The 72,089-nt window shown below is 42.4% G+C and overlaps 1 protein-coding gene across 1 annotated transcript; it reads left to right on the plus strand.

The window, feature by feature from the left end:
- Positions 1 to 20,718: 20,718 nt before the first annotated feature.
- Positions 20,719 to 25,280, plus strand: en1a (engrailed homeobox 1a). The gene is made up of 2 exons (XM_085986555.1): positions 20,719 to 21,551; positions 24,349 to 25,280. Exons 1-2 carry the CDS (start codon positions 21,047 to 21,049, stop codon positions 24,666 to 24,668), a joined length of 825 nt encoding a protein of 274 aa, XP_085842681.1. The 5' UTR covers positions 20,719 to 21,046; the 3' UTR covers positions 24,669 to 25,280.
- The last annotated feature ends 46,809 nt before the right edge of the window (positions 25,281 to 72,089 follow it).

The following is a 72,089-nucleotide window of genomic DNA, read 5'->3' on the forward strand; positions in this document are numbered from 1 at the left end:
GTTGTATTGGTAGAGACCTTTGTGAGTGTTGATCGTGAGGTATTGTTTCGAGGCTTCTTCTACCTCCATTTGCAGGTACGCCTGGGCCAGATCAATCTTAGTGAAGCGTTTTCCTCCAGATGGCGAGGCGAAAATATCTTCAAACCGCGGAAGCGGATATTGTACCGTGTGAAGGACTAGGTTCACTGTCACCTTAAAGTCCACACAGATGCGAACCTTCTTTGGTTCCCCAGGCGTATTACTCAACGACCTCTTCATTACAGGAACGATGGGTGTAACCCACTCGCTCCAGTCCACTTTGGACAGTACTCCTGAACGTTCCAAACCTTCCAGCTCTGCTTCGACGGCTGGGCGGATTGCATAAGGCACCGGTCTGGCCTTAAAAAACTTTGGGCTTGCATTTTCCTCTATTTTGATCGTCGCTGTTATGTCTTTTAGTGTTCCGAGTCCCTCTTGGAACACTTCTTGTGCGTCAGTTAGCATTTTTGACAGTCGTCCAGGTCTGACGTCGTCATCCTTTTTGGCCTCCACCGTCAGTGCCTGTATGGAATGCCAATCTAACTGTACCTCCCGGATCCATTCACGTCCTAGTAGTGGCGGTCCTCCATCTGGCAATACATATAGGTCCATTTTTGGTGTTTCCTTGCCGTTGTATATCACGTTCACCCTTATTTTTCCTTTGGGGTAGCCCTTTTGTCCCGTGTACATCTTCAAGACAATCTCTGTATCTCGCAAGGGTATATGTGAGAATAGCCGCTTGTAGTCCCTTCGGTTTATGACTGTTAGGGCTGATCCTGTGTCCAATTCCATTTTCACTTGGACTCCGTCTATCTTGAGCATGACCCAGATAGTTTGGTGATCCTCCATTTTGATTACATTATGTAGTTTCAGACAACCCAGCTCCTTGCTTCCGGAGTCTGTATCACTTTTCTGTTCATCTGAACTACTCTCCGTCACCTTATGTACCTTTTTGTACTTCTCCTGTGGAGATTTCTTGCTGCTGGTATTCTTCCCCGACCTGCAGACTCTTGCTATGTGTCCTGCTTTTCCACACTGTCTGCACACTTGGTCCTTGAACCAACAATCCTTCTGGTCGTGTGTTGTTCTGCCGCAGCGATAACACTTCACTGCTCCATATGACATTTCATTGGTGCCATATTCTTGCGGTCTCCGTTGTATCTCTGCAGCGCCCCGTGCGGCTGCTTTGTGTGATACTGCCATGCTGAAAGCCTTGTCCAGCGTAAGATCCTTTTCTGATAGAAGCCGTTTCTGGGTTCCTTCACTTTGAAGCCCACACACAAACTTGTCCCTTAACGTATCTGCTAGTCCCATTCCAAACTGGCAGTGTTTCGATAGCTTGCACAGTTCCGTTAAATACTCAGCATTACTTTTGTCTTTATGCTGGTTCCTTTTGTGAAACTTAAATCTTTCTGCTATCAGCAGCGGTGTGGGGTTTAAGTGGTCCTGTAGGATTGCCACTATGCTTTCAAAATCCTTATCCACTGGCTTCTCTGGGGTTACTAGGTTTCGCAGTAAGCCATACATTTTTGCACCCATGGAATTCAACAATACCAGTGTTTTCCTGGCATCTGGCACTTCATTCGCCTTGCAGTACACTTCAATGCGTTCTACATATGTCGCCCAATCTTCGACTTCATTGTCGAACGCTGTGACACTGCCACTCTTCGGCATCCCTGGGTGTGGTTAGACTGGCTAAAATGGCATCTCCCGCGCTCTCCCTTCTTCTCCGCTGGCTCAAAATGGCGTCTTCCACGCTTCCCTTTCTTCCCGCGCTCGCCCTTCTTCTCCGCTGCGGCTTCAAAAATGTCATCTCCCGCGCGCTCCCTTCTTCTCCGCTGCAGCTCAAAGGTGTCTCCCGCACTTCCTTTCTTCCCCCGCGGATGCTGCTCAGCCCTTGAGCACTGGCTGCGCTCTGCGCGTTTTCCTGCGCGCCTCTCTCGTTGCCGCCGCTCGGTCCTGAACCCCGGCTGTGCTTTACCCTCTCTCTCTTTTTGTTTTCCGTCGACGCCACTCGGTCTTCAACCCCCGGCTGTGCCCTGTGCGCTTTACTCTCTCTCTTACCTCGTCGACACTGCTCGGCCTTTTCTGTGCCGTCGGTCGGCTCCAGCCGCCGCTGTCCGGGAAGGGTCTGCGCCGTAACTGTTGCCAGCCTGTTGCGCTGGATCGTCGTGACTGGAGAACAAAGCCCAGCTCTCAACCGCCTCCCCTGCAATGCTCACTCTCTGCTGGATGACTGGGCAGTTGCTCGTGGTCGACGCCCGTGCTTCTGGCCTCGACTTTCTTCCACTGTCCTCCAGGAGCGAATCCCTGGGAGGAAATGCAGAGTTGCAGGTAGGTTCGAATCTGCCTCGTCGCCACTGTTAAATCCATGTATCTTAAGGTATGGTGTTCTTCAATAAATAGACGGAGACTGCAGATGAACAATCAACAGGTGTTTACTGGATGAGGGTATTCTAAAAACTAACAGTACAGATCCCTACTCAGGGTTTATATACAGGTGTGGTCACTGCCGGTACTACAGTATACAGGAGCTGTAAAAGTAGTTCTCCTCTTAAAGGTACATACACTACAGCAACGATGTCAAACATTCATGCAACGTTAATTTATTGCAACTTAAGAAAAGAACAGAAACTTCACAGTTAAATCTATTAGAACACCCAAGTGAGAACCCTTGTGCTTATTTATGTGTCAGCTTTATCTCACACGTGCTTCTACGTTGTGCTCCCCCTGTGGCTTCAGCAAATGTAGAGACAGACTGCTCCCCTCCCTGCTGCACCTGCTTAGACACCTTTGGCAGTCGTCCTCTGGGTTTTGGAGCCTGTGAAGGCCCCACCAAAGTCTGTTCCTCCTGCAACTGCAAAGGGGCAGACTCGGCCATCACTGCTCGGGGAGTCATCTGGGGCTCTGACCAAGGGGTTGGCAAGGGGCTGGAAGTTTGAGTGCTTGGAGAGGAGCTCCCACTTGCATGTCGCCTCCCACCATCATCCCTCTCATGGGCCATCCGCACTTTTCTGCTAGCAAGTAGCTGGAGAGCACATAGCTGCACATCAGTGGGGCCATGAGGATCTGTTTCTGCACTGACAGTCCTCATGAAGGGGACGTCCATGGAGCTCTGGTTCCGCCCATCTATCCTCCATAGCTGACCATCTATCTAGAAGAGTCACCATGTTGGTTTGAATCTGTAATGATCAGTAACCTGTCATTCTGGAATGGTACACTAGATGGTGCTGTAGTTATATAAGAGTGGGCTACCCACGATGCACTAGGCTACCCTCAAGGCAGCAGTCAAGATGGAGGCCTCTACAGATACTGTACCTAGTCCACATGTGCTCAATAAAGTGTCTAGCAAAAGCTAGCTGTTCTTAATAAAAACGATTAGTTATTAATGAACATAACAGAGTCTGGCGATTTATGTCCTCCATAGAGGTTGCCATCCTTTCCATGACGGTACCTACATTCATCATTGCATGCACCATGGCATTACTCATGTTTGAGATGGACTCCTCCATTCTCTGCACACTCGCAGTCATCGTGCTTGCAGTCAGAGCCTCCTGCACTTGTTCCTGAAACTCCAGCACCGCTCTCTTTCTGGATGGCCCCTGAGGCTTAGCGTCTACATGCAGCTGAGCAGAGCGAGGAGCATCCTGCGGCCTCTGATGAGGACTCTCCACTGCTGTCCCTGTCTCCACCATCTGCTCTTGCTCACTCGTGTATTGTGATACACCAAGTGACAACACTACTCTATCTCGCAAACGACCCACCGATGTGTGCGCCTCTGCGCTGGTGCTGGGTGCGCTGATTGCTGCTGACGCTGCTCCTCCTGCTCTTCCTCCTGGTCAGTAGGGAGGGAGGCTCTTGCTGGTCCTGTGGGAGAGTAAAGACATGAGTTAGACATGTGATATGTAGATTGCATACACATCCCATTGTGCACATGATGAGCATTCAATTCCTATTGACATCAGATGCCATATGTGTCACTCATGAAAGCCAAATAAGATGGATGGAGAAGCATTCTGTCACCAGGTTGTTCAACTGAGCCCATCTCTCCATCCCCCACTTCTAGCAGTTCCACCGATCCTACAATTTCGAGAGCCGCCTCCTCAGCGTTGGTCAGCTGCACCACGGATGGTGGTCCTCCTCCTGTTCTCTCCCTATTACTACCTTCCTCACTGTTTACTACACTTCCAAGTTTTGTGTCAGCTTCAAATTTTGAAATTGTGCCCTGTATCCCCAAGTCCAAAAGCAACAGTGGTCCTGGTACTGAAATAAAAGCAGAAAATGCTGGAAATGCTCAGCAGATCAGGCAGCATCTGTGGAGAGAGAAACAGAGTTAGTGGTCACGATTTAGCCGGGTTTGGAGGCGGGTCCGGAGTTAAAATCAAAATAATTGACCATCCCGCCTGCACGCAACTTTACAATGTGTTGGGCCTGCGAGTCCCGATCAGACCTGACACCAAGCAGCGGGAGATTCACTTAAGGCAGTTAACAGCTTGTTAACTGCCTAGATAGTCCTATTTTAAGAGGCTTTTCCCATTTTGTAGCATTTTCAGCATGTTGCACGTCGTGCGACAAACACGACAGCTGCACCTGCAGCATAAAAGTGGACCTGTAACATGAGTTCACGTTCAGATGCCAGAACTTTTATGTTTTGAGGTTTTGGAACACATTTTGCAGGTCTATTGAGCCTGTAAGTGTTTAAGCTGTTATCCATATGCACTGTGACCTCCTTGGAAAACCATCTCCCCACATTGACTGAGCGCTTATAACAGCTCTTCCTCAACTGAGATATATACCAGCAGAATGGGAACCATTTATACTTCCTCATCCTGGTCCTCAGAATCGGAGGAAGAGCAGCCACGGCAGCAGCTGAACCAGGCACAACAGCAGCACCAACAACAGGAGCGCCAACCTTCTCCTCAGCCACCTGATGCTGCACAGGGCAGAGGGCATCAGAGCAGGGCTGCACCGCTCCACAGGAGATACCCCCAACACAGGGTTTACAGGCTGAGGATGAGCTTCCTCAACATGAGTGCGCAGCAGTGCCAAAGGAGGCTGAGACTTTCGCGAGAGGTAGTCGCTGCCATCTGCACAATGCTGCACCAACACCTGGGGCCCAGAGGAGCGGGTGGACACTCCTTACCAGTGGCTGTCAAAGTCACCACTGCACTCAACTTCTTTGGTTCAGGGTCCTTCCAGGGATCAGTCACAGACATAAGCCGCATCTCCCAGTCGGCCGCACAGAGTTGCATCATGCAGGTTACCGGTGTCCTCTTTGCCAAGGCGCACAATTACATCCACTTCTCCACAGATGAAGCAAGTTTTACCATGCGTGCAGTTGGCTTTGCAAATATGGCAGGCTTCCCAAGGGTGCACGGCGTCGTAGACTGCACACATGTGGCCATTAGGGCACCCCATCACAACCCATAATGTCCAGCTGGTGTGTAACCACAGGAAGAACATTATGCATGTGTGCGCGAAGTTCCCTGGCAGTTGCCAGGATTCGTTCATCCTGCGGCATTCCACTGTGCCTCAGCTCATCAATCCGCCAACCCAACTTTCCAGATGGCTACTTGGAGACAAGGGCTATCCCCTGAAGACGTGCCTAATGACCCCAATAAGGAGGCCATCAAACGAAGCTGAGGAGCGCTACAATGAGAGCCATATTTCCACCAGTAGCCTCATGGAGCAAACCATCGGTTTGCTCAAAAATGCGATTCAGATGCCTCGACAGATCTGGTGGAGCCCTACAATATGCATCAGCCAGGGTGTCCAGAATCATCATGGTCTGCTGTGCCCTGCATAACATTGCACAGCAGCGTGGCTTACCACTGCCTGAAGAACAAGTGGCACAGTGCACAGCCTCCTCAGAAGAGGAGGAGGAGGAAGAGGAGGAGGAGAAGGAGGAGGCAGCAGATGAGGATGACCTTGCAGAGGCAGCTGTGCCAGTTCCATCAGCACGCGAGCACGTTGCTGGCTGTAAGGCAAGGGATACACTAATCCATGCCAGATTCACGTAACTTTACATAGCAAACACATGTGGCTGGCACATGGAAATGAGTGCTTGCATGATCTTCTTAACACATCATACAGCATCTGTACAATAAACTGTGGTTTCCTATCACTCTCCCCATCATCACTACAGATGAAAGGCGCCCTAACCCCTCACTGTGCAACTTCCATTTCTGAGCACACATAGGCCAACTCTTTGAATCTTTGACATCGTATTTCTTTAATACAATTGAAATAATGATGAGAAACGTAACTTTGTATTATATCAAAACAACCAATTGACTACCCTTGTTACAATTTGTTTTTACTTTCTCTTACGCTTGCTTCTATGTAGTGCTTCGCCCGTGGCTTCAGCAGATGTAGAGGCAACTTGCTCACTTCTCTACTGCGCCTGCTTAGACGCCTTTGGCGGGTGTCCTCTGGGTTTGGGTGCCTGGGAGGGCTCCGTAACAGTCTGCTGCTCCTGTGGCTGTGCAGGGGCTGAGACGGCCATCTCAGTTAGGTGAGGAATCTAGGGCTCTGACAGAGGGCTCCGCGGTGGCATGGGAGTGTGAGCGCTTGGAGAGGAGCCCACACTTGCTTGTTGTCGACCACCATCATCTCTCTCATGGGTCACCCACACTTCACTGCTAGCAAGTAGCTGGAGAGCACCTTGCTGCACATCAGTGGGGCCATGAGGACCCATTTCTGTGCTGACATTCCTCATAACAAGGACATCCATGTACCTCTGGTTTCTCTCCTCAATAGATGCCCATTTATCTTCTATAGATGACCATCTATTTAGAAGTGTTACCATATTCTGCTGTGTCTGGTGATTTATGTCCTCCATGGAGGTTGCCATCCTTTCCATGGCGGCACCTACATTCACCATTGCGTGCACCATGGCATTGCTCATGTTTGACATGGACGCCTCCATTTTATGCACGCTCACAGTTACTGTGGTTGCAAACGCAGTCAGAGACCCCTGCACTTGTTCCTGAAGCTCCAGCACCGCTCTTTTTCTGGATGGCCTCAGAGACACAGGGCAGGATTTTCATTGAGCCGTGGAGGCGGGATTGGAGGCGTGTGGGGGGTTAAAATCTTGAAATTGGGGGGGGCACGAACCCATCCCGCCCCCAACCTGCCTCCATGCCAGTTTCAAAGGAGGCGGATACCCGACCTGTGCTGGGAGCCGCCTCCCCGAGGCGGGAAGGGGATTAGTGCCAATTAACTGCCTGTTAACAGGTAGTTAACAGGCAGTTTTTAGCCTAATCCCTATTTTTATCCCTGAAGTGTGGGATTCCCAATGGCTCAAAACCACGCCAAGTTAGCGAGGCGGGCCATCGGGATGAAGGGCTTGGAGGGGTTGAGATATCCGGTGTTCAGGTGAGTGATGGGTGCATGAGTGCAGAGGTAAGTGTGTTTGGTGTGTGTAAAGTGTTTAAAGAAGTTTTACTTACATGTACTTACCTTTACAGCCTTCCTTCCTTCAGGTCTCAGGAGCCCCTCATCTCACTGGCACAGAAAGCAGAATGACCGCGAGCTGTCAAAATCTGCAGCATTCAGCTTTCTGTTCCGGAGAGATCTCTAAATCATCCTGAGAGGAAGGAATTAACTTAGAATACAAATTGTCAGTGTTTGACAGCTTCAAACAGCTGTGAAACATTGATATTTCATCTGTCAAAAGCTCTTGACAGATGAAATGTCTGTCTGTGACGTCACCTGTTGCTGGGTGGCCCTTAATTGGCCTGCTGAGCCCGCTGGGCAGGCTCAACAAGGTCAATCAAGTGAAAATTGCCTGGGTTGGCCACAACTCAATGGAGGAGGGACTACAACCCCGAAAGTTGTAGTCCCGCCTCCTACATGCCTCCTCAATGAAAATCCAGCCAACAGTGTCTACATGTAGCTGAGCAGAGCTGGGAGCATCCAGCACCCTCCGACGAGGACTCTGCTCTGCTGTCCCTGTCTCCACCATCTGCTGATGCTCACTTGTGAGCTGTGATACACCAGGTGACAACATTAATCTATCTCACAAACAACCCACCGAGGTGTGCACCTCTGCGCTGGTTCTGGGTGTGCTCATTTCTGCTGAAGCTGCTCCCTCAGAGGCTGCAGCTTCCTCTGAGGAGTTGTCCAGCTCTTCCCCCTGGACAGTGGGGAGGGGGGCTCTCGATGGTCCTGTGGGGGAGTAAAGGCATGAGATAGACATGTGATATTTAGGTAGCAGACACATCCTATTATGCAGATGATCAGAACTCAATCTGTATGAACATCAGATGCCATATCAGTCACTCATGAAATCTAAATGAGGGGGTTGCAAATCTATTCTGTCACCAGCTTGCTCTACTGCACCCATCACTCCGTTCCCCACTTCCAGCTCCTCTGCATCTCCGATGATCTCGATAGCAACCTCCTCAGCGTTGGTTAAATGCGCCATGGAAGGTGGCCCTCCTCCTGTCCTCTCTCTCTCTCTCCCTCTTGTTGCGAGCTCACTTTTCCTGCAATGAAGGACACAAGTGGAGTTAGAGCAAGAATGTTGGAGTGAGTGTAGAGAATCCACAGCATAGATGCTTAGAAGGAGACAAAGATGGAGTGAAGTGTCAATACCGAGGGCCAGCCCTGTGCATTGTTAGTTGTTGTCATTGCATAACAGTGAGAACGAGTGTGAGGGGTGCATAGTAGAATGGTGGTGTGATTCTGTACATAGAGAGAGAGGGATGGTTAAGGGTGCAAGGGATGTAAGGGTAAGTTGGGATGTGGAGGAGTAGGTTGACAATGCAGATTGCTGGTGATGAGAAGAGATGGGGAGCAGATTGAAGGTAAGTGTGATGTTATACTCACTTTTGCTGAGCGTAGCAGATCATTGAACCATTTTTGGCACTGAACCCAGGTGTGTGAACACAAAGACCTGGCGCTAATTTCCTCAGCAATTTGCAGCCAGGCTGCCTTGGTTTGCTGAGGAAGCTTCTTACATCCATTGGAGGGAAACAGAACCTCCTTGTGCCCTCTTACTCCCTCCAGAAGAGCATGGAGGGAGCCATCATCAAAACAGGGAGAAGCCTTGGCTCTTGAAGCAGTCATCTTGCTAACAATACCACTGAGAAGCATCAGAAAGTGAATAAAACCCAAAGGCTGCTTGGACCCCTTAAATGTAGCTGAATCAAAGATATCAGCAGAGGCGAGCAGCAGATCTGAGCCCACTCATGATAAGCCCAGTTAACTCAAAATCCTTATTGCAGTGTGGCTGAATCCGACAGTGGGACCGGAACCTGCCGAGCAGCGAACCCGACGCAAACCTGCCTCCGATGGCAAAATTGCGGCCAACGTTTCAGGACAGTGACCTTTCATCAGAACCATTCTGACGAAGGGTCATCGACCTGAAATGTTAACTCAGTTTCTCTCTCCACAGGTGCTGCCTGACCTGCTGAGTATTTCTAGCATTTTCTGTTTTTATTTCAGATTTCCAGCATCTGTAGTATTTTGCTTTTGTCCTAGTACTGAACCCTGGGAAACACCACTGTATACCTCCCTCCAGTCCAAAAAGCAGTGCTATCAGTGCAGAAATCATTTTTATTAATTGATGGCAACATAATTAATATACTAGTAAGCAAACAAATACAGAAATCAGATGATGACTGACAAATATCTGATAATCTTACAGATTCCTAGGAATCCCTGTAGTCACCTTGGGTTCAGGGACCCCAGCTTGAAAACCTGCGCTTTAAACCTAACAACAGTGGATACAGAGACACGGTCATCTGGACAATGCCATTTCCTTTCTATATTATATTGTCTTTCTCATGATGGCATGTATTATGTAATTTGCATAACCCTCTTATTTTTATGTTTAATATCTTATTTGCTATATCTATGCTATCATTTCTCTGTGTCAATACAGCAGTTTTGTAGACATCTTTAGTTATTTATTCTATTCATGTCCTTATATGTATTTGTATTACTATTGATGCCTTACTTTTGTGCTATTCTTTAATTTAAGCAACTTTTCCTGGACCTCCTGCCAGATCCTCTGAGTGTAGGCAGAATTCATCCTTTCAGAAACATATTGTCCTGCTTGGCACCTCCTATGTATATTTCTGACTTGTCCACCACCCACCTAAAATGTGCTTGTATCAGAAATTGCCAGCACTTGCAAGGCCCTGCCATTAAATTGGGATTTTCTCACCCGTCATTAGGTCATTCGCACAAAACTGGATTAATGAACTTTTCAACATTTCTACAGGCTCATTAGCTTCTTGAGAAGGATTAAAGGATCAATGTTGCAGATATGCACTGATTAGCAGCTAATTTTTCACTGCCACTAGCTAAGAAAGAACTTGTAATTATATATTTGTATTTATATTGGAGGTTGAACTCCAAACCATCAACACCTTCACCGAAGCGTATGAGAACATGGGCCTTACACTAAACATCCGTAAGACAAAGGTCCTCTACCAACCTGCCCCCACCACACAGTACTGCCCCCTGATTATAAAAATCCATGACAAGGCCTTGAACAATGTGGATCACTTTCCATACCTCAGGAGCCTACTGTCAACAAGGGCAGACGTCGACGACGAAGTCCAACACCGCCTTCAGTGTGCCAGTGCAGCCTTCGGTCGCCTGAGGAAGAGAGTGTTTGAAGACCAGGACCTCAAACCTGGCACTAAGCTCATGGTCTACAGAGCAGCAGTGATACCCGCCCTGCTGTATGCCTCAGAGGCATGGACCATGTACAGCAGGCACCTCAAAGCACTGGAGATGTACCACCAACGCTGCCTCCGCAAGATCCTGCAAATCCATTGGCAGGATAGGCGCACCAACGTCAGTGTTCTTGCTCAGGCCAACATCCAGCTCTGATGGATGGGTCACATTGTCCGCATGCCCGATACGAGACTCCCAAAACAAGCGCTCTACTCGGAGCTCCGGCACGGCAAGAGAGCTCCAGGTGGGCAGAGGAAATGCTTCAAGGGCACCCTCAAAACCTCCTTGAAAAAGTGTAACATCCCCACCGACACCTGGGAATCCCTGGCCCAAGACCGCACAAAGTGGAGGAGAAGCATCCGGGAAGGCGCCGAACACCTCAAGTCTCTTTGCTGGGAGCAAGTGGAAGCCAAGCGCAGGCAGCACAAGGAGCGCACGTCAACCCAAGCACCCCACCCACCCGCCCCTTCAACCACCATCTGCCCTACCTGTGACAAAGACTGCCTAAGAAGAGAAGATTTATATAGTACCTTTCCTGACCTCAATGCCTCCCTAAGCACTTTAATGAAGTCAATGAAGTCCTTTGAAGTCTAGTCAGAGAAATGCAGTCGCCAATTTGTGCACAGCCAGATCTCACAAACAGCAATGAGATTGGTTGTTTGACTGATGTTGTTTGAGGAATAAATGTTAGCCAGGGCACCTCCACTGCTTTTCTTCAAATATTTTACATGCACCTGCGAGGGCCGGCAGGGCTTCAGTTTAATCTCTGACAGTGTAGCACTCCTTCGGTATTGCACTGTCTCAAGTTTGTGGAGCACAGCTTGAGCCAGAACCTGCTGACTCAGAGGCAACACTGCTGAGCTAGGGCGGCCACTAATTTGCATTCCCAGAAAGTGCACTTTTTAAAGCTGCACATTCTGCAATTTCTTTAGTGTTCCTTAATTATGCTTTATTCATTATGCATGTGTTACTCCTTTTTTTCCCCAAAAGAGGAATGTCACCCTATAGAGATCAGAGGAGCCATACAAATGTGAAACATATTAAGAAGTGGTTGTTGACGGAAATCATAGAAGGATTGGCGATGAAGCTGAAGACAGAATACAGACACTATTTTCGGGAATGCAAACCCACCTTTATCTTTGAAAAGAGGCTAACAGGAGTACAGACTGACCCTAGAAAAACGTCACTGGTAAGTAGTGTCATTACTTCAAAATGATGCCGTAGTTATTGAATGACTGTCTGTCCAAGGGGGCGCTTGTGGGTTGCATAATTGATTCACATCATTGCATTAATGGAGATCTGATACCCGGCGATTAGTTAGTCGAATTATACTTGTAATAAATCAGAACATTTGCTACACATAATACACTTTCAAACGGAACGATTTAACACACATCCATAAAATGAATCATTAGCAGGAGTGCCGCTTCTTCTGCGTTCCTGGAAGCAACCAATTTACAATTTACAAATAGCCATTGAAACGTTTCCTAAAACCCAGTGATTTCAGTAGCGACTGCTATCCTACTCATCTTGAATATGCTGATACAAGAATATAAAATTGAACAGGAACGTGTTTACATTTTATATCTTGATTGCGGATTCCGCATTCTATAACGGAGTCCATCTGTGTTAACCGAACAGGAGAACGCGACGTTATTTTATTGTCCACCATAAATTTCTCATGAACAGCCAGAGGATGGCAGATTGAATGTATTTAGATATTTACAGTATCCAGGTAAAGACCTGCAGGCAAGATATAATGAAGAATTTTCGCACTTTGACTTAACTGTCACCTTGACCATTGGAAGTATTAGCTGAAATATTAAAAATTGATAATCAAGGCACAGCTCTGCGCTTAAGTGTAGTTGTTGCGCCGAAAGCATCATTATTACTCGACTTCTAGTGATTCACTATACGTTGAGTACCCTAAGTCTGCAAATAGCATTCTGAATCCGATTGCCTTTGGTGAGTGGAAGTGTTTTATTTGATTCTGGCACAGACATCATCTATATTGTGCAGAAATAAAAACTTCAGTCAGTTGCTTCAAGCAATAAGAATAGTAAAATGAAGCGACGATTACGGGGCATGTTATTCCAGGACAAGCTGATCATGGAATTTACAGCCAGAAAAGAATGAACGAATTAATCAGTATCATACGGAGGAAACCCCTTTCAACTCTTCACATTTCCTGCAGTCCTTAGTCTCAGATACTTTGGAATTCAGTCCAGAGATGGATCACTCAATAATCTACACTTTATATGTGTGCATATTTAGTTAAATGATTTCACATCGGAGGACAGCCCTTATTGTGGATTCTAATGATGTAGAAAATAAGCTAATACTATGTTGTTCTGACTTTAAATGAACTTGTAAGACTGCATAAGAAAACCGAGACAAAACAAGCAACACTGGCAAATCCGTGTAATACCTTTCTGTAAACTGTAGAGCTAACACCATGTGGTAATAATAAGCTAACTCTTGGGGGTAAAGTCTGCAGAACCTACAAAAAATTAGATCGAACTGACTTTCAAAGGTCACTCTTCGACAGATCTCGACGTGAGACTCCAGTTTAAATATAATCCTGACCTAAGTGTTTAAATACAGAATCAGTTATTATGTTCTGTTACTTCAAACAATTACTAAGAATAATAACTAGCTTGTAAAAAAAAGCATAAATTAGATTTGTATGCATATAGTTCAGACATTACGAATCGACATTAAAATAATGCAGTCGTGTTGAAATTCGAATACCACTGAATATATTCAAATGATAGCTGAACCCACATATTTGACCCTGCAGAACATTACTTTCCATTCTTGGGAAATAATTGCATTATCAGACTTCTATCTTTGAGAAGAGAATGGGCTCCTGTTCATTCATATGAGTGTAATTCGAACATATTGAAAGTTATTAATGTGAGAAAAGAAAGTTCTCCTGTGAATATTGATTAGTTTGGTCGCCACTGGCAGCTGGGTATCTAATCATGAAGCGCATTGTTCAGAAAGAATGCACGCCCCCTTAGGGTTTACTTCTGGTACTACACAATATCTTGGCCTGGCCAAGATGAATTGCTGATTAATGCATATTATTGAGGATTAAACATGCTCACATCATATCGTTATAGCATGAGGTTTCATTCTGCTCCAAATCGTTATACACATTTTACCCCATAAGAATGAGCTTCAAATATTTGGTTGCAAATTGTTGTTACTACAACTAAAGAAAAGGGAGCTGGTAAACATTCTGCTTTGCTGAGAGATGTGTCATTAATTTAATCCTCAAGTATGTTTTAATGAGCGAAATGTATTCGTTTACTATTATACACACTAGTAACACGAATTAACCACATCACGTAGCTATGAAGGTATTGATAGTGAACAATGCATGTGTTTTATCTTTCGTAAAGGTTAAGTATATAAGCAATTATTTTATTTCTGAAGTTACTTTTTGCACAAAAGAGCGATAAACACTATTTAAAATTAACCGGATACAATTTGATCACGAACTGCATATTAAAAAAAACCATTTGTTTAGCAGCCCCGTTGAACAAATTTCATTGGAGAAAAACCGCCACTGAAAGTGAAAATGCTGCATAATTTTTTTTAACTGTTAATTATTCGCATTAATTTGTTACTACGACCACGTGGGAAAGTTTACAGGGGCTCCAGAACTGTGTACAAAGCTCTCAAAGTGCAACGAGAGCATAGTTACCACAGTGGGATTTGTTCTGTTAAGAGTGGCGGTAATCTTTCACTTCTTTCAGCGGAAACTTTCACTATTCGCATCAACAAGATGAGTCCTTTGCAGAACTTTACCTCAAAGTATCATTTAATTTCACTTTGTTTCTACATTGGCCCAGATAAACAATTGCGAAATATTTAATTATAATTAAATATAATTATATTAAATATATAAAATATAAATAAATATAATTATAAAGAAAGATTTGATTTAATTCGCAATTAAAGCGATATGGCATTTTGCTTTTGACAGAATAATTGAATTGTTCAAGATATTAACTATTAAAATAAGTTCAACCTTAAATATATAGCTAGATTCTGGCCGAACATGTCTGTATTTAAAATGGAAAGCAACCCGAAAGCAAAATTATGACCACAATACTGCAATAATGTCGATTCTACGCACGCACAAATAACCTAACAGTGCAAGCAATGTGAATGGGTCATTACCTCACATTGCTAAAATTGCTGTTACCTATTATATATGTCCTTTATAACTTCTGTCAAATGATCGTATTAAATTATTTGAATGGGTTGGATTAACGCAGACCAGATCAATTGCGCTAGGTGGCGCTTCCGGTCTTCAATCTGCACAAGTAGGTGAGATAAACCGGCTGAACTTGCCTCGTCGAAATCAAAATATACACAATTGTCAGTACCCGTCCTGGAAGACAGTCGAATACGGAACTGTTGTAGAAGATAATGCACCACTTGATAAATGTCACTTTTGTTGTTGTTAATAGACACCAAACTACTAAAACTATATCGTTGACAGGATATTTTACGCCGCATATTTGTCAACTAAAACGAGAGATGAACACGGTCTACATTTAACGAAATCGTACTTTAATATACTTACTATGCAGTCATCGCCATTGTACCTCTGAAGAATTGTAACTACTGCATGCGGAAGTGGCACTGTAATAACTTATGTTTGACTTGCAAATTCAGAAACGATTCGGAGGTTCCTTCGTAAGATTTCTATTGTGTTCAAATAAATCTGCCTTGTCTTTTCCTGAATGAAATGCATTGTCACAAATTGCCTCAGGGTAACATGAAAGATAAGGTGAAGAATGCCATTTTTCTAAGCCTACGGGTGGAATTCCGTGTGCCTCGCTAAATACACAGGAAAGACACGTTTTGATAAAAAGCCCTGTTATTAAGCATCAAAGTTTTAAGCGATTGAAGAAAATACTTTGCGATTGTAAATTATCGTACAGAACAAATTGGATCTGATGCCTTGTCTTTTTTTAATTTCCCTTTACCACCAGATCGGTTATTTCGCTTGATTAGTGCACTTACCTTTGAAGCACAATTCCCTTCCCGTGACTTCCTACACATAGGTCGCGAACGCTCGTGTATTGTTTGTTATATAAAGAGAAAGTGAGAATGTTGGCCTGCAGCTATTTGCGAATTTTTCTTCATGTACCAATAACTGGGATGATTAATTCCCTGAGCTACCGCTGGGCCGCAGCAGAATTACATCATGAAAAGTCTGCTCCGACACAGGCTTTTCCATTGAACACCGGTGGACTTTTTGTTTCTAAGAAGTATATATTTACAAAAGTTTTAAGGTTTGGTGGCAGTTATTGAACGTATGTCTAATAATTTGTACGAAAAATCGTCATTTGTTAAAAAATTATAGCAGTTTAAAATATTATGAGCTGTGAATTATATTCTGCCCTTCTTTATACTCGGTACTAATTTTGGTTAAGCGTTTTAATAGGGAAACTAATCGAAAGCATGCTGAAATGTATGGCGCACGATTGGTGGATAAAATTAGAACTATCAACGCGAAATGAGCATATTTTAGTCATTGTAGAGCGGTTCGACTTAAACTTAATTTTAAGAGTATGTGTTATCATAACAGAACTGTTTCCAAATAATTGATGTATTTATTGATTTGATGTAGGAAGACCAACAAGCACTTGGCATGTGTTTGGTATAATGCAAGATCAGAACGCATCGTCAAAACAAAGCGATTGTTGTAATCGGGACATTTTGATCGACTTACATTCCACAGTTTGATTGCTGGGTTACACAAACACAAGGGTTATTTAGCGATTTTTTTGTGAAATTGTGCATTTGTTTTGTATAGTTCACTGCATGTTTATTTTCCATGCACGTTTATGCATATTAACACCACGAAGGGGCGGATATCTGAACTTGAAATAGACATGCGAGATCACCATCTACTACAAAAAACGACAATATTGCTTAATAACCTTTGAAATGTTCCGTCTTAAACGTTGCATCTTTCTATTTCCTTGTCTTCAAGTGTATTATTCTTTGAAAATGCGGTGCGTGTAGTGAGCTTATATTTGAATACTCAAAGTAATGGTTTCCCGGGGTTTGAGGTTCGTCTGCTTTGTGCCTAGAGATGCAGTTAAGCGTTAAATGATTCGTTAGCTGCAGATTTTATTCAGATGTGGAGCCAGAGTCCACAGCCAACACATTCACAACCCGTGGCACGTGACACTTGTATGTCCAGAGCGGTGTGAGTGGACTTTCCGGCCTCGGTTTAGAGCAGAGCTTCAAAACACAATTAGTTACACGGAGGTTGTTTCCAGTCGTAATAAAGGCTTTGCCGCTTTCTGTGGCTTGAAATGTATAGTGATAGGAATCAATCGGTCGCCATAATTATTTTAAATATTACCGAACTTTAAAAAAAATATTATTTAAATACTGCAAAGATTTTTCTGTGCAGGCTCGAAAGTAAAAATGGCGACTTGATTGCTGGGATCCTAATATATTTAAAATGTGCAAATTTAGTGTCACATCTTGAGTAAGTAATGGTGATATGACAATAATCTGCTGGCGTTAACAAACATTTGTAGGTTCTGTAAAACAATGTTGCTACTTTAATAAACCGTACAGTCCACAGTGACATTTAAAGATACCAAGATTATTTAGAAAATGTATTTCTATTTTCTCGAATGTGCTTTGTAATTAGATTGCATGAACGCGATATTATACTTTCTTAAACTAATGGGGTCTCTAAGGTTCCTTTACAAATTGGTACTAAATCATTTGATCAGAGCTGAATTAGTACAATGAAAGGATCGGCAGGTAATGACTTGCTGCCCCACACATTTCCGATGTCTAGCGTTAGGGACATAGAATGTGTACAGCTTGACCTTACAGCTCCTAATTAGAATGGTGCATTTGTGGAAGAAATCTATTCGCATTCAATTCAAACAAAACCCCTGGTCACCGATTCGCTGTAGGAGCGATGAAATCCATTGTATGGGAACAACTCATTTACGTCCTTCAAGGAGTAGCCGAAAGTGATTTGATCACGACCTTTAGATATGTTGGGCATAGAAGTTGTATATTTCAGTGTCATAACAGACTGTTTAATAAGAAGACAACACTGGTGAGAAATCAAATTAGAAAAATGATAAAAATGTTTGCACTATTTTAGGATTACTGGTTTTAACGGTGATTTACTTTACGTGTCTTGCATAATCTATAGTTTTTATTACAATGTATGTTCTACTTTATCATGCAGACAGACGAACACACTCACATGGAACCTATAATTTACATTTTGTGTTTTTCGTATTTAAGAGTAAATCACCTGACACATCTCTGAGGCTTTATGTTATGATACAAAACTCGAGGTTTTCCTTCTTAGGCGCCACTGTGTATAATTTTCCTCAGCTCGTTTTGTTTCTTCCTTAGCTCGAGTGTGTATATACAGGATCTGCAATGGGTGTGTGTATTATATTCAATAATAAAAGCTATACGCCACCAGTGCATTTATCATCCCATTACTGTAACAAATCAAAGCTCCAATACATGAAAGGTAAAATGAATTACCGACGTTAAGCCGTCAATAAAGTCATTTCTGTAAATGGTGTCTCAAAAGGCTGGAGCATTATTCAACCAGCTTTATCAGCAGCTTCTAAATTACGTTTAGGATCTCTCAGCGTGTAATATCGCCCTGCTTACTTTGATTAAGCGTCTTGCCAGGGAATACTGACAGTGCTTTTGACCAGATTTTATTCACTCACATGTGATGAACGCCAAGCTGATCAGGCGGAATGAAGAGTAATTAAAACCTATAAATTATCTTTTGCAGCGCTTCTCAAGGCGTCTCTTGCAGTCGAGATAAGCCACCGATACTCCATTTACTGCATGAAAAGGACTGAATCCAACAATGGCTACGTGGCTAAATGGGATATTGATAGTGTCGTAATTAGAATTTAATTAAGTACCCAGGCTCGCTTTTGGGATAAAGATTTCAATTTTGCTAACTTAAATATAAATAAGCCTTTGGTACCAACGGAAGCTTGGCTTTTTGTTAAAACAGCACCATATTTAATTGCTGTTTACTGTTCGCCTTCTGCGAAACAACAGTTTCGTTATTTCCTACTTCTGAAAGAATGGTGCTCGATTTCAGCGGTTATTTTGTACTTTAACTTTTTTTGAAAAGAAACTTTCAAACAGCAGAAATGAATATTTTGCCGGTTCGCGTTTTTCAAATAGTTCTTTTTGATTAGAGTGCCGGGCTTTCTGGAATATTTCTTAAAACTTCATGGGTTTTGTAAGTAACACACATACGAAAGAATACTTGCAGTATGATACGCTTTATTTATCATTGTTTCACTGTTCTTTGGTTTCAATGTACAAACGATATAGTCTACATTTTTGTAAAAAAAGGGGAAAACTGCAATGTGTCACCACATTTTTTTATTTAATAAAAATATAACTTACATCAATGAATATATTTGCAGTTCGCACTTTCATTGGTAACTGGTGTTTATTAGAATTGGGTCCACAGGATATTATTTGCAGACTGTTATCGGTCTTCATTTCATAAAACGTGCGCAACGTTAATCGCAGATAATTGCTTTTATGTTCAATGACAAAAACCGTAAATGTTTTCATTTGCATCATTCTTTCCACACTTATTTATATACATTTTAAAATACTTGACATTATTCTGTCGCTGAGATTACACGCCTTGTTGTAATCACACTGGCGACAACTATTGGATCATTGTTTAGGTACAGGTACTTCCTCGATCCAAAACAAGCACGTTAATGTATTTATTCTTTGTGAAGGATCGTTGTTTTATTGAAGAGTTTTACTTACTTTTGAAAAATCAAAAATAAGACCAATACCGGTTTAAATGAATCTAAACCTCTACGTAAAGACAATGTAAAATATATACTTTTATTAGAAAAAATGCATAAAATACCCAGTAACAATATTTATATTCTTGTGTGAAAATCTGCAGAACTTTACCATATAATTAACTGCAACTTTGGAAATATTAACTCATTGTATAATTCTCCCACAGCCACCATAAAATGGTAAGACTTTTTGTAGATAAGGTCTACCTCGTCTTATATCATATCTGTCTTGTGTGAGTTTATTAATTTCGTCTCGATATCTATAAAAGAGACATTATACATGTTGCAACTAAGTGAAACACACATTGTCTTAAATGTATTATTTCTCATGATTCCCTGACACTCTTTCGAAGGGGTACACCACATTTTGGATTCATAGCTCATCTTCATCCAAAACTTAACGGAACCTTATTAGTCTGCAGCTACTAATGCAGCAGTGCGCATTAATAATCCATTAGAAGATGTTACTTTCACCAATAAGAGGAATGGGAAGAGAGAGGCGAATATATGAAGAAAAGGTGCAAAGTTTCAGCATCTATAAAAGCAAAATGCAACTATTTGTGCTTTGAGCGGCGCAATTGTATACATAGAAATATATACATACATAGTATAGTTGCAAAATACAACTGTCACTACATCACACATCTTATTAACTATGAATTCATGTAACACAACGGGCAGTACTTTCGCAATGAAGCTCACAGCAATTTTGTACTCACTTTTTTTATAATAAAGAATGCTGCTTCTGTTGTGTAACACAAGTTAATGTATTAACTATATTCCAGTTATTGAAACCTACGAAGTCATCTAGTTTGTTTTTAGTTTCACAATTAACATTGTTTTAAAATGCAATAAACAATCATTGGGACTTTCTCAAAAGTTTGGCTTTCGCTAATGTAAATCTGGGTGTTAATTTTCGTGGTCTTTTTCACGTTTGCTTATTGAAAAGACACTGGGAAGTGGATCTGCAGACGCAGCGGTGAATCCCTCATTACGTTTGAGCTGGGTTTTATTTATTTGGGAAAGCTGCGACTGCGATTGGCCAGCGTCAGCACCGTCACTAGGAGGCCACCCCGGGGGCCTGACGCCGCGCCCGCTGATTGGTGGAACGCACGTGCCTGCCATTCACGTGCTTCCGGTCGCTGAAAAAGTGCCTGAGAGACGCTGCGATTTAGGAGTTTGCAAAGCTCGCACTGTCAGAGAATCGCCACGGACTCCAAACAAAGATCAGTGCAGTGCCAGCTTTGCATGGCACAGTAAGTATGAAAAGTGGAGGTGAAACCACCGAAACACCCACCATGCCAAGTACCTAGAGCAACTGTCGTTGAAAAGTGAGATAGAAACCCCCTGTCAAAAGTGATCCAATAAGGTGTTGGGCTCCCCTGGCTTTTGGATACGTCGCCGATCAAGTGGGGAAAAGACCAAGTCGGCGAAACTGACAGTTCCCTCGAAATATGGAAGAGCAAAAGGAGCAAAGCAATCGCGTGGAGAGTCGAGAATCGAGCGAGGCGGAAAGCGTTTCTCTCTCTCCACCTTTTCAATCTCCCCAAATACAGCCCCATCCAGCGGCACAGCAGCCGCACAGAAACACTAACTTTTTTATTGATAATATCTTGAGGCCGGACTTTGGGTGCAAGAAGGATAGAGATCGGGCACAGACGTCCGGGAGAGAAAACGTGAATCCGCTGACCAGGCCGTCGAACGCATCGAGTCTAAGTGCGGATTCAGACTGCAGTGACAGCTCTTCGCAGTCGTCCAAGCAGTCGCAACCAAAGCAGAACGAAGGCAATGGAACTAATTCGGCAAAGTATGCAGAAAACACTGGCTCGGCGCTTATGCTTGTGGGTGCCAATGCAGAACCTATAGCTAACAGTGATGGAATCAAAACAGCAACAGCAGCGGGTCTAATGTGGCCGGCTTGGGTTTATTGCACTAGATATTCAGACAGACCCTCTTCTGGTAAGAAATTATAGTTCTTATAACACGAGCAAGAAAATAGTACACTTGAACAACACAAATCCAACTAATTGCCTCCTTTTTTGTTCGAAACTGTAACATTGTAAATCTATAAAAGACGAATGGCTGCTTTGATTTTTTTTTAATCCATAGAAACTGAAGGCAAAATGCGTATAGCTGTTTTCAAATCGTCAACTGCTTATGTTAGATATATCTGTACCGCTTTTTGGTTTATTTTTCTATCTGAAATGTGGCATCGAAAAGGCACGGCTAGTCCCGGCCATAACATGACTAGAGAAGATTGTGTCAAAAATTAAACTTTTAGATGTTTCAGATCAATAGTAATGAAGTTATACGGTTTAAACAGTTGGCAAACACAACGGTGAAACAGCGACACGAAGCAAGACTTGAAGTTTTGGGCCTTGATGTTGATCAAAGCATTGCAGGCCTCGCGGCCAGGGATTGAAGGTATACAAGACTGTGCGCTCAGCTACAGTTTAAGTGCGTTCTTAATTATGAAACTAAAGGGTCGAGATCTAGAAAATTGTGATCATTTTTACAAACCACAAGACTCTTATTACTCGAGACTTCGAGTGTCTAAACCTCCGAGCAGGTAGTTTGGTAATACGGATAGAATTAATTCCGTTCAGTATCTTGATAGTGTCCGATCAAAAAATACATTCTAATTTAATAGACATGAAATAATAGTCCTGACTATATTCAATAATCCAGTCTAGAAATATTTTTACCTCTGTGTTTCTGGCGTATATTGTTAGTGAAAATCGCGAATGCTTGTTTTGATGGCGTTCTGACCCATCCAGTTTCAGTAAAGACAAGTCCAACATGTAATTCGTCTTTGCCTCTTGTAATGATTTTAAATAATTGTTTGAGTTCATTAATTCTTATTCATTAACATATGCCCAATATTGGTCTACTCGGGTTTCTTGCAACGCCAAAAAAAAACACCCGATTTTTACTTGAAAGTAACAGACTGGCCAATTTCATATAGTCGGTGTAATACTAAAACCAGCAAGGAATCACTTCCGGATATAAATAGCACAACGGGGCATAAATAACATTCCTGTGAGGCACAAGAATGGGAAAGCATCGATTAAGGAAGTATTTGGTGTCTGCTTTCGTGTAGAAGTTTACTAAAGATCTGACCGGATGGTGTGTGCACTGGTTTCTGCGTGCCGCGGCCTGGCCGGGTTGGTTACACTCGTGTTTTGCCGAGGACGAATGAAAGCGATCCTGTAAACTTCTCCGTCCAAGCCGTGTAGTTGGAGCTATTCATGGCACCGAGCTCTTCAAACTAAGAAAAGCCAGCTTGATTGACTAGTTGATTGATTGATTGAGCTGTCAGCCTAAACATTTAGCAAAACGTCACTTTTTAGCTTTTCAATCAAGTAGTAAAATGATTTTATTAACATTTCCAAGCACTGTTTACACGCATTTTTCAATAGATGCGGATTTTTTTTTGGTTCTTCAAAGTTTATTTCACAGTAGTATTAAATAACGACGAGGAGTAGTTTGACTACCAGTTATCGCATTAAATCTAATCACAACATTCAGGGCAGTGTTAGATTGTTGCTGTTTTTGATAGTGCGCTTATATATGTCTGGCTTGTTGCTTTCTGCCCCCTCTGTTTTACTCACACGTCGCTGATTTGTCTAATTTTACACTGATAAGGATACGTAATACAGAAGTTGTTGTGATAGGGATTATGTAAGATAAATTTGCTGTAAATCAGCGGTGTAAATGAAATCTGGGTTTTATCTGGAGCTTGAAGGAAACAATCACACACGAAACAACATATTTCCCTATTTATATGCGCACGGTGCTATTTTCTGTCAAATTAATGCAAAGTAAGATTTTTTGCTGCATGTTGCTTTAGGGTTTTATATTCTTTGCTGAGTTTAAGGCACTGTCTGAAGGCACTGGCCTACATTTACATGATTACTTTATCATCAGCTTTTGCTACAATATTAAGCCGAAGCCAGCACTCCGAATAGACATTCAAAACATTTAGTGGACATTGCAACACTATCAGCCTAGAAGTTGTTGTGGCTCACGCTCTAAGCCAGGCCTATTGTAATTCACAAATTGTATTTTGTTGCTTTTAAAAATGCGGTACATTTTACCCTTCTGGGTGTGGGGACATTAACACACACTGTTGTCCATTGGTAGAGTCCATAACTCCACGAGTGTTTGAAAGCAGAAAAAAATCATATTTAATTTCTACTCAAGGATAGTAAGGTATGCAGGGGGGGGGATTCCGACCTTGTGATTATTGGACCTTTCCATTTTTACCTTTGAGAAGTAATACTTTGCATGCGGGTCTTTTCGCTTTCCTTCTTTAGAAAAGATGCAGTATTATCGTCTTATTTGCATTCAGCTTTACAGCAAGTAATAACTGACCAGCTAATCAGACAGAAATGTGCAAACCTTTATAATGTTAATGAACTTTTATATACTGAAAGACCTTACGAAATAATAATGTACCATACAATTCCGGCATGGTAAAGTAGCAAACGCTGCAATATGGGATTACGTACAGGATTAAACATAAAATAGAATGCTCCTTCCTTGTGCAGTATTGTTCTGTTGTGGGAAATGTACTTTGCGCCATTTTGTTAATTTTAATACTATAAATATGGCCGCCTATTTAAAGGGCGACTGTGCATTTTGTTATGTATATTTAACTTTATGAACCTCTGAAGGGTTTGTACGCTTTTAGTTTAAGGGAGGACTATGAAAGCATGACTATTTGTTTTGTTTTTCTCTGTTGCGGTTTCCACAGGTCCCCGCACTAGGAAACTGAAGAAGAAGAAGAGTGAGAAGGAAGACAAGCGGCCGCGGACAGCGTTCACAGCCGAGCAGCTGCAGAGACTCAAAGCCGAGTTCCAGACCAATCGTTACATCACCGAGCAGCGGCGGCAAACTTTAGCACAAGAACTCAATCTGAACGAGTCCCAGATCAAAATCTGGTTCCAGAACAAGAGGGCCAAGATCAAGAAAGCCAGTGGCCTGAAGAACGGCTTGGCTCTCCATCTAATGGCCCAGGGACTTTACAATCATTCCACCACAACAATTCAAGACGACAAGGAGGACAGTGACTGAAGTTGTTCCGTTTTATTCTATTGAAATAAAGGACTGTGACAGGTGCTATTTAAATTCGATCTGCGTGTATCTATATGGACTGAATTATAATACAAGCATTTTAAAATTATATATAACCAAACACATTATGACGTTGTATATATTTAATTTCAGGTAAGGAGATGTCTAGCGATCCCTACTTGACCGAGATTTTATCATTTTCGTTTTCAATGTTGTCGCTAATTGTTTTAGTCGATGTCAGGTCTAGAGATTTTATGTGAACCCAGTCTTTTCTGAAGACAAACTACGTAATGAATCGCCGCTACATGCCAAAGATTTTACTATGTTCAGAGATGATGTAGCTTCAAATAAAGTGTAGACTGTGCTCGGTGCACATTCTGACTAATAGTTTGGTATCGTACTTTTTCTTTTCCTTCTGAAGTCTATTTTTGATTTAAGGGACCCACACAAGATAGCGTCAAGAAGTGTAAGATGGGAATAATAATTACATCAGCCAGAGCTCTTGGCTCTGTTAATGTCGCCAGTACAACCATGCCCGTTTTTTAACAGGAGCGAAAGCTACTTTGTAAAATGTACCACAATTGGCGTTTTAAATAAAGCAATCCTCGACAGAGTTATTAAACGAGGGAGGGAGGCTTATAAATTAAAATCTGTAAGCACAATGCAGCACTTTTATCTGAAAAATGTTATATCACTCCCCTAAAATAGCCTTGGGATTCACCGTGAAGCGCCTTTAGACACTATTGCAAAAAATTATCAAAATAACATTGCAACCGCTTTCAACCGACTTTTGACTGCTCGACTTAGCATTGGTTTCACATTTTTAATATCCTGCTTTTGGAGGCGCTGTTCCCATTTGTTTTTCTAGATTCTCAGTAAACGCATGCATTAAGAATCACTTCTAAAGCTGAATATATATATATTTAAAAAGCTACATAAAGGTGCAAAATTATTCCACTTTTATGTATTTTAGACGCAAATTTTTCATGAATTACATTTAAACCCTGAAACAAAATGGTGAACAATTAAGGGCAGACTTTTGTTTCTCTATCCCACTTTATTTTTGTTTACATTTGCTTTACAAAAGAGGCCCATAGATTTATTTTTTGAAATACCCCACGATTATTGGAAATGTATTTCAAACAGAAAATGACAAACTTTTCAAACTTTTGGTAAGGCTCCTGTTAAGTTGGTCTAACCAGTACTATTATTCCCCATATCTGGAGCCAAATGGTTGTCCTTGCAGGGCCTACAATTAATGCATTCTGTATGTTTGTAAATAACGCTTTTGAGATAAATGAAGATTGTTCTTTCAATCTTTGAGAGCTGCGCCTCTGTATTAAGAAAAAGCGAGAAACATTTAGTAGAAACTTTTCGACTATCCTTGCCAGAAAAGTCTCTTGTCGGCGATTTGTTCTTTGAACTATCGTCTGATACCTGTTCCTTTCCGCATAATCTTGTGATTCCCAAATCACGAGTCACTAGATTACCGACATGTGGAAGTTGTTTCCTCCCGGTCGTGACGTGTTAGAACACTGTAAATATAGAGGAAGATTCCCTATGTTAATTATTTATTGTCAAGTTCTAAAAGCAAAATGGACTTAACATTTCGCTAAAAAAAACGATCAGAGGAAATATTGCAGCTACTTCAATCACTGACAGGAAATAGAGGAAATCTTCGCTACAATTGTCTTATCCTGACTTTTCTAAAGTAAAAACAAAAGCAATGGTCTTGTCAGTTCGCGACTGAAGAGTAATGGAAGACTCCTTTAGGCAGAAAGAGGGGGAAACATACTGTACAGAGGTTCGAAAGGCTACTTGCCAAGATCATTGTCAAATTACACTTAAATGTTGAAAATGCTATTTAGTAATCTCTGATAAATGGCACTGGCTTTATACATGTTGAAACTATTCATTGCCCAAGGGGATGCCTAAACGGTGAGATGCAACCTAATAGTTCTCATAGTATTTCATTAGTGTCAGAAACATGATTTTATGAGACAACAAAACCTAGAATAAAAATGCAAGAAGAAGGAATACATAAATTACATTTTCTAATACGCATCTACAATCATCGTTAGTTGTAAGTAAGTACAGAACCGCTGCTAAAAGATGCGTTATATTTTAAGGCTCAAGACAGTTTCTGTTAAAGTTGGGTAAGGATAAGTCGTTGCTTTTTATTTTCTTCATCCGACCATCTTAAAAGTTGGTACAAATAGTAAAACTTTATTATCAGTTTAAAATACAATTCAGTTAACCAGAAGGAAGTTTGCACGATCGTATATTTTTAAACATAAATTTCTAAGATGACTACCTACAGTTGTAGAATTTCTCCCATACACGGAACAGAAGGATTGGGTTTTCCTTAATATGAAGTAAGAAAAACAACTGCAAGTGTTTGGCCTAAGTATATTTTGAAAATATCCCGTTATGTTTTATTTATGTTGGTGGAAGGTGAACGCCTAACTGCTACCAAAAGTCAAAATCTTTCCAGAACATAAATATGTACATCAGGGTGTGTGCGTGGATTTACAATGTACTTGTGACAAAGCAGCACCATATTCTACAGACTAGTAAGATAAAAAAAACCCCGAAGAGATTGTATTAAGCAGTCAGGTATAGCCCGACACCTGTGGAGTAGAGGTGGACTGTCTCGGAATAGCATTTTGTTGTCTGGTTGAGAAGAGTACCTGCGACCAACAGTGAAAAGTAACAGCGGCAAATCAATTTTTGAAGCCTTTTTTTCTCTCTCGGCGTTTTTATAATAACAACAAAGCATTTCTATTTTTGGCTGGACCCTGAGTCTATTTCCTGGAGGGTAATTCAATAAAGCCTTTCGTAATATTCCGTGCATCTAGTCAGATTTGCAGCATTGCCCCTTTGAAGCACTTCCAAAGGGCCTGCGACGCATTTATAACTGTGAAATCTGTACCCTTTAAAAATGTTGTGAGGAATTGCCAAACTGTAGCTAATAAGCAGTTTAGTTCTAATTTAGAACGAGGTAGATTACCTGAGCCTCTTAACTCACATGCTGTGTGAATACTGGTCTAAAGATGAGGGATCTTTTGCAGGAATTCAAATGTTGAGATACACACGAGATCATTCAAATCAGCGCCCTCTAGCTTTGGTTCAGATCAAATTCCGTGTAAGGGGGGAACGGGTCTCGTTCTCCCATCCCTACTTAATTATATACACCATCTGAACGTTGTTAATTTGTTGAAAAGAAAACGAAAATATTCCGTTGGTCGACAAATTAATGCAAAGTTTAAAATACGCTTAAAATATGTTGCGGATTATCCTGTTTTCGCGAAGTTTGTTTTCTCTCTGTTACGCATTGTTAAGTTTATTCATCAGTGGAACTTTCTTTGCAAATTAAAATTTGAATTGCACATTGTAAATATTTTCTAAAGCTATCTTCAGTTTTTTTTTGCGGGGGGGAGGGATTTTAGCCTGTTTTTCCTGGGTTCTGACTAGAACAGCTGATAATATCCAAGGAAAGAATGTGTTTTAATTACATGCGTGTCTTTTGGCAAGACCTTCGCCTAAATAATGCTCAATATTGCATTAAACGCAATAAATTAAAATAGAAATGTATGTATTTGTATACACATCATGCTAATAGAAATGTTAATTCGTGGACTATAAGTTTTACTGTTCAGCCAACGTAGAACACAAATATTTGGAGCAAAATAAGATTCTACTAGGGATGTCCGGATCAGAGAATCTGGCAAAGAAGCTCGCGTGAGTCATGCCGACCAACATTTATGTACCACGTTTAAACATGACGCAATTAGTCCAATTCTATGTATGTGCCATAAGCCGATACTTAATATTTAATATGTAACATCATATTTTACACAGTTATCTTAAAGTATTCGTGAAAATGGAAACTATGTATAAAATAAACTTTCCAAACTTTCCAGTTCAAAAGCGCCAGATTTCTTGTTATATAACGGATTGTTAAAAATAATTTCTAATTATTTTTTAACTCAAATCAAATATACTAAAATACAAAGTGGATCCTAGACGTTTGCTGGTTAAATAATACTGTTTTGTAGAAAGTAAAATAAGTCCGGCCAATGTGTTATAACGCAGACAGTGATTGTTTAACTTGGGTTGTTAATGAGGTAAAATCTGCATATTTACGTGCAAAATTTTAAAATAAAATGTTTAGAGTAGATGACATGAAATGTAATTAAAATGTTATTTTAGCACAAATATTCATCATCAATTTGAAAGGAATAACTATTGGCCAAATGCTAGTAGCCACGTCACCCGGTGAATTGCACTGTAAACTTTTATTGCAAAGCGTAGAGAAAGTGAAAGTATCCTGTTGGGTGAGGCGTTTTATTCTGGATCCTCGTTGTGGTATTAAAAAGAAACGTGATATCGCTGAAAGAAACGTGATATCGCTGATGTTATATGATGTTATATTGAGTGAAACTCATCTTTCAACTGTAAGCATGCTTTGCATAACGTAAATTGCGTGCCACTTATATGGCATCGGCATCCATTGAGGAGGTCACGGGAAACATAAAGTTACGTGGGCTATGAAGTGTTTCTGCAGCATTCACAGTCATAATAGTTGTAACATTTTAATAAGACACATGTGCGCGATTTGATCTTAATAATGACTTGGATTGTAAGAATATTAATGTGCATTCAGAATACACAGATATGCGCCACTCATTTAAAAATTGGAGTTATGGATGTGAAAATGCATTCATGTATGAAGGCCTATGCCTGTATCTGGGCACACTTTATACACATCTGAAGCACATATGTAGATTCATAGACTGATATAAAAAAACTTCATATTACTGTATCGGGTTAGCACACTCCAACATATTCCACTTAAATACTTTGTCAAGATGATGCTCATTATTTATTATACTGCCATCATGTCCTACTAAATTATATTTAAACGTCTTCTTGCATAATGGTTTGAATGAACACACCACACTGCACAGATTGAATATAAATCAGACAGTGTGAGTATTTATTTTCCGCCGATTGGCATGTATCTGTTGGTAGATACGCCAGTTCCACTCTTATAAGCCGCCCTGGAGGGTCCCATCTTCTGTCTTCTGTCAGTCACCTTGTTTGTGCCCCTGTTCCGGAATAACATCAGACGCGAGGAGGAGGCGGGAGAGGCGACTTGCCCTTTGGGGTCAAAGAGCAGATTCTGGACAGCCAGGATGCATTAAAAGAACATACGATATCTGATTTTATTAGACTAATAAATAAAATATATATTTGGACCGATGGTGCTTTTATTAAAAAAATGAGTTAAAATAATCAGTGGAAAGAGGAACACTTTGGTAATTATTGTCTTGCATGTTTTATTTCTGTATTCACAGGAGGAATGATAAACGTTTTGCATAGATCTTGAGAATAGTGTGTAAAACTATATACAAATGTTAGCGTGAATAGCAACTGTATTTATTTGATTCGTATATTAATAATTGTTCTTTAATGGCCGTACTGAAATGATTGAATAGAAGTCGCCTATCTCTACAATTCGAGTATTTGATTCCAATATAGGTCGAGAACAAAACCGAAGTATTCGTAGTTTCATTGCGCTTTATTGCACAAGGCAAGATTTGCGGTTGAATTTCGAGCTATGGGAAAGGTTCAGTACAGGTGAAAGATACCAATGCGATAATTGTTGTGTTCTGGCAATGGAACCTATGTAATCACAACCTCGCGGTTTTGTCCAGGGCAAACCAACAAATTAGCTGTTGCAGTTAGAAGGGAAGAGCCCCACCCTAAATTGAATGAACTACTTCATGTTATGGATTCTATGCGTTGCATAATTGTTACCCAATAGGCAAAGTGAACAAACACGCTGTTACGTGTTTATTTGGAATCACAATATACAGAAATGCTGCGCAGTAAACTGCATTATTAATAGAAGTTACCCTGCTCCGATCGTCTCGTTCAATATTGTATCATTTCTCCGAAAATCATAATATTATTGTATTCTGGAGCTGTAGAAAAACAGTGCAGAACCTTGACTGATAGGTCTCGTCCTTGTATCTAAACACATTTAAATCGTGCTTGTTATTTTCCGAGTTTTCCCAGAAGCCTACTTCCTGTACTCCCGGTATATGATCATCACAATCACGGCTGCACCGAACTGTATATAGATGGTATCGATTTATTTTGTCAAGTTACCATTCCGAGTACAGCGCCAGGGACACTAATAATTACTTCTGCTCTTCAGATGAACAGTTCGTCATATAAATCAAGTTTCCTTCAATTCTTGTAGTCCTTCTGGTGCAGTATTACATATTTTTTAGTATTGTTATGACACCCATATGTTCATAAAATGTAGTATGTTGCCAAGGATCAAGGGTCTAGCCCTCGTTTAGCTTCATCTAATATCTCGGTCTTACGTATTTAACCAATTTTGTTTCCTGGTGAATGATTGACGTGATAGTAGCAAGAAAGCAACATTGCAGGCATCTTTGAACTTTTTCCAAAGTAGATTTAAATAATAGCATAGCAAAGTAGCTATTCGGTGTCTCGACATTGTCCTCAAATACAGTAGCTGAATAAAAGAACTCTATATTTACACATTTCTGAGCGAAGTCTTGGGGCGGAGCTATAGCCTAAAAGCCATAAGTGAGCACAAACTCATCCTGCTACAGCTTCTAAACGCCTGTCTTTAAAGTTCAGCTGTTTGCAGATCATTTTTAGGGAAGTTTCATTGACAACATTTCCAATGATACAAGAAGTTAGCCAGGTTTGTTGCTGGAACTAAAGGTATCGGCAGTTGATTGAAACACAGTCGTTTGTTGTCGGTTCCGTTCATATTTGCTCCTTTTGCCCAGTGAACCAGACTAAAGGCCATTCTGCTCGGAATCATGCTCCAACAAGTTTCCACAGGCTCGGCAGCAGCCGAAGAGCCGAGCTCAAGTTTATCTGATATCTTCAGCTTTTAAAATCACAAAATAATGGTTCACATTACTTAGAATTCCCAAGTCGTCATAAATTAGCAAAACAAAATGGAACAGATGTAAATGATCACTTCAAACTATAGACGTTTTACGTTCACTAAAGTATTTCTAAAATCATAATTCATCTTAAAGATTGCATGGGCCGATTACAGAAGCAGGTATTTAGTCGTCATTTAATAGCGTCACAATCGTTTAAGTATATTATTATTTGATGGTATTTTTGTAATTCGGAGAAATAAAATATGCAGAATGTACTGTATTTGTTTTTCCACTTTTTCAACAAATCGTTATTATTCAAATGCAGTATCTATGTGTAAAATATAGAGAGGGATTTCAAATCAAAAACAAGATTTGTGTGTTTTAATTTACAGCTATATAAAAAAAAAATATTTAAGTGAATGTCACCAATTGAATAATTTGCTGTTACATGAATCCTCGAACCTGACAACCAACTGATAAACAACTCTTTTATCTGCTTATAATATGAGTTAAAGAATTCCATGCCACTTAGACATTGTATTAAACGTTTCCTTTGACATTCGGTTAGTCGCTCTTTCAGTTTAAAAACGCGTTGTGAAATTTTCCAAGTTTACATCAAATCCTGATTATTTTAACATTAAGCCACTTACCTAATATTAAATAAGTCATGCATGCCTTCCAAAACCTGGGATTACCTCGTTAGTGAAAGGGGAACTGTAAACAGATACTGAAGCTTTGTTTCAGAAAGACTTAACACGATAAATATTTTACCTTGCACTGGCAGCAATTTCCTCATTATTGTTAAACAATGTAGTTCTCAACGACAAATGAAAGAAATATACGGTCTTGGTAAGTATTACTCGGAGATATAATATTAATCAATAGTTTCTACTGCGCGTGTAGGCAGTTACACAATCCAGCAGCTAACCCAATAAAACTTTACTATTACCAGTGGGGTTATCAATTGTATATATAGGATTTTATAAGTTTAAAGAAAAATATTAAGACAAAAAGCCCGAAGTTACAATCCGACAACAAATCGTGAACGTTCAAAACTTAAAAAAAAATACCAACTGCAAAATTAAGACGAAAAACTTTTCCGTAGCAAAAGTAAATTGGAACAGGTCATAGATCACTATTCCATCGGAACATGTTCGGCCAAGCAAGCGCAGAAACGAGGGGACATCGCTGAAATCCATCTCACCAATGCAGTCTGGAGAAGAGTAATTACTGGCCACCACAAAGTGGCCCATGAATATACATGCGATTCTGCACAAAGGGAGAAAAAGTATTACTAATAATTTTCCACGACAGTTGTATATGTTGACATGCCCTGAGGTGACCCTTTGCTTGCCACGTGAATTTTGCTACACAAATTAAGAACATTTAAAAGTCAGATTTCAGAAACAAATACTTCAATACATGTCATTATTATGATACAGAATGCACTCTTATGCAATCTATTGCAAGGATCATAATAAATACGGGAAGTAAGGGTACCAAGAGAAATTAAATAATGCACAATTTGAAATCTAAGTCGGAAGGTCTGGGAGAAAAGAAAATCTGCAGAACAAACATCCTCCGCATTTCTGTCAGTATTATGCTTTCCTTCAAAGAGAATATGTGGGAAAGTTGATCTTAACGAAAAACAGTTTCATTCCAATCTTTTACAAAGTGCAATTTAGTCACTTTTTTAACGCGAGCTGCATTTCAAACTTTTCAAAATTCTATATTTGGGAGGAGGCTCAGATCAGCACATTTGTTTTTGAATACGATAGCTTTAACTTTGTGGCTGACTTATTGGGTTCAAGTTATGCAAAAGAATCGATACAATTTCTCGTAAACATTCTCATAGGTTACATTGATTAAGCTGTAAACAACTAACAAAATTGCCTTTTATTTGTTTAAACACAAAACCCGCGTAGGTTATAGAATAAGTGCGAGAAGGTTTTGCTCATTTTGTGACTTTGTTTGGCCCAATGTATGTACTTAGTGTTCGCAGACTAGATGAAAAGTGTACATAATTGTTTGGTCATCAATTGACTTTCTAAACACACTGTCCAGAACGCTGCAATTGACACGGTTGAATGCTATATTAATATTAGTCTTTGTAATGAGAAACAGACGGAGTAGGTATGAATAAGTCCCTTACCTGATAAACAAATCCTTTAGTATTAAAAACGTTTATTGCCTTTCTAAAATATTTAATATCATAATATCATAAATACGGGTTCAACTTTATTGTTCTACAAATAGAACATCAAGTCGGATCATGCTCGCTCCGGAAATAAATGCAATAAAAAGTTTATTTCACGTAACAAATTAAAACCATTTGGTGTTAAAGATTCACTTATATTGAAACTACAACACATTCAAATCAAAATACATCTTTCCACCAGTTATAATTATGTGAATTCTTCTTAATCTCTAACCACTTATTACAATATAATCTCATCGCCCAATAACTTTTTGTAAAATATGAGACTTTAAACAAATTTACACGTATCTTATCAATATAGGTTTAGTGCATGTTTTGAGTATCAGGGAATATTGTTCTTGAAATTAAAACTCGTTATTTATTTTAATTATGAGCTCAGCAATATGTGGGACTAAACATTTCCGAAACTTAGAAGAGACAGGATTATACAGAAAAATCCTCAAATAACTTGACAGGATAAAGCAGACACAATATTAAACACTAACACAACAATTATTGAATTCAACTGACCCTTCAAGCATTTCATTACGGACTAGGCAATTCTAAATGAATCAAGTTGCCAACGTACTTTTTGTGGTTAGATATGGATTAAGTGTTTAAGCTGGCGCTGCTTTTTCCAGGTCTTTTTATGAACTGGTTGATAAGTTTGATCATTGCTAGCAGGTTACTGTAGTGAGTTACGCACATAAGAGTACACGTGTATATGGATACTGTACAGCAATCTATGTACAATCTGTGTAAAGAGGCAGCTTTGGAAAACAAATTATTAATTTTACTTATCTTGACACTAGTATTTGTGCTATATTTGATTTAAATGGCCCGCAAAGTATCAAAAAACTTGCAAACTCTTTTTATTCTTGCATGCTTTTTTCAAATTATTCTTTATAATGTGTAATTGTATTGCTTGCCATTTGCTAAATCAACTGCAAACATAACAATTATCTTTCACTTATAAAGAGTATATTGAGATAAACAACACATTCACTAAGTCTTACATTCTGTTTCTGTCTGCTCAAGTGTTCACCGGCTCCCAGCAAGGTACCTGAAATTGTCCAGAGTAAACAATTGAATCCGGTGGATGTATGCAGATCCCCATTCATTTATTGGGACCAATGAAGAGATTGAACTTTAGGCTCCCAGGGAAATGTAGTGGGATTCTCGGGATGGTTTGTCAGCTTTCAGGTCATAACCAGCGCTTCGCCAGTAACCTCATGTCTTCGTGTTAATTTTATTTGGTCTTTTGAGGTAAAAGAAAACGGCAAAGGAAAGAATTACATATTATTTTCTCTTTTGAAATTTCAGGGTTTAAGCAGAATTTTATCTAAAGTTTTTTTGACTTTTATTGTTGTCATAATCAATTTCAGTCTTGTTATTTCATCAACGATAATTCTATTAAGTGAGGCCCCGTGGACTATCTTTGTGTGTAACAGCCAAGTTAAAAACAAAACTATATACAGGGACGAATTTTAGAAAATATTCAGATGAAGTTAGGTTGATTGGCTATGATAAATTGACTCTTAGTGTTAGGGGGATTAAATACGTGGGGTTACGGGGATAGGGTCGGATATGTGTTGGTGTAGGGGTTACGGGGATCGGGTGGGATATGTGTAGGTGCAGGCTCGATGGGCCGAAATGGCCTCTATCTGCACTGTGGGGTTTCTGTGATTCTGTGAATCCAATACAGAACTCACTGAATAATGATCAGAGGTAGATTCAGACTAACAATGATAGGTGTGTAAGGAAGGTTTAATCAGGATGAGGATCTCCTTCAGCATCTCATCTAACTGGCTTGTTGGACATTTTTGTTGCTGTCGGAGCAGCTCAGCCTGTTTCTAGCAGCAATGCATCTTTTGGATGTCAACATGTTCATATACTTCTGATGTGATTCCAATTCTCAGTCTGCCCCCAGACATTTGTTTATTAGATGCAAGGAAGTAGACACAATACATGGCTCAAACAATTATAAAACTTATGCTCACCAATAACAGTGAAAAATAAATCCTCCCAATTCAATCCCTTGTCATTAATCACTAATATTTAAAAACAATATAAAAATTCCAGAGATCATAAAATGTTACAGCACATTAAAATCATTCCTCCATCACATCTTCCTAACTATCAAAATGCTCACAACAACATGGTTTACAATCAGATTGAGGGGAAGGAAGTCAAACTTCCTACACTGTTTAAAATATTGTGCAAACATAATTCACAATAAAACATTTTAAATCAAATTGACCAAGTTGGTCTCAATGGCACAGCACATTGCTATATTAATGGGTTGCTGGTTTGCCTGATTTCCCACACAGTGGCTGCAGGAACATCTGGGGAGACACCAAGTGGAGATCAAACACTTCTCTTTACAATGGAAGGGAACAAGAAAGCAAGTCAATCCAGGCCAATTCTCTCGCCCATTTTATGGGCTAATTGTAAGAGTTGCAATGGCACATGACTTGGGGTGCAGACTGGTTTGTCTTCTTAGACCAGGAATGGCACCTAACTTGGGTGAAGCTGAAGAAAGTGGGTACAAAAAAGTACCATGAATAGGAAAGAGAATAAGATATTTTTAAGAAATATGTCATTGACTGTGTCTTTGAAAATTGTTTCTGTTTTAAGCTTTAAAAGAAACATGTCAAACAATTGTTTTTTTATGACCTTTACTTCCCATTACCTTCTCTTCTAATTATTTGAATACCCAACCTTTAACCCAATCAAAAGTACAGGAGGGAACTCTTTGATTCCACAGTCTTCTCTGTGGTGCAACAGCAGCATTGATTGGGAGACATTTGCCTTCTGAATATCAATAGTTCTGAAAGTAGCTAGCTGTGTTTTTCCATCATAATGTTGAATCCACAGATGTCACTGAGATGATGAAGCATATTTTTCATGGCGTAGCCAGATGGGAGAATCAGATTCATAGACAAAATGCTGCAATGGCTACCAGCCTTGGAAAAAGCAACAAGAAGACACATGTCACCTCTATACTCCCCACAACATCTACTAAGTAGGTTGTACGTGGACAAAGGGAATAGTAAATATACTTCAACTCTGACTACATTGTGCTGACTATTCAAATCTAAAAAAAAAATCACACATGCTTGACAATAGATGATGAGCCTAGTAATAGACATGGAGTCATATTTCTGAATGGCTGTAACTTGTAACTAGGGATTATGGTTAATATATTATTTTATGCAGTTTATGTAAAATGCAACTTACCACATGTAAATTTATTCATATCACTGTTTAACAAGTGAGTATGCAAGAAGCTGCTGTGTAGTGAGGTAGGCAAAGATGAATGGGCCATTTGCTGCTTTATATCCAAACTGCGATGCTTTAGTGGCATCAGATATCTATTACTCCTTTCTCCATCAATTCTGCAAATTCTCTGATCATTCCATTTTTCACGATTTTGCTGCACTTTTCCATAACATTGCACTTTCTGTAGTTAAGTTCTACATTTATCCCGTTTCCCCTTTAAATTTCTGTTGGGACGCTTTCTTGATGTTCCATGGCCTTTCTTCACTTTCTGAACAATATAGTAATGAATCGTCGTTGGTCTCTGTACTATGGTACCTGGAAGAAATGTGTTTCTTTGCACTTCTTTGTCTCTTTGTTTGTACTTTGGTTTCTCCGCCACTCATATTTTTGTAACTTTTACCTGTGGCCCTCAAATGAACAGAAACTAAAAAAAAAATTGGAAAAATAATAGAATGAAGAGAACCAAGGATAATATATATATATAATAAAGAATAAGCAGGGAACAATTAAAGAAACATAAAATAGCCAAATAGATAAAGAGGTAGAACAGAAGGAAGAAAGTGTTAAAAACTGCATTGAATAGAATAGAATAGTGAAAGATAAAGAAAAATATAAGAATTGAAGTGCACAACGTGTTGACAGAGAAGGGCCACAAATCTCCTAGTGGCTGAATATAAACTGACATTGGTAGATGTTGGGAGCAGATGACCTTTCAGCCACGGAATGGTATAGTGCACACTGTGGTGGATCCAAGATAGAGGAGTGAAATTGAACTTTTACAGAATGTAAAAAGAAGAAATGAAAAAAGAAGAAAACAAGCAAAAGAAAAAAAAAATGAAGGAACAGGAAAGAAGCATGAACAAAGGAAAATAAAAAATAGATAGAAAGGCAAAAATACAGAATCATGAGATGTGAAGATGAAAAAAGAAAAAAGACAACAAATAAACAGTCACTCTCAAGCTATCTCTGTAATATTCTGACTTTGGCCCTTTGCAACTTGAAGTGATTTGCTGTATTTGATTTTATTCTTTTTAGCTCTGACATTAATTCTACAATACAGGCATTCATATTACAGGGACAGCCCAAAATAATATACTTTAATTTGCATGTTCAGGGATAAAGAAATCCATAGAAGATAGCAGACACATCCTGGTGAGATACCACATTTAAGCAATGAAGTGATTGCTGTGTTTGGTCTAAATGTTGTTTAAATGTGGTTCCACACTGGCATATGATGGTCTATTTATACAATGTAATTTTATCAATTTTGCTTTTTTATAGTTTTTATAGTTTTCTCTGCTCCTCTCTTAAAGGTGCAGACTTTTACTTAGGTATGGCTTCGGTATTTCATCCAAGTGGCAATTTTTCATGTGCGAGCTAAATAGTGAGTGTCAGCAGGCTATTCAATTGTGGCAGTTAGTGCAGCTGAGCTCATGCCTGCTTCACCCGGCATCCACACATGCACACTTTCCAGCAGGAAATCACTGGATGGTGATCAGGAGTGGGGATCCTGGCAGATTTTGTCCCCTCTTTCAGCTGCGCCTCTGAAACCAAATGTAGCTCACCAAATACTGTCGATATGTGATCAACTAATTCAGATCGTGAATCAATTTCAGACTTCTTAAATGTTTTTTTAAAACATTTGTTTGAAGAAAGAAGAACAAAAGTAGATAACTTAGGAAAGATTGGGGCACATCATTGGAGAAGGAATACAGCTTGTGATGATTATGCAGTTTATGGTAATTTCTTGCATTCGAGCTTGAATGCATCTAGTGAAGTGATCCTTTTCAATTCACTTTGCTCATTTTTGAGGGTTCTTACAAAGGTTTTCATATGTTTAAGTTTACTCAAGCATTTAATTGCTAGTATTCTTGTATTTCTTTTTACATTTTTTTAAGAATGACAGCAGTAATATGATACCTGGTCACTTGCTATACTTTATGATGGTTAAAATATTCCCATGGCTTAGTACATTGTCTTTCTACCTTTGGGCCATGGATTTGATTGCAGACGGGCTGAAAATCTCCTCTCAATGCTGGCTATGAGGTTCATATATAAAATGAATTCCCATCGACTATGAATCCACAGCACAAACCTACCCAACAATTTTTCACAAATTAACAATCTCACAGGAATGACAAGATTACTACAGGAAATGAAAAAAAAACACTAGTGGGGGGGATGGGGTGGTCTTCTAAGATGGGGGGTAAGACAGATTATTGTAGCAGAGGAGAGGAAGCTTTATTCTATAGTAATATATGTTTTGTCTGATGTGGGAGCTTTGAATGCTGACACTGTGTACTAAAAATGGAAAGAGTTCAATTTGTAGCACTGAATTAGCACCTTAATTAGCCCAACATTCAGACATTCAGCACCCCCCCCCCACCTCACCCCACCCACAAAGTTCCTCTGTTTAGCAATAATTAAGTTACTGTGCCATACTGCTATGGATGGGAAGTGAAAATTTTTTTTTTTTTACAGTGGCACACAGGTATTATTAAGGTGATACAATAGTAGCAATGCACCACCATTCGGAGAAACTTAAGAAACAAAATATACAACATTGATTCCAGGTGCGGAAGGAATTTTAAATGACCTATGTGTCAATTTCGGCTTTTAATTTTGATTTTTGGGACTCCAAAACATACAGTCCCACTGAAAATCATTCCTTCTCAGCACTTCAGTACAATATTGGGGATGTTCCAAACACATGAAAATATTCAAATTAGAATTTAGATATTGACTTAATAGCACTAAAATCAACTTTGCATACATACAAATAAAATAATAGTTTAATGCCATGGCATTCAAAACACAAGGGAACTGAGCTCAGGCTGCCAAATTATGAAAATAAAATCTATCTATTACTATACCTTGCTTTAGAATAACTTTTGTCATTCTATTACTTTTGATACAATTTCCTGCTCCATATAATTAATTATCTCTCATTATGTACAGCTAATATTATACTCTTATTAGGGGATTTGTATATTTCATTTTATATTTGATATATTTTATTATTATCTGGACTTTTTCTAAGTAGACACAATTGTATTATGCTAATAACAATACGCTAACTAGTTCTTTCCACTATTTTAATAAGTGCATTAACCCATTTATTTAAAATAGGGTAACATCTATATTAAAGTAGCAGACACAGGAATGTCATATGATTGTTAGCACTTTTGTTATTGATATCACACAGCAACATTTCAATGCAAATCTTTTGATCGACTATTTGACTTTCTACATTTAAAGATAATGTTGCATATAGCTACAATCACTCCAGTGTACCTCAACCTGCATACATTTGAAATAGAATTGCATACAATTTTAATGAGTTCTGCAAAATAATTTTCTGATCATATAAAGTGATTGATGTTTGTTGTGTTACCTTCTTTGACTGAGATTTTTAAATGTATAAAACTGTGCCATATGTGCAAAACAAGGAAATTTCTCCTTCTAATACAAGTAGACAAGAAGATTGTACCTTTAACTGAGAAAACCAGAGCTTTTGTCTATTCTCAGAATATGTCAATAATGAATAATGCTCAACACATTTAAATATATGTCGAGCAACAATTGTAGCACAGATATAGTAATTTTAATATGATTTGCAACTGCTGTTATTGGAAGGGCTTTATTGTTTATCCAATTGAATGATAAACCTATAAAATGAATTATTTAATTTTAATATGGCAGAAGTATTTCAATACCTTGCATGACATGAAGTATAATCTTTCTGTTGGAAAACACCAATGAATATTGCAATGTTAAACATTGCTCTGAATTTATTTATATTTATCAATTTAATTTGAATGAACAAAAAGTAAAAGGATACTCTCAAATGTAATATTTCTATCCAAATAAATTATATAATAATACACAATAATGGAGAACTGCACGTGGGGGGTGACATTCCTTTGTGCGTTATTTTTGAAATAAACTGGATAACAGCTTTGTTAAAATAATATAAACCTGACGTTGATACAAATGCACTAACCAGTGGCACTAAAATTAACATGCAGAGAAATTTCAGCTCCCCAGTCCAACACTAGCTAGTCCAAATAATTTAGGATTTGGAATTCCTCGTTAACAAAGCAAAACAACAGCCTGGTTTCCTCTGTAATTAATGATCTGAATAAGAAATTTCTGGATTATGTGGCATTAAAGTGTGTGATTTCTGAGAGTTAGATGTTATTAGCAAATTGTTAATTATGGTGAAAGCAGGATTTTTTTTAGTTAAGAGATAGGTTTCATGAGTTTAGAGAGTATAGAAGAGTAAGGAAATAGCTTTTAACTTAAATGGTCCAAAGAGGCTGGCAATAATATAAAATATTCAAAATAAGAATTTTTAAATTATGATTGTAAAAAAGACCATAGAAAATTTAATATTTGACCTAATTGAAGTTTGTTTGTACATTCCAACAACATATTTCCATAATCGTGTAATTATGTTGTAAAATTTTCCTTGTTTCATAAGAAAATGGTCAGGTGCAATTATGCATTTTATCCATATTTAATTTCTTTTATTCAATCTCTTTAAAAATGGATAAATACAATACTACATGGAGTTAGCTAGCTTAAGGATACTTTTCTATGCTATCACTTGGGAATTGAATTGTAAGTTATTAACCATCTCAAAAACTATCTATAAACCAATGGCTAACAATATATAATCATAATTATTTAACTATTGATGTAATGCAAGCTTTATTTTTCAAATAGCACTTAGTAAATTCTTGAAATTATATGATTTATGATAACAATAATTTAATAACCTGTACTAGATCAATTGAACTTTAAACTTCAGTCAAATTCAATATGTAAAGATGTTACACATATTCATCTTGTGTTAGCTCTAAGCAGTTGGACTAAAATCAAGGTAACATGTCAACTAAACAGTAACTAGGTTCTTAAACTATACCGTCTTAATGATTTGCAAAGTTTAAAAAGAAGTTCCATAATATAGATGCATATATACATCTGAGTAAATATTATGTATGGTTTCCTCAGTAGGTGTAAATGGAAAATAATTGAACACTGCTGTATTTTTAGCTATTCATGAAATGCATGCATAAAAATAAAATGTCATGTTATTTTCCGGCTAACAGTGGCAACATGTTTTAAAATAAGGATATTAAAAGGATAGTTGGAAAACAAACAAGCAATTAAATCAGTACAAATTAACTCTGGTTTCTCCACCCTGCCATTTAACTGCTGCATGTTGAAGTAAAACAAAGAAATCTGGTATAGTCAATGTTTTTGTGCACAACTGCCTTGAAGCAACAATGCTAGTTTAATTTATATGCAAATTAATACATAAATGGGAGAATAAGCTCTAGAAATAGCATGACAAGATGATAAAAAAAATTAAATACATTTCAAAATTCCCTTTCTTAAAATAAGTACTGCCTGACTGGCAACTGGCCATTTTCTGTTGAGATCAGAAGTTACTTTCATAGAACGTGATGTGGAATGTAATGGTGTCCTCTGGAAGTGGATGAAAGCTCCAACAAACATTTCTTGTGAGATCCAACATCAGGATAATTTCACAGTCTCACTTCTGACTGCTTCGTCCTGAGTTGACCAGCACCATGCAAGGCTGATCAAAGGCTATCGGAAACATCAAGTAAGAGTGAATGGGGTTAAAGTATGCTAATACAGGAGCTAAATTTACTTTAATCCTGTTATAATACAAGTTAATGCAGAGGTGGTGGAGGGGCTTTTTGCCTTTCCCCACTGATTCAGAAGGACCCCTGCAAATCATGAATAGAACCAGCTTCCTATTCTTTCTGCTGTTGGGCTTATGCTTTTGCAGATGCACACACAAGTCCCTCCTTCTCCGTTTACTAAGTGTCAACAGTCGGGTGAGCAAGACTTCACAGTTCCTTAGATCAGTACTCTGTGACCTTCCACATTTAAGTACAGGACATTAGACTAAGCTTTCCAGCTGTTGCTTGAATTCTGATTGTTTTTGGGGGAGGGTGATTCCAGATTGAAAAAAAACTTACCAACAGTTTTGTAATACACATGACCATTTCGCATTTAATTCTTGTTAGCTGCCTTTGTACAAATGTTTGCTATTTTCTTCATTTTTGCTTAATATAAGACTGTTCTAATACTTTCCTACAGAATTGTATTTGTAGTTTTCATCTCAAATTTATGTAGATTACATTTACAATATTTTCAGGATAAACAGGGGCAGAAATTGTACCCCATTTTACCTGATTTTCAGGAGTAAAATGAGGCAAAAATGACTACTTTTGGGAGCTATGTCCTACATCATAATGGTGCCTGAAATATGTTCAACGCCATATTGGCTCGGGCAATATTCAAGCATTCCTCGTGACTACCTTAAACAGACGATAAGAGCTTTGCATATGCTAATGAGGGCCTAGCATTTGTTTAAGGATACCTCTCTGTAATTGGTCAAAAACTAGCCAGCGCTTACATTGCGCAAGCTCCAACTAGTTTTTAAGGCTCTACAGCATCCTAACCAGCGGTCCTTAAGCGAACCGCCGGAGGCCACCGAAGACAAGGTAAGTAAACTTTTTTTTCACTTACCTTAATTTGGAGTCAGGAGGAGCAGAAGTGTGCCACAGCAGTACTGCAGGCCGCTGCTGGCCCACCTTCGCCCCACCCAGAACCTACCTGAGGGTCACTGTTGGCATCTGAGCTGACCGATCTTGCACAGAGCTTACTCGGTGAGCTACATCAGGATGATTTAATGGCGTCTGCAGCTTCCCGGTTTTATGGTAATGAAGCCCGATGACCAATTTTGGGCGATCCTTGGGTCGATCTCTCTGGGTGTGCATTGCAGTAATCGGGCGCTAACCAATATCTCGCCCACAGTATTTTAACATAATTTCAGTTGTATTTACATTGATACAATCAAATTACAACACAGAAAGTTTAGTTTTATCCATGCCTTTATGAATATTGTGGTTTAAAAATAGAAAGAATTAGTTAAAATAAAGACCTGTCAATGTGTCTGAAGTTGTTGTAACTACAATTTAATGATATATTTGCAATCCTATTATAATGATATTAACATAAACATGCAAATATTCTGAGCTGTTGCTTTGTATAAAGAAAGACAGATAATAGCTTCAAGTCATTCCACGGTACCTCTGCATTGTGTTGAAAAAGAGGTATCTAAAACTACAAACCACAGAGCCCTTTAGAGAACTTCATACATTTTATAAGGTTCCTAACCTAGGTATAAATGAGAAATTAGTAGTGAAAATACTTGTCATTACAAGGAGATAATTTTTTTTAAATACTTGATTATTCTTACAACGTTTATAGCCTGATGTACATTGTACCATATAGTTTAAAATTGGAGTCATATGACATCACAGTAATCTGCTTAAAATGTATTTTATATGTAATAAACACTTGTTTCCATGTGACTCTTTCATTGGATATACTTCAATGTATTCATAGAATAGCAACTACTTCAATTATATATTTAGGCAAAAACTTGCATCATTGTGACAAAAATATACAAGAGCGAACGTAGTATTTCACGGAGTTTTTTTTAACAAATTTTGTTACGAAAAGCTTGCCAGTTAGTGGCCCATATTTATATCTTCCATTATAATTCTGAATTATTAATACATTTCAAGGAAAAAGATCTGTCATATTTTGGACTATGGATTGAGCTTTTCACAAAGATATTTAAATAAAATCTACAATTAGCAGTTTGTTATGCCATTTGCATTCTAATTTTCAACAAGTATTTTACTTCTGTTTTTGGACTGTACTTGAGTTTTGACAATACCAGAAGGTGCCATTAACTAAGATTTTTACATACCTGTTTTCAATGGTATAGTAGCTTTCTAAGAAAACCTGTACAATTATGGTTCCACAAAAAAGTGTCTCAGATCTTATCAAGCAGAAAATGTGAAACATGCTGCATCTTACAACAGCACTGAGAGCTGAAACAGTCTTCTGTTGCTAATACATGGGTGTGCCTCAATTACATTATTGATGACCTTCTTATTGATGACCCTGAAGACCTTCTACACCGTCTTCAATGCTACTTCTGCCCAACAATTTAACAAAATATACAGATTGGATATTATTGATCAAACTTGATGAGGTTTTTAATTAGGAGCAATTGGATCCATGCTTTGGAGTTTCACACACAGGAGTTTGTTGAGATTCAATTTAAAAGACATTTTATATTACCATTTTTTTAAACTCAAAATTTAATTCTACTATTAAATACAGCACAGTAGTTAGAGTCCTATTATAACTTACTGAAATAACAACAAATTAAATAATTTTCATGTATAACCTCAATTAAATTGCATTAAACAAAGAGAAATAGTTTTTGATAAATTATTATTTTTGATTTCAATATAAGGACTAAATAAGAACATGGTTAGAATAACATGTCAGGATTGATTATTTATATGACTTATTTATTTCAAATGGGCAGTTTCAGTTATGAAGTCATAAGTGGAATCTGATACATAATGCAGCATATTTATAGTTCTAGTATATTATCAGTTAATTTAAATCAATTAAATTTCACACATAATAACTTAGATGTATACAGAACAACAGCTGGGTTGGAGTATGTTGAGTTCCGATGATGTCACAAACCCTAACATTGCATTCCAGCAATTGACTCACAGCAGCCTGTTATTTATTGAAATATACATGGGATGTATGACTTGTTAACTTATAAATGACTCTTGAGATTGTGGGCCATGTCTAACAACAGGAAGCAATGGCCTAATACTGTTTAAAGCACAAATCTTCAGCTGTATGATAATTGTGTAATAGGAAGAAAGGGAAAACAGTTTCATTGTTTGTCCATTCCGTATACTAGCAATATTTCACTATCTATTTCATATTCAAATAGTCATTCAGATCGTGAAACATAACATCATTGTAAATAATGAACATTGAAGTAAAATAATGGAAAATTAAGAACTATGTAAATTGTGCTTATTAAACACCAACCGCCTCACTATTGCTGCTCAGATATTTTTTCATACTTTTGGTGTTTATCAAGATGAAGAGTCTTATCTTTTACAAATGGCACCTCCTGTTGGCATCAAGTAATCTTAAATTACATACAACACAGGCACACGCAGAATACAGGTCTCTCAATTCTAAAAATAATAAATAAATAGTAATTGACTTATATCATGCCTTACTACATTGAAACACCGCAAAGCTGTTCATATAATGAATTACGGCCAATAATTCATCCCATTAATGAGTCTTAACACCAACTTCAGAAGTGCACCCCTGCTGTACCAGTGTGAATTTTTCCATTTCCTGCATTAGCCATTCTAATGATTTTGTATGTTCGTGCCAATTTAATGCCAATTTATGTCTATGCTCACAAGAAACTGGATTAAGAATGCCCAAATGCATTTCATGTAGAACCCATACTGCTAGCAAGGAAAAAAGAGATTTTTCATCCCATCTGTCTGAGCTGGATTCGAATTGAGGTCCCAGATGTAAAAGGTCAGTGTGCTAACCCAATGTGCCATACACTGCCCCTTTATTACTCAGTTTTAACAGTTCCAGCAGTTTGATAAGTTGGAGCTTGTACTGTCTATTAATCCTAGTTGTTCAGCAATTCTATATTTAATGAACACTGCTCCAGGCTGCCACATTTTAACAGTTAAAAAGTGTAATGCTTATCAGATACATAGATGCTGATAAATGGAATATGTAGGATTTATCTAAAAGTTGAAAGGTGACAAGAAATATTACACAAAGAGCCTATAATCTTTTGGTGCACAGGTGTTATATTATAATTTAGCCAATGGCATTACAGGAAGTGGAAAGGCTAGAGTCTGTAATTAACAAATGCTAATATGGAGTAGCTCCCATGGTACATGATGCTGGAGCACAAACCCAAATTCCACAAAAGACACACATCTGTAAAGCAGAGTGGAACATAAGGTCATTATCCTAGGTCAGATGGTGAAATGCATTCGCAATTGTTCTTTGGTTGCAAATCACAGCATTTATTTTCATTTACAGTAGGTGTACTGTGGACTTAATTGAACAGCCATTTTTATAAGTATGTTTTTATTTTACATGTCTGTAATAGTATCAAAATCTTTTATAAATAATTGGTTAGTTTATTGATAATAAAGACCATGAAGTTCTTAAGAATGAACTGACCATTTTTGTATAAATATACTTTAGAACATAGTAGCCGAAAAATTGTGATAAACCTTTGGGATTAATTGCATTATTATGATAAATTCCAAGTCACATATCTAGAATCTCATCTCTATTAGTAATTGTAACTACCATAGTTTTTTAATTAATTTATTTAAAAGCAAAAAAATCACAAAGACATCATGTAAAATGTGACACTTGTTCATGTTAAGGCTTAAATGTTAGCAAGTGCCTACTGATTGTAGGGTTTACCTAACATTAGTAGTGTTCTTCCACCCAGAACTTGATTGGTGTTATTGTCCAGAGCCCAGGCCATAACTTTCTTGGTGCAGGATTGAAGGTTTTAGAATTTTTTTTGGTAATGTTTAGGAAACTTTGTAATGAGTCAAGTTTAAATGTTGATATGAATGAGGGCAGAAGAGAAAATGGCAAGGACACAGGAATATTGAAAGAGTAACTTATCAGGAAAGGCTGAACAGGCTGGGGGACTTTTCTCTCGATAGCGAAGGCTGAAGTGTGACCCAATAGAGGTCTTTAAGATTATGAAAGTGTTTGATAGGGTAGACATAGAGAAAATGTTTCCACATGTCAGGGGAGCCCAAAACTAGAGGTCATCAATATGAGATAGTCACTAATAAATCCAAGTGGGATTTCAGGAGAACTTCCTTACCCAAAGAATGGTAATGATGTGGAACATGCTACCACAAGGAGTAGTTGACACGAATAGCATCGATGCATTTAAAGGGAAGCTAGATAAGCACATGAAGGAGAAAGGAATAGAACGATATGCTGATAAGGTCAGATGAAGAGGGGTGGGAGGAGGCTCGTGTGGAGCATAGAGGAGTTGGGCCGAATGGCCTGTTTCTGTGCTGTAGACTCTATGGTCAGAATTGTCCAAGTCCCCAGCATGCGGGTTTGGGGGCGGGTCAGCAGTAAAGATTGCGGAAATTGCCAGTGCATTGGGAATCCCGCCGTCATCTCGCCGACTTCCGCATTTAACTCGGGTGCATTTCCCAGCGCGCCACGGACCCGCTCGGAAGAGGCGGGCGACCTCATTGAAGTACTTAAATGCTTATTGACAGACCTTTAAGAGGCTTTTTAACAGCAGGTTTTGGCTTTAACTTCTTGAGCACGGGATTCATGCACCTCAATAACCTTGCCTGTGAAGGGGAGGTGGAAGCTCAGTGGCCATTGTGCAAGTCCATTAATTGAGAGCTGGGAAAAACACATAACTGCTCCCACATTACACCTGATTCCTTTGCTAATGGAAAGGCTCATGCTGATTCCATTTTGTGCAGAGATTTAGCTGTCAGGAGTTTGCAGGTCATTTCAGAAACCTCGGAAGTCACTCTCACCACATTGCTAGTCGCTATCAGAACATTGAGGGATTGGCCCTCTGATCTCCACTTTATCTGCCATCTATTACATCAGCATGGGTGCCGGTTATGCTGTCTCACCTTGGACATCAGAATTGGACGAAGATGAGCCCCAGCACCAGCCACACCAGCAGCAGCAGCAGCAACACCAGTAACCACACCAGCAGCCTTCTCCTCAACTGCCTGATGCTCCACAGGAGAGAGGGTTCAGCACAGAGCTGCACCGTGCTGGAGGCAATACCCCCAACACAGGGTTTACAAGCAGAGGATGAGCTTCCTGGACATGACTGAGCAGCAGTGCTGCAGGAGGCTCAGGCTATCGTGCCAGGTCATCGCAGAGATTTGTAGCTAGCTAGAACAGAGGACCTGGTGGATATGCCTTATCAGTGGCTGTCAAAGCCACCACTGCCCTCAACGTCTTTGCCTCAGACTCATTCCAAGGAGCTGCAGCAGACATTTGTGGGATCTCGCCGCCCACATATGCATCACCCAGGTGACCGATGCCACGTTTGACAAGTCAGCTAATTATGTAAACTTTGCCACTGATGAAGCCAGTGTTACTGAATGGGCGGTCGGCTTTGTGGCTCTGGCTGGCTTCCCACAGTGCAGGACATCATCGACTGCACACTTGTGGCCATCACGTCACCCCATCATCACCCAGGAGTGTTTGTGAACAACTAGGGCTTCCACTCCCTCACTGTGCAGCTCGCCTGCAACCATAAAAAGATCATCATGCATGTGTGTGCCAGATTCCCTGGCAGCTGTCATGACTTTTTTGTACTGCGCCAGTCCACCAACCCTTAGTTCTTCGCACCTCCAAACAGACTTATCGGCTGGCTAATGGAGACAAGGGCTATCCACTGAAGACATGGCTAATGACACCCTTAAGGAGGCCAAGTACTGAGACCGAGGAGCGTTATAATGACAGCCACATGTCCACCAGATGTGTCATAGAGCAAGCAATAGGCATGCTTCAGATGCCTTGACAGATCTGGAGGAGCCCTTCAGTACGCAACAGGCAGGGTCTCCAGAATCATCGTCATTTGCTGCGCACTGCACAACATAGCTCTCTTTTAACCGGTACCTAAAATAACCAGAAATCTCTGTTAACCGGCAAAATTCAGGAGTAGGTTCAGGTAAGTTTTACTTCATATTAGTGGCAGTTCCTGGATCTGTGGCTGTGTAACTGGGGTTCGTGCACTTGTTGCTAAGCAACAGGGATGCTTGGTCTGGGGCCGGAGTTCCTGCACATGTTGCTAAGCAACAGGGAAGCCTGGATTTGTTGCTGTGTACGGAGCTCACAGGAGGAACAAGGCGTACAGCACACAGCCTCTTCAGAGGAGGAGGAGCAGGTGGAAGACGAGGAGGAGGAGGAGGAGGAGGAATCTGATGTGGAGATGGCACCAGCAGTGGTGCACATTGCTGCCTGGGAGGCCCGGGATGGCCTTATAATGGCCAGATTTACTTAACTTGCTCCAGTGCACCCATATGGCTGCCACATGCTGTACTAAGATCCCCCTGCCCAACAACATCACAAAGCAGACCTACAATGACCAAGCCATTCCTCTCACCCAAACCCCCATCGCTCCAGGTTAACTAATGCCTCACCATTCACTTCAAGTGACAAAGCCACTTCCCAGCTAGCAGGCAAAAATGGACAAGACCGGAAAGTGGTGCAAATAAATAAATTTATGCGTGTCTTAAATATAACTGAAACTTATCACAAACATTTTTTCATACACTCATGTGCATACCCTTGTGCATCTAGGATTGTGTCTTTTTTATTTTCTGCATGCTTCTATGAGGTGCAACCACTGTGGCTTCAACAGAGGTAGAGGCAGGCTGCTCACTTCCCTGCTGCGACTGCTTTGACAATTTTGACGCCTCCATTTTCTGTACATTTTGAACACGCCATGGCTGCAAAAACTGCCAGAGCCTCCTGCAATTGTTGCTGCCCCTCCAAGATCACCCACTTTCTCAATGGCCCCCGAGGTTAAGCATGTGCATGCAGCTCAGCAGAGCTTAGGGTGTCCTGCGCCCTCCGGCGAGGAGTCTCCAATGTTATCCCTGTCAACACTATCTGCTCTTGCTCACTTGTGATGTGAGAGACACCAGGTGACAACACTACTCTATCTCGCACAGGACCCATCGAGATGTGCGTATCTGCACTGGTGCTGGCTGCGTATGGGTCTGCTGACTTTGCACCCTCAGAGAATGGAGCTTCCTCTGAGGAGTCATCTTCCTTCTGTGGCTGGACAGTGCAGGGGGGCACTTGATGGACCTGTGGGAGAGTAAAGAGATAAATTAGAAGTGTTATAATAAGAATGGGTAATGTTACCATTATGCACATGATGACATTTCACTGGATGCTGACAGCAGTCACCATATGAGTGACTGCTGTATGCCATGTGGCTGTATGAGAGTTAGTTCTCTCACCAGGTTGTTGGGAGGTCCCCCTCTCTCTGTCTCCCACTGCCAGGAGCTCTGCAACTCCAGAGATCTCTAGGGCCTCCTCCTCTGCTGGAGTCAAATGACTGAAGACTGGAGGGCCACCTCCAGTCTCTGCCTCTCCCTATTGTTGTGGGCTCTCTTCTCCTGCAAGGAGGGAAAGAAGAGAATTTTGAGTGAGCTTGATGGAATGAGTGTAAGGAATGGATGTGCTACATCTGTAGAGGGTGACTATGAGGGAGTGGTGTGACATTGCCAAATGGCATCTTTTTGTGGTGTGACTTCCTATGGTTACATTAGGATGAAGGTGAGTGTCAGTGGTGGTTAGTCAGATGGGGATGCTTCATCAATGACTTTCCCTCCAATATAAGGTCAGAAATGGGGATGTTCGCTGATGACTGCACAGTGTTCAGCGCCATTCACAACTCCTCAGATAATGAAGCAGTCCATGCCTGCATGCAACAAGACCTGGACGACGTTCAGGCTTGGGCTGATAAGTGGCAGGTAACATTCGCGCCACAGAAGTGCCAGGCAATGACTATCTTCAACAAGCGAGAGTCTAACCACCACCCCTTGACATTCAATGGCATTACCATCACCAAATCCCCCACCATTGAGCAGAAACTTAACTGGACCAGCCACATAAATACTGTGGCAACAAGAGCAGGTCAGAGGCTAGGTATTCTGCGCCGAGTGTCTCACCTCCTGACTCCCCAAAGCCTTTCCACCATCTACAAGGCACAAGTAAGGAGTGTGATGGAATACTCTCCACTTGCCAGGATGAGTGCAGCTCCAACAACACTCAAGAAGCTCGACACAATCCAGGACAAAGCAGCCCACTTGATTGGTAGCCCCTCTACCACCTTAAACATCCATTCCCTCCACCACCGGTGTACCGTGGTTGCAGTGCATACCATCTACAAGATGCACTGCAGAAACTTGTCAAGGCTTCTTCGGCAGCACCTCCCAAATCCGCGACCTCTTCCACCTAAAAGGACAAGGGCAGCAGACACATGGGAACACCACCACCTCCAAGTTCCCCTCTAAGCCACACATAATCCTGACTTAGAAGTATATCGCCGATCCTTCATCGTTGCTGAGTCAAAATCCCAGAACTCCCTACCTAACAGCACTGTGGGAGTACCTTCACCACACGGACTGCAGTGGTTCAAGAAGGCGGCACACCACCACCTTCTCAAGGGCAATTAGAGATGGGGAATAAATGCTGACCTTGCCAGCGACGTCCACATCCCATAAAAATGAATAAAAAAAAGCGAGGGATGGGTGGATCTGCAACGTAGGTTGGTGTGAGGAATGATGTGCAGGAGTAGGCTTGGGAAGGCAGAGTGATGAGGCTGGGGTGACAGACACATCAGGATGTAGGTGAGTGTGGGATTGCACTCACCTTTCCTGACCTCATGAGATCATTGAATCTTTTCCGGCACTGGAGCCATGTCCTCCCCACGACATCCCTGCTACTGACATACTCTGTGATCTCCAGCCATGTCCTTTTAGTGTCTTTGGGTGGTCATTTTCTTAGATCACCAGGGAAGTGGACCTCCCTGCGTGCTCTTACTGCCAGCACCAGAACCTTTAGGGAAGCATTGGTGAATCTTGGTACTGCCCTCTGTCTTGACTTCATGTCAATTTTATTGCGTTATTGAGATCTCTGGAAGCCACCTTCTGCACTCCTACATCAACCTTCAAATGAGATGTGTGCAAGGCTGCTTTAAATATCCATGCGTAAAGCGAGTCATCGGTGATGTCATCAGACCCGCTCCATTTAATTGGGCCGGGTAACAAGCATGACTGTTTTAATTGGGGCCTTTGAGTTAAACACGCAGAAGGCGCTGCTTAAATCTTCAGGGTCCCGACCCGCTACACGGCCCACACGCACACAACTGACTCCAAGGAAAAGATTCCGGCCCATGTAACTCTATGTAACCTTTTTACTGAGTTTAGGTTATTTTGCATTTGGTGGGCCTGCCTGAATTAAAATTGCACTGAACTCAGTTACTAATCCCAATCAGATCACTTATCCCTATTTAATATACTACTTCCTATTTCGCAAAGCATAGAACTGAAATTGGTAAAAATGCTTAAAAATTAATTTTATTATAATAAAACAAATATTGAATGCAGTTTTAGCTATAATTGGTTGCATGGCTGACTATAGCCTTCATTTGCAGTCAATATTTGAGTATTGGTCCCACTACTCATTTTGTTTACTACAACCTCAGTGAATCTCTCTGGGACAATGGCTGCAATCAATTAAAACCTAGCCACAACAGGTTGGGGCAAAATAATTAGTGTGATACCTTTTATTAAATCAATGCAAGCCTTCAAGATTGTATAGATAAGAAATGGCGTGTTAATTAGTTTAAATATTTATCAGTTAAATACCTTCAAGCAAATTACAATCAAAATGTTGAGGGGAACGGTAGCATAGTGGTTATGTTACTGGACTAATAATCCAGAGGTCTGGACTAATGATCCAGAAACATGAGTTCAAATTCTGCACGGCTCCTCAAGAAGGATGTCCAGTGGAAGTGGATAAAAGCGCAACAGGAAGCTTATGACACTTGTAAGAGAAGTGTCTCTAATGATGCTCCACTTGTGCACTACAACACAGAGCGTGAGCTCAAGTTAGCATGTGATGCTTCCAGTTATGGTGTGGGAGCTGTCATAAGCCATGTAATGGGTGGCGGCCAAAAGAAACCAATCGCAAGAAACTAGTGTTTGGAATCAAGAAATTCCAACAGTTCCTGATCGGAAGAAAGTTTACCCTGATAACCGATCACAAACCGCTCCTAGCAATATTGGGGCCCAAATCTGCCATCCCTGCAAAGGCCACGTCAAAAATGCAATGTTGGGCAGTGTTGTTGTCACAATATGACTACACGATTGAATATCGCACTTCAAAGCAAAACACAATCGCTGATGCCTTGTCCAGGTTGCCATGTGAGGACTCGTTGGGAGTGATTGTCAACTGCACCCCTAGTGTGAAAATTGTACTAAGACTTTCCCGTGAATGCAACTGAGATTGCAGATGAGACTCAAAAGGACTCAGTACTGAAAAGAGTGTATGAAAACACCTTGAATGACTAGACTGATCAGTGCATGGACACAGAGGTGAAACCATTCCATAACCGTCGTACTGAATTGTCTTGTGAGCAAGGTTGTATCAAGTGGGGAAACAGAGTGGTGGTACCTATTTCTTTGAGAGATAGAATTCTGGCCGAACTTCATACTGAACATCCAGGGATCGTCAGTATGAAATCAATTGCAAGAAGCTTTGTTTACTGGCCTGGATTGGACAGTGATCTTGAATCACTTGTCAGCAAATGCAGCGTTTGCCAAAATTGCAGAAACAAACCACCCAAAACTCCACTACAACCCTGGCCATGGCCAAGTAGACCTTTTCAGAGAGTACATGTAGACTTCTGTGAGAAAGCAAATGATTATTTCCTGGTACAGGAAACTGGTTTATCCGGAGGTTATATGTCCGGAATACTCGATCTAACGGCAAAAATCAGGAGCCGTTTTCTATATGTTTTTTTAGTTCTCGTTGCTTTTTTTTCCCCAGTCAAGCACTGCAAGGTCTGTAGCTATAGCAACAGCTTCAGCTACAGACGCTTGCAGCTGCAGCCGACTGTTTTGAAGCTGTTGCTAAGCAACAGGGTTTGTTGATTCACACGGAGCTTCTCAGTTCCGTATGTTTAAACATTAACTCTGGTATGTCCGGCACTTTTGATGTTACGGCACCAGCTCGGTCCCGTCAGTGCCGGATATCAGAAAGTTTCCTGTACTTGTAGATAGTCACTCAAAGTGGATTGAAGTGAAACACATGGGTTCCAATACTACAACTGAACGCACCATAGATGAGTTGCAGTCTATCTTTGCATGTCATGGCTTACCTGAAGAACTTGTTTCTGACAATGGCCCTCAGTTCTGTTCTGCTCTATTCCAAGAATTCATGAAACAGGATGGTATCAAACACATTCTCATTCCACCATATCATCCAGCTTCAAATGGAGCAGCCAAAAGGTCAGTCAGAATAGTGAAAGAAGCTCTCAAAAAGCAAGTGTTGCAAGGTTGTTCGGGACTCAGCATGAAGCAACATTTGGCAAATTTCTTGCTAAAGTACAGAACTACTCCGCACACTACAACTGGACATAACCCCAGCAGAACTCTTGATGAAGAGGAGATTGAGAACATGATTGAGCCTTGTTGAACCAAATTTGGCCTCAACAGTTGAACAGAAACAGTTGAGTCAGAAACATTATTATGACACCTATCAGAAAGAATGCAGTTTCAGACAAAACAAGTGTGTTCCTCTTCTCAGTCCCCCTGGCAAGTCGAGTTCACACAAGTGAGATGTAGGAACCATAGTAGAGGTTGGTGGAACCAAGAGATATTTGGTTGAAATTGGTGACAAAATCCAATGGCCGTGATTTTCTTCCCGGAGGCAGGTTTTCATTGGAAACGGTAGTGGGTGGGTTCAGGTCCCGTTGCTGGCTCATGCCGGCCTGCTGACACAATTTTTTGTTAATTGGGCTAGTTAAGCCCGCCATGTGGGTTACCCGCCCTGATCACAAGGTGTGGGTCTGTTCAGCTGATATGCTGACGTGTTTGCAGCTGGTGTATTTAAGGGGGCCATTTCACAATTAGGTCTCAGGTCGTTTCTGGTGCTTCTGACTGCTGCTTCTCACCACGATGTCTGCAGAGAAACAAAAGGCAGCTCCCCACTTCAACAAAGACTCCCTCTGTGTTCTTGTGGAGGGAGTCAGAGGACATTGGAAGTTCCTATACCCAGGTGATGGAAGAAGGAAATCTCCTCAGCAGATAAAGGCAGCCTGGCTGCGAATAGCTGAGGAGGTCAGTGCCATGTCTGTACAGACACACCTGGGTCCAATGCAGGAAAAGGTTCAATGATCTCCTGCGTTCTGGAAAAGTGAGTATAAAAGCACACTTACCTTAATTCTGCTATGCCTGTCATCACATCCCCATCACTCTGCATTGCTAACCCTAGTCCTGCACATCCTGACTCAATCAAACATCCCTTGCACCATCCCCCATCCCTCTCCCCCTATACACAGAATCACTTGCCTATCTTACTATGCACTCCTCACACCCACCCTCAAGGTTATCCACTGACAACAACTAACAACTCAAAAGGAGGGAACTTGGTAATGGGAACCCACTCCTTCACAGTCTCCCTCTAAACATCTACCCTATCCATTCTTTACACTCATTCCACCACTCTCACTGAAACTCCACTTCTCTCCCTCATTGCAGGAAAAGAAAGGCCACAAAAGAGGGAGCGGGAGAGAACAGGAGGAGGACAACCATCCTTATCACAGCTGACCAAGGCTGAGGAGGCCGCTCTGGAAATTATGGGATTGGTGGAACAGCTCGAAGTGGGGGACGGAAAGACGGGCTCAGTTGAACAACCTGGTGACAAAATGCTTCTCCATCCATCTTATTTGGCTTTCATGAGTGACACATATGGCATCTGATGTCAATAGAAATTGAATGCTCATCATGTGCACAATGGGATGTGTCTGTAACCTACATATCACATGTCTAACTCATGTCTTTACTCTCCCACAGGACCATCGAGAGGCCCCCTCCCTACTGTCCAGTAGGAAGAGCAGGAGGACTCCTCAGAGGATGCTGCATCCTCTGAGGGAGCAGCATCAGCAGAAATAATCGCAGCCTGCACCAGCACAGAGATGCACACCATGGTGGGTCCTTCATGAGATAGAGTAGTGTTGTCACCTGGTGTATCAAAATCGGGGCCTTTGTATCTGTCTTCACGGTAGAAGACACAAAAAACATTCCGGAAATAATGGGGAACTAAGGGTCTAGAGAGAATGAGGAACTTAAAGAAATCAGTATGAGTAAAGACATAGTTCTGGAGAAATTAATGGGACTAAGTGGCGACAAATCCCCTGGGCCTGATGACCTGCATGGTGGAGACATGGACAGCAGTGGAGAGTCCTCGTTGGAGGCCGCAGGATGCTCCTAGCTCTGCTCAGCTGCATGTAGACGCTGAGCCTCGGGGGCCATCCAGAAGTTTCAGGGCCAAGTGCAGGAGGCGCTGACTGGGTTTGCAACCACATTGACTGCAAGTGTGCAGAGAATGGAGGAGTCCATCTCAAACATGAGCAATGCCGTGGTGCACGCAATGGCGAATGTAGGTCCCACTATGGAAAGGATTGCAACCTTCATGGAGGACATAAATCACCAGACTCAAATGAACATGGTGACTCTTCCAAATAGATGGTCAGCTATGGAGGATAGATGGGCATCTGTGGTGGAGAGCAACCAGGCGTACATGGACGTCCCCGTTATGAGGACTGTCAATACAGAGATGGGTCCTTATGGCCCCCTGATGTGCAGCAAGGTGCTCTCCAGCTACTTGCTAGCAGAGAAGTGCGGGTGGCCCATGAGAAGAATGATAGTGGGAGACAACATAGAAACATAGAAATATAGAAGATAGGAGCAGGAATAGGCCATTCGGCCCTTCGAGCCTGCTCCGCCATTCAATGAGATCATGGCTGATCATTCAAATTCAGTACCCTGTCCCTGCCTTCTCCCCATATCCCTTGATCCCTTTAGCCTTAAGAAATATATCCAACTCCTTCTTGAATATATTTAATGAACTGGCCTCCACCACCCTCCGTGGCAGAGAATTCCACAGGTTCACCACTCTCTGGGTGAAGAAATTCCTCCTCATTTCAGTCCTAAATGGGTTACCCCTTATCCTTAGACTATGACCCCTGGTTCTGGACTCCCCGACCATCAGAAACATCCTTCCTGCATCTAGTCTGTCCAGGCCTGACAGAATTTTATAGGTTTCGATGAGATCCCCTCTCAATCTTCTAAACTCCAGTAAGTATAAGCCCAATCGACACAATCTCTCCTCATACGTCATTCCTGCCATCCCAGGTATCAGCCTGGTGAATCTTCGCTGCACTCCTTCCATGGCAAGAACGTCCTTCCTCAGATAAGGCGACCAAACTGCACACAATACTCAAGGTGCGGTCTCACCAAAGCCCTGTACAACTGCAGCAAGACATCCTTGTTCCTGTACTCGAACCCTCTTGCTACGAAGGCCAACATACCATTTGCCTTCTTAACCGCCTGCTGCACCTGCATGCTTACCTTCAGCGACTGGTGCACAAGAACACCCAGGTCTCTTTGCACTTCCCCTTCTCCCAATCTATTGCCATTCAAATAATAATCTGCCTTCCTGTTTTTGCCACCAGAGTGGATAACCTCACATTTATCCACATTATCGTGCATTTGCCATGTTTCTGCCCAATCACCCAACCTGTCCAAATCGTACTGGAGTTTCACGACATCCTCCTCACAGCATACCCTCCCACCCAGCTTTGTGTCATCTGCAAATTTGGAGATATTACATCCAATTCTCTTGTCCAGATCATTAATATATATTGTGAATAACTGGGGTCCTAGGACCGATCCTTGCGGTACCCCACTAGTCACTGCCTGCCACTCGGAAAATTACCCGTTTATTCCAACTCTTTGCTTTCTGTCCGCCAACCAGTTATCTATCCAAGTCAATACCTTGCCCCCAATCCCATGTGCCTTAATTTTGCATGCTAATCTCTTATGCGGTACCTTATCGAAAGACTTCTGAAAGTCCAAATACACCACATCCACTGGTTCTCCCTTATCTATTTTACCAGTTACATCCTCAAAAAATTCCAGTAGATTAGTCAAGCATGATTTACCTTTTGTAAATCCGTGTTGACTTTGTCCGATCCTGTCACTGCTTTCCAAGTGCTCTGCTATTACATCTTTTATAATGGACTCTAGCATTTTCCCCACTACCGATGTCAGGCTTACCGGTCTATGATTCCCCGCTTTTTCTCTACCACCTTTTTTGAATAGTGGGGTAACATTAGCTACCCTCCAATCCATGGGTACTGTTCCAGAGTCTATCGAGTTCTGGAAGATGACCAGCAATGCATCTACTATTTCTAGGGCCACTTCCTTAAGTACCCTAGGATGTAGATTATCAGGCCCTGGGAATTTATCGGCCTTCAGTCCCATCAATTTTCCTAACACCATTTCTCTACAAATACTGATTTCTTTCAGTTCCACCCTTTCATCAGACCCTATGTTCCCCGGCATCTCTGGGAGGTTATTTGTGTCCTCCTTTGTGAAGACAGAACCAAAATATGTATTTAGTTGGTCAGCCATTTCTTTGTTCCCCATTATAAATTCCCCTGATTCTGACTGCAAGGGACCTACGCTTGACTTCACCAATCTTTTTCTCTTCACATATCTATAAAAGCTTTTACAGTCAGTTTTTATGTTCCCTGAAAGCTTACTCTCATATTCTATTTTCCCTTTCTTAATTAATCCCTTTGTCCTCCTTTGTTGAATCCTAAACTGCTCCCAATCCTCAGGATTATTGCTTTTTCTGGCCAATTTATATGTCCTTTCCTTGGATCTTATGCTATCCCTAATTTCCCTTGTTAGCCACGGTTGAGTCACCTTTTTTGTTTTATTTTTATGCCAAACTGGGATGAACAAATTCTGTAGTTCATCCATTCGGTCTTTGAATGTTTGCCACTGCCTATCCACCGTCAACCCTTTGAGTGACATTCCCCAATCAATCCTACCCAACTCGCCCCTCAGACCAAATTCCTTTATTTGAATTGAGGACCCTAGTCATGCAAATGGGGGCTCCTCTCCAAATGCTCCAACTTCCAGCCCCTTGCCAACCCCTTGGTCAGAGCCCCAGTTGCCTCCTCGAACGATGATGGCTGAGTCTGCCCCTGTGCAGTTGCAGGAGAAGCAGACTTTGGTGGGGCCTTCACAGGCTCCCAATCCCAGAGGTCGACCACCAAAGGTGTCTAAGCAGGCGCAGCAGGGAAGTGAGCAGGCTGATTCTACATCCGCTGAAGCCACAGGGGTAGCACAACGTAGAAGCATGCGTAAGAAAAAGCTGACACATAAATAATCACAAGGGTACTCACTTGGGTGTTCTGATAGAATTCAATGTTAAGTTTTGTTTCTTTTATTATGTTGGAATAAAATAACGTATGAATGTTTGACATCATTACCATTTGTGTGCTCACAATTTGAGGTGGCACAGTGAAGGGGTGAGGGCACATTTTATATCCAGCAATGCAGGTTACAGTGGATATAGAGTTAACACCAGACACTTAGGGCTCGATTTTGTCAAGCACGAGGAGGCGGGTTTGGAGCCGTGCGAGGTGGTAAAATTGCAAATAAAGGCAGGCGGGCCCGATCCCACCTCCATCCCGCCTCTGAACAATTTTCCTAAATGCGTGTTTTGTGACCCCCTTTCCATCCAGCCTCCAAGAAGTGGGATAGGCCCTTAACAACCACTTAAATGCCTCTATTATCACATTTTGAGAGGCCTTTCTGATTTTTAGACATGTCCCCCATCCTACACGCCTCAACTGGAACACGCCAGGTAATCCTGGTGGCCTCACAATTGGATTGCTTACTAACAGCTGCAGCTCCACCATTACAAGGAGTTTTCACCGATGATCATTTGCAGGTGGCAGAACTTTGTTGTCTCAGGTCTGGGCGAACCTTTAGCAAGCCTACTCATTGTTCTGGAAGTTTGGAGCCTGACATCCATCTCCAGTGTGACCTCCTGGGAAACCCCTCTCCACACCTTGACTGAGCGCTTCCTCAACTGAGGTATATACCAGAAACATGGCGACCATTTAATTCCTTTACTCCTGGACGTCACATTCGGATGAAACATCGAAACATAGAAGATAGGAGCAGGAGTAGACCATTTGGCCCCTCGAGCCTGCTCCGCCATTTAATGAGATCATGGCTGATCATCCAAATTCAGTACTCTGTCCCTGCTTTCTCTCCATATCCCTTGATCCATTTAGCCTCAAGAAATATATCCAACTCCTTCTTGAATATATTTAATGAATTGACCTCAACTGCCCTGTGTGGCAGAGAATTCCACAGGTTCACCACTCTCTGGGTGAAGAAATTCCTCCTCATCTCAGTCCTAAATGGCTTACCCCTTATCCTTAGACTGTGACCCCTGGTTCTGGACTCCCCTGCCATCGGGAACATCCTTCCTGCATCTAGTCTGTCTAGTCCTGTTAGAATTTTATAAGTTTCAATGAAATCCCCTCTCATTCTTCTAAACTCTAGCAAATATAAGCCTAATCGACCCAATCTCTCCTCATACGTCATTCCTGCCATCCCAGGTATCAGTCTGGTGAATCTTCACTGCACTCCTTCCATGGCAAGAACGTCCTTCCTCAGATAAGGCAACCAAAACTGCACACAATACTCAAGGTGCGGTCTCACCAAGGCCCTGTACGACTGCAGCAAGGCACCCTTGTTCCTGTACTCGAACCCTCTTGCTACGAAGGCCAACATACCATTTGCCTTCTTAACCGCCTGCTGCACCTGCATGCTTACCTTCAGCGACTGGTGCACAAGAACACCCAGGTCTCTTTGCACTTCCCCTTCTCCCCATCTATTGCCATTCAAATAATAATCTGCCTTCCTGTTTTTGCCACCAAAGTGGATAACTTCACATTTATCCATATTATACTGCATTTGCCCAATCACCCATCCTGTCCAAATCGTACTGGAGTTTCTCTGCATCCTCCTCACAGCACACACGCCCACCCAGCTATGTGTCATCTGCAAACTTGGAGATATTACATCTAGTCCCCTTGTCTAGATCATTTATATATACTGTGAATAACTGGGGTCCTAGGACCGATCCCTGCGGTCCCCCACTAGTCATTGCCTGCCACTCGGAAAAAGACCCGTTTATTCCAACTCTTTGCTTCCTGCCTGCCAACCAGTTCTCTATCCAAGACAGGACCTTACCCCCAATCCCATGTGCTTTAACTTTACACGCTAATCTCTTATGTGGGACCTTATTGAAAGACTTCTGAAAGTCCAAATACACCACATCCACTGGTTCTCCCTTATCTATTCTACCAGTTACATACTCAAAACATTCCAGTAGATTATTCAAGCATGATTTACCTTTTGTAAATCCATGTTGACTTTGTCTGATCCTGTCTCTGTTTTCCAAGTGCTCTGCTATTACATCTTTTATAATGGACTCTAGCATTTTCCTCACTACTGATGTCAGACTTACCGGTCTATAATTCCCATTTTTTCTCTACCACCCTTTTTAAATAGTGGGGTTACATTAGCTATCCTCCAATCCATGGGTGCTGTTCCAGAGTCTATAGAATTTTGGAAGATGACCAGCAATGCATCTACTATTTCTAGGGCCACTTCCTTAAGTACCCTAGGATGTAGATTATCAGGCCCTGGGGATTTATCGGCCTTCAATCCCATCAATTTCCCTAACACCATTTCCCTACAAATACAGGTAGACTATCCTTTATCCAAAAACCTCGGGACCAGCCGTGTTTCGGTTTTCGGAAAATTTTGGATTTCGGAAGGTGGGTTGGCGGGGGTCCGCGGGGGGGTCGGCGGGGGTCCACGGAGGCCGGCGGGGGGCCGCGGGGGGGTCGGCAGGGGTCGGGGTCGGCGGGGGTCCGCGGGGGCGTCGGCAGGGGGTCGGGGTCGGCGGGGGTCCGCGGGGGGGTCGGCGGGGGTCGGGGTCGGGTCGGCGTCGGCGGGGGTCCGCGGGGGGCGTCCGCAGTCGTGGCTTGTCCGTCGCTGCTAGCCTGGAATGCAATGAAGTTCCGCATTTCCACCAACAGGTCGTTGTGCTCGGTCGGAACAGGGGCCGGCACCGTCGCGGGCTCAGAGCTCTCGTTGCTTTCGAGCCTTTGGAAGAGAGTCAGGTGGTTCCGTGGGGGGGTCGGTGGGGGGGCGTGCGCACGACTTACGCTGACCCTCTGCTCAGCGTAAGTCGTGCGCCACTCTGGTCATGTCGTGCGCACGACTTATGCTGACCGAAAAAACCTTCGGTTTTTAGAGGGTTTCGGTTTTCGGAAGTTCGGATAAAGGGTAGTCTACCTGTACTGATTTCATTCAATTCATCTCTCTCATTAGACCCTATGTTCCCCGACATCTCTGGGAGGTTATTTGTGTCCTCCTTTGTGAAGACAGAACCAAAGTATGTATTTAATTGGTCTGCCATTTCTTTGTTCTCCATTATAAATTCCTCTGATTCTGACTGCAAGGGACCTATGCTTGACTTCACCAATCATTTTCTCTTCACATATGCATAGAAGCTTTTACAGTCAGTTTTTATGTTCCCTGAAAGCTTACTCTCATAATCTGTTTTCCCCCTTTTAATTAATCCCTTTGTCCTCCTTTGCTGAATCCTAAACTGCTCCCAATCCTCAGGTTTGCTGCTTTTTCTGGCCAAATTATATGTCCTCTCCTTGGATCTTATGCTATCCCTAATTCCCCTTGTTAGCCACGGTTGAGTCACCTTTTTTGTTTTATTTTTATGCCAAACAGGGATGATCAATTCTGTAGTTCATCCATGCGATTTTTAAATGTTTGCCATTACCTATCCACCGTCAACCCTTTAAGTAACGTTTCCCAATCCATCCTAGCCAACTCGTGCCTGATGCGCCATCAATTACTCAAAAGACTGAGGTTGAGCGAGTAACAATCAGGCTTTTATTAACTAAAGAATGAAGGTCTTGTCTCGAGTGGTCGACCCGTCCAGAATACTAAGGGACTGGGAGGTAGTCACTTATATACCTGGAATAGTGGGAGGAGTCAGCCGAGGCATGTCCAGACCTGTACCTAGTGGAATACACATACAGACACAGACAGGTATAACAGTGGTTTACCACAGTGCCTCATATCTTCGTAGTTTCCTTTATTTAAATTCAGGACCCTAGTCTCTGAATCAACGACTTCACTCTCCATTTTAATGAAGAATTGTATCATATTATGATCGCTCCTCCCAAGGGGCCTCGCACAACAAGATTGCTAATTAATCCTTTCTCATTACATAATACCCAGTCTAAGATGGCCTGATCTCTAGTTGGTTCCTCGACATATTGGTATCCCGTATACACTCTAGGAATTCCTCCTCCACAGTATTGTTACTAATTTGGTTAGCCCAATCTATATGTAGATTAAAGTCACCCATGATAACTGCTGTGCCCTTATTGCACGCGTCTCTAATTTCCCATTTAATTCCATCCCCAACCTCAGCATTACTGTTTGGGGGCCTGTATACATCTCCCACTAACGCTTTCTGCCCCTTGGTATTTCTCAGCTCTGCCCATACAGAATCCACATCATCAGAGCTATATCCTTCCTTACTATTGTGTTAATCCCCTCTTTAACCAGCAATGCTACCTCACCTTCTTTTCCTTTTTTCCTGTCCTTCCTGAATATTGAATACCCCTGGATGTTAAATTCCTAGTCTTGGTCACCCTGGAGCCATGTCTGCTTAATCCCAATTATATCATATCCGTTTACATCTATTTGCACAGCTAATTCATCCACCTTATTACGAATGTTCCTCGCATTAAGACAGAAAGCTTTCAGGCTTGATTTTTTTAACACTTAGTCCTTTTAGAATTCTTATTTACTGTGGCCCTGTTTGATTTACACCCTTGATTTCTCTGCCTTCCACTTTTGTTTTTCTCCTTCCTGTCTTTTGTTTCTATCCTTGCTTCCCTTTCCTCTGTCTCCTTGCACAGGTTCCCAACCCCCTGCCATTTTAATTTAAACCCTCCCCAACAGCACTAGCAAACTCTCCCCCTAGGCCATCGGTTCCGGTCCTGCCCAGGTGCAAACCGTCCAGTTTGTACTGGTCCCACCTCCCCCAAAACCGGTTCCAATGTCCCAGGAATTTGAATCCCTCCCCCTTGCACCATTCCTCTAGCCACGTATTCATCTGAAATATCCTTCTATTTCTACTCTGACAAGCATGTGGCACTGGTAGCAATCCTGAGATTACTACCTTTGAGGTCCTATTTTTTAAATTTAGCTCCTAACTCCCTATTTTCAGTTTTTAGGACCTCATCCCATTTTTTACCTATATCGTTGGTACCTATATGCACCATGACAACTGGCTGTTCACCCTCCCCCTCCAGAATGCCCTGCAGCCGCCCCGAGACATCCTTGACTCATGCACCAGGGAGGCAACCTACCATCCTGGAGTCTCATTTGCGGCCACAGAAATGCCTATCTGTTCTCCTTACAATAGAATCCCCTATCACTACAGCTCTCCCGCTCTTTTTCCTCCCATCCTGTGCAGCAGGATCACCCATGGTGCCAGGAAGTTGGCTGCTGCTGCCTTCCCCTGATAAGCCATCTCCCTCAACAATATCCAAAGTGGTATATCTGTTTGAAAGGGGGATGGCCACAGGGGACCCCTGCACTACCTGCCTGCGCCTACTACTCTGCCTGGTGGTCACCCATTCCCTTCCTGCCTTTGCAGCCTTTACCTGCGGTGTGACCAACTCCCTAAATGTGCTTTCCATGATGTCCTCAGCATCGGTAATGCTCCAGTATGTATCTGTCCGCAGCTCCAGCGCCGCAATGCGGTCTGTCAGTAGCTGCAGCTGGATACACTTCCAGCACACATTATCGTCAGGGACACAGGAAGTGTCCCTGATTTCCCACATAGTGCAGGAAGTGCATGCCACGGGGCCGAGTTGTCCTGCCATGAATTACCCTTTAATTAATTCAAATTAAATTAAATCAAATCAACACCACTAATTACACTACAATTAAATGATATACTCAAGGGTCCTAGTTTACTACCACTCCCCTCTACACAACAGAGACCCTAGAAACTTTAAACTACAAAAATTAAGTTTGGAAAAAGCGAGAAAGAGAGAAATACTCACCAACCAATCACTTACCTGCTTTCTGGTGACGTCACACTTTGATTACTTTTTACTTCTCGCTGCTGCCGCCGGTGTGTCTGGGCCGCTCTCTCTCCCCGCTCTTTAACTCCTCGGTCTCTGCGCTCAGTCTCCACCCAGGGCCACTCTCGCTGCTGCCGCCTGTGTGTCTGGGCCGCTCTCTCTCCCCGCTCTTTAACTCCTCGGTCTCTGCGCTCAGTCTCCACCCAGGGCCACTCTCGCTGCTGCCGCCTGTGTGGCTGGGCCACTCTCGCTCCCCGCTCTTTAACTCCTCGGTCTCCGCGCTCAGTCTCCACCCAGGACCACTCTCGCTGCTGCCGCCTGTGTGTCTGGGCCACTCTCGCTCCCCGTTCTTTAACTCCTCGGTCTCCGCGCTCAGTCTTCACCCAGGGCCACTCTCGCTGCTGCCGCCGGTGTGTCTGGGCCGCTCTCTCTCCCCGCTCTTTAACTCCTCGGTCTCCGTGCTCAGTCTCCACCCAGGGCCACTCTCGCTGCTGCCGCCTGTGTGTCTGGGCCACTCTCGCTCCCCGTTCTTTAACTCCTCGGTCTCCACGCTCAGTCCCCACCCAGGGCCACTCTCGCTGCTGCCGCCTGTGTGTCTGGGCCACTCTCGCTCCCCGCTCTTTAACTCCTCGGTCTCCGCGCTCAGTCTCCACCCAGGGCCACTCTCGCTGCTGCCGCCGGTGTGTCTGGGCCGCTCTCTCTCCCCGCTCTTTAACTCCTCGGTCTCCGTGCTCAGTCTCCACCCAGGGCCACTCTCGCTGCTGCCGCCTGTGTGTCTGGGCCGCTCTCTCTCCCCGCTCTTTAACTCCTCGGTCTCTGCGCTCAGTCTCCACCCAGGGCCACTCTCGCTGCTGCCGCCTGTGTGGCTGGGCCACTCTCGCTCCCCGCTCTTTAACTCCTCGGTCTCCGCGCTCAGTCTCCACCCAGGACCACTCTCGCTGCTGCCGCCTGTGTGTCTGGGCCACTCTCGCTCCCCGTTCTTTAACTCCTCGGTCTCCGCGCTCAGTCTTCACCCAGGGCCACTCTCGCTGCTGCCGCCGGTGTGTCTGGGCCGCTCTCTCTCCCCGCTCTTTAACTCCTCGGTCTCCGTGCTCAGTCTCCACCCAGGGCCACTCTCGCTGCTGCCGCCTGTGTGTCTGGGCCACTCTCGCTCCCCGTTCTTTAACTCCTCGGTCTCCACGCTCAGTCTCCACCCAGGGCCACTCTCGCTGCTGCTGCCTGTGTGTCTGGGCCACTCTCGCTCCCCGCTCTTTAACTCCTCGGTCTCCGCGCTCAGTCTCCACCCAGGGCCACTCTCACTGCTGCCGCCGGTGTGTCTGGGCCGCTCTCTCTCCCCGCTCTTTAACTCCTCGGTCTCCGTGCTCAGTCTCCACCCAGGGCCACTCGCGCTGCTGCCGCCTGTGTGTCTGGGCCACTCTCGCTCCCCGCTCTTTAACTCCTCGGTCTCCGCGCTCAGTCTTCACCCAGGGCCACTCTCGCTGCTGCCGCCTGTGTGTCTGGGCCGCTCTCTCTCCCCGCTCTTTAACTCCTCGGTCTCCGTGCTCAGTCTCCACCCAGGGCCACTCTCGCTGCTGCCGCCTGTGTGTCTGGGCCGCTCTCTCTCCCCGCTCTTTAACTCCTCGGTCTCCACACTCAGTCTCCACCCAGGGCCACTCTCGCTGCTGCCGCCTGTGTGTCTGGGCCACTCTCGCTCCCCGCTCTTTAACTCCTCGGTCTCCGCGCTCAGTCTCCACCCAGGGCCACTCTCGCTGCTGCCGCCTGTGTGTCTGGGCCGCTCTCGCTCCCCGCTCTTTAACTCCTCGGTCTCCGCGCTCAGTCTCCACCCAGGGCCACTCTCGCTGCTGCCGCCTGTGTGTCTGGGCCACTCTCGCTCCCCGCTCTTTAACTCCTCGGTCTCCGTGCTCAGTCTCCACCCAGGGCCACTCTCGCTGCTGCCGCCTGTGTGTCTGGGCCACTCTCGCTCCCCGCTCTTTAACTCCTCGGTCTCCATGCTCAGTCTTCACCCAGGGCCACTCTCGCTGCTGCCGCCTGTGTGTTTGGGCCACTCTCGCTCCCCGTTCTTTAACTCCTCGGTCTCCATGCTCAGTCTTCACCCAGGGCCACTCTCGCTGCTGCCGCCTGTGTGTCTGGGCCACTCTCGCTCCCCGTTCTTTAACTCCTCGGTCTCTGCGCTCAGTCTCCACCCAGGGCCACTCTCGCTGCTGCCGCCTGTGTGTCTGGGCCACTCTCGCTCCCCACTCTTTAACTCCTCGGTGTCCACGCTCAGTCTTCGCCCGGGGCCGCTCTCGCTGCTGCCGTCGATGCAGACCAGCCGCGGCAGGAGCAGAACCATGAACAACAGCAGCACCAACAGCAGCAGCAACAACAGGAGCGCCAAGCTGCTAGTCACCCACCTGAAGCTGCACAGGCCAGAAGGCACCAGCGCGCGACAACATTGCTGCCCGGGATGCAAGGGACGCACTCATCGTGGTCAGATTTGGTGAGCCTGCACAATCAAACACTTTTGTCTCACACCTTCTTACCAGAGCTTCCACAATGGACAAGAACCTGCGGATTCCTATCACTCTGACCACCATACTGACAATTGCAAGGCACCCTAAGCCCTTAGTGTGAAAGTCCCATTTGCGAAATGACACAGGCCACAACTTCAACAGTTTGTCATCAAATCTCTTTATAATACAATGACAATGATGGCTGGTCCAAATACAAAACTTCACAGCACCCAAGTGACTACCCTTGTGATTACTTATGCTTTATCTTCCTCTTACGCAAGCACTTATGTGGTGCTTCCCCTGTGGCTTCAGCAGATGCGGAGGCCCCTTGCTCACTTTCTTGCTGCTCCTGTCTCGACGCCTTTGGTGGCCGTCCTCTGGGGTGGCGAACCTGTGCGGGCTCGCCAACAGTCTGCTGCTCCTGCGTCTGTGCAGGGGCTGAGACGTCCATCTCAGTTAAGTGAGGACTCTGGTGGGGCTCTGACCGAGGGCCCTGCAGTGGCATGGTCGTGTGAGCACTTGGAGAGGAACCCCCACTTCCTTGTTCTCTGCCACCAACATCCCTCTCATGGGTCAGCCCCACTTCAGAGCTAGCAAGTGGCTTGACAGCACCTTGCTGCACTTCAGGGGGGCCATGAGGACCTGTTTCTGCACTGGAAGTCCTACTCCAGAGGACTTCCATGAAGGTCTGGTTTGTATGCTCAATAGCTGACCATCGCTCCTCAAGAGATGTCATTCTAGTCTGAACAATTACCATGTTTTCCATACCCTGGCGACTAAGCCCGTAGCCATCCTCTCTACGGTAGCCAGCCTTACCATGGAGTTAGCCATCCTTTCCACGGAGGTTTCCATCCTTTCCGCGGTGATGCGTTTATGCGCCAATGCCTCCACAAATGCTCTGCTCATGTTTGCGATGGACTCCTCCATTCACTCCATACAGCGACCCTGGAGACAAAACCTGCCAGAGGCTCCTACACCTGTTCCTGGAGTTCCGGCACTGCTCTCTTCCTGGATGGATCCTGAGGCACAGGGTCAACATGCAACTGAGCCGAGCTGGCAGAGTCCTGCGCCCTCCGACGAGGACTCTCCACTGCTGACCCTGTCTCCACCATCTGCTGATGCTCACTTGTGATCTGTGATACACCAGGTGCCAACACTACTCTATCTCGCGAAGGTCCCACCAAGGTGAGTGTCTGCGCTGGTGCTGGGTGCGCTGAATTCTGCTGACGCTGCGCCCTCAGAGGTTGCAGCTTCCTCTGAGGAGTCTGGAAGCTCAGGCTGTTCCTCCTGGACAGTGGGGACAGGGTCTTTCGATGGTCCTGTGGGGGAGTAAAGGAAAGTGTTAGAGATGTGAGGTCAAGGTTACATGCACATTGAATAGTGCAGATGATCATAAGTCAATCTGTTAGAGCATCAGATTAATTATCAGTGACTCGTACAATGTCAATGAGAGAGATGCCAAACTATTCTGTCACCAGCTTCCTGTGATGTGCCCGTCTGTCCGTCCCCCACTTGGGTATCGTCCTCGATCCCAGCAATTTCCAGGGCCGCCTCCTCCCAGGGGGTGAGCTGGGCTACTGAGGGTGGCCCTCCTCCTGTCATGGCTCTTTCCCTCTTAGTGTGGGCTCTCTTTTCCAGCAATGAAGGACACAAGTGGAGTTTGAGTGAGAATGAAGGAGTGAGTGTAGAGAATCCATAGCATAGATGCTTAGGAGGAGACAAAGGGCCCTGTGTGTTGTAAGCTGTTGTTGTCATTGCATCACAGTGATAGGGAGTGTGAGGGCTGCATGGTCGAATAGTTAAGTGAATGTGACCATAGAGAGGGAATGGGTAAGTGTGCAGGGATGCAAGTGTCAAGTGGGATGTGGAGGAAGAGGTTGGCAAAGCAGAGTGCTAGTGAGGAGAGGCGATGGGGATCAGATTGAGGGTGATGGGAAAGTCATACTCACTTTTCCTGTGCAGAGGTGGTCATGAAACCTCTTCCTACATTGCAGCCAGGTTCTGCGGCTCATTGAAATGGAGTTCACCTCCTCGGCCACTTGCAGCCACACAGCTTTTGTCTGCTGGGGTGGCTTTTTTCTCCTTGAGGAAGGGAACAGCACCTCCTTATTACATCTGGTTCTGTGCACCAGAGCTTGGAGGGAGGGCTCATCAAACCGAGGTGCACACTTTTGCTTGATCGTGGACATTTTCGGGAAATCAACTCCTTCATACAATTTGCAAAGCGTTTGTAGTCTCCAGAGGAAGCAAGGCTGCTTGCAGGCTTTAAATCCAGCATCATTGATGACGTCATCGGAGGTGACTTTCTGTATGAAAAGACTCAATGGGCCAGGGGTTCCCACACGCAGGAAATCAATTGCCCTATTAAGGGAAAATCGCACTTTTTCAACACTTCACTTATGAGTCGAGGTCCTGACACAATTTCCACCTGACACGCCCCAGCCCGCCAACACTGACAAAATCCAGCCCTTACAGTCTCAAATCGTGAAATCAGCAATCTCTGACATTTGAAATTGAGCAGATGTGAGAGGGCAGCTTTTAGACTGCAGTTGCAGCTGTGAAGTTTCCAGCTCATTAGTCCTCCCGACACACTAACCTGGCGTGATCTCCGAACGTTGTGAAACCTGAATAAAATCTTGGAAAATTGCAAAAGGCTCTCAAAATAGCAGTTAATAAGCAATTAACAAGGAGTTAGACCAGTGCCTTAAATCCCTTACCTGCCGTTTGGTGTCGGGTCAGTTGTGAAATCACAGACCCGACACTCTTGAAACTCACACAGAGGCGGGTTCGCGGCGGGTTTCCGACCTGCTGTCAATCATTGCGACTTTAACACAAGACTCACCTCCGAACCTGCCCATGAGCGCCAGCAAAATCGTGGCCAAAGTGTTCATAATGAACACATACATGAGTTGGACTCAGTTCAGACTTCCGTAACTGAAGTATCAGGTTCAAACAAGTCCAAGATAGAAACAAAATCATCTTTGAGTTTGGAACCAGACCAAAACAGGTGGAAAATTGGTTCAACACCAAAACCCTCTGTAAGGAGATCAGGAAGGCTCCACAAAACTATTATTAAACTGGATTTGTAGTTAATTTGTAGGATTTGTAGTTTATTTAAAAGAAAACAAGCCAGGAGTTTTTGTTATGTGGTACATGTAACGCTGGGAAAGGTGGGACCATAGTTTTGTTGTATTTGAGAGGGGATTACATACATTTTTTTAATAATAATAAGACTTGCATTTATATAGCGCCATTCACGAACACAGGATGTCTCAAACGCTTTACAGCCAATGAAGTACTTTTGAAGTGGAGTCATGGTTGTAATGTGGGAAACGCAGCAGCCAATTTGCGCACAGCAAGGTCCCACAAACAGCAATGTGATAATGACCAGACAATCTGTTTTTGTTATGTTGGTTGAGGGATAAATATTGGCCCAGGACACTGGGGATAACTCCCCTGCTCTTCTTCAAAATAGTGCCATTGGATCTTTTACGTCCACCTGAGAGGGCAGACAGGGCCTTGGTTTAATGTCTCATCTGAAAGACTGCACCTCCGACAGTGCAGCACTCCCTCAGCACTGCACTGGAATGTCAGCCTAGCTTTATGTGCTCAAGTCCCTGGAGTGGGACTGTGAACCCACAACCTTCTGACTCAGAAGCGAGTGTGCTACCAACTGAGCCACAGCTGACACTAAGG

This window comes from Somniosus microcephalus, chromosome 4 (assembly GCF_052327205.1).
Source record: "Somniosus microcephalus isolate GS21.2 chromosome 4, FLI_Smic_1.0, whole genome shotgun sequence".
NCBI classification, from domain to species: Eukaryota; Metazoa; Chordata; class Chondrichthyes; order Squaliformes; family Somniosidae; genus Somniosus; species Somniosus microcephalus.

Coding starts and splice junctions, on each gene's coding strand:
- en1a (XM_085986555.1), top strand. CDS start 21,047: ATGGAAGAGCAAAAGGAGCAAAGCAATCGCGTGGAGAGTCGAGAATCG. Junction 21,552..24,348: donor TTCAGACAGACCCTCTTCTG/GTAAGAAATTAT, acceptor CGGTTTCCACAG/GTCCCCGCACTAGGAAACTG.